Source organism: Lonchura striata, chromosome 2, assembly GCF_050655825.1.
Source record: "Lonchura striata isolate lonStrDom1 chromosome 2, ASM5065582v1, whole genome shotgun sequence".
NCBI lineage: Eukaryota > Metazoa > Chordata > Aves > Passeriformes > Estrildidae > Lonchura > Lonchura striata.
Window position 1 is genome coordinate 126,868,851 of NC_140704.1, and position 72,089 is coordinate 126,940,939.

General features: G+C 36.9%; 1 protein-coding gene across 4 annotated transcripts; it reads right to left on the minus strand.

Annotated features, from left to right (window-relative positions):
- Positions 1-9,377: 9,377 nt before the first annotated feature.
- On the minus strand, positions 9,378-46,157 carry PEX2 (peroxisomal biogenesis factor 2). Of its 4 annotated transcripts, none has more exons than XR_014952937.1 (3): positions 45,490-45,888; positions 19,306-27,716; positions 9,378-9,582 (listed from the first exon to the last, which is right to left on the minus strand). XR_014952937.1 is itself a non-coding variant. In XM_085572272.1 (3 exons), the coding sequence occupies exon 3, from the start codon at positions 27,695-27,697 to the stop codon at positions 26,783-26,785; it is 915 nt and encodes a 304-aa protein (XP_085428398.1). In that variant the 5' UTR covers positions 27,698-27,716; positions 28,190-28,256; positions 45,974-46,157; the 3' UTR covers positions 23,210-26,782. The 4 variants fall into 4 exon arrangements, 3 of the variants coding, with proteins under 3 accessions (XP_085428398.1, XP_021406259.2, XP_085428397.1); XM_085572272.1 differs by lacking the exons at positions 9,378-9,582; positions 45,490-45,888 and adding exons at positions 28,190-28,256; positions 45,974-46,157 and having other exon boundaries at positions 23,210-27,716; XM_021550584.3 differs by lacking the exons at positions 9,378-9,582; positions 45,490-45,888 and adding an exon at positions 45,974-46,157 and having other exon boundaries at positions 23,210-27,716.
- Positions 46,158-72,089: the final 25,932 nt, after the last annotated feature.

Consider the following 72,089-nt stretch of genomic DNA (forward strand, 5'->3'; position numbering starts at 1 on the left):
AAACTGAAATGCACAGTGACTTAGGGACTTGTAGCAATGCTTCAAGTTCACAAGTCTTGAAAGTCTAGTTTTGTACATTATGCTTTAAGAGAATAGCTTGAACAGGAGCAGTTTTGACCTTGAGTAACTTAATTTGGAAAGGAAACTTGGCCAAACTAGCTCAATGTGGGAGTTCTCATCAAGGATTAATGCAGAGGATCAATATGAACTTTTTATAGCAGACTGTTTTTGAAAGAGGACAACAAAAGGTTAGAGTACTTTAAAACTTGAAAAAGCAAATTAGTATGACTTAAAGTAGGCAGTATGGGAATGAGAATGGAAAAAGCAGAGATTTTGATTTCATGCCAGCATTTAGTAATACCATACCACGAAAATACAGAGAAAACTAACTTTAAAATTATATTTTTGCAACCATAGCTGAGTTTATAAACATTTGACTACCCTGTCTCCTCATGGTGGTACTGAATGATAAACAGTCATGGTTGCAATTGACTGATGTTATTGTCACAATTTTTCTATTTTCTACAAGGTCAAAATTTCATATAAACATAGGTCTTTATTTGAAAATTCAAAGACTTAATTACCTTCTAAGCAAAAGAGTTATAGAAAACACATAAACATAGCTCTTCCTTGAGTTCCTGTATGCACAAATCCCACTCCTCAATTGTAAGAGCTCCTGTAATGGGGAATCAAGTCCCTTAATTGCCCTGTCAGTAGCAACAGATATTTATGCATGACCTTATGCTACTTTACCTAAGGAGCTAAAGGACAGATTGATCCCACTAACTATCCCCATCACTGTCTCCTTTCCCCTTGCCTCTCCCTTAACTACAAATCAAACTCTAATATGGCTTCTTACCCCAACTCACATCTGACATTTTTCATGTGGCAGACTCACAAGAGCTGACCACCTGCCCTTGTGCCACTTCTGTTCAGCAAGCTCCATGAGCACTGAGGGTGTTTAGGAAGTCGAGAAGGTATGTTCAGCTACCTACAGCCATCCCAGCATACCCATCTGTGACAGATTCCAGTGCATTTTTATCCATTTTAGAATGCTGCTAAAAGCCAGGTTAACATCCTTATAGATGACAATAAATGTGTTTTAAAAAATATTATCCAAGCTTTATGTAAAATCAAAAACTTTCTAGCATGGTTATTTAATTCAGGATCTCAAAATCTTATGTTTCTGACCCTTGCTAAGGCAAGTAGTTTCCTTTTCTTAGGCCTCTTCAGTCTTGACCTGTGCTCTTTTGAAGCAGGGCAAGCTAAGTTCCTAAAAAATAGCAAATGGTTTTGCCAGATAAGCAATCTTCTTGGCCATAACAGCCATGTAACATAGGTTGATATTTTATAGGGCAAGTAAATTTACTCATCTTCCCCTTATGCTTTTTCCCTCAGGATGAGTCAATGGCACCAATTATCATTATTCAGGTGAGTAGGGGGGAAAAAGGGTATTTGTCAGACAATGGTCTCTCACCCCTGAAATTTCTGTTCTTTGTTTTCCTTTTCCTCACTCATTTCTGTCTTCTGTAATCCCTGCCTACCATTTGGGTTCCTATACCCAAAATTTTGGTATTTCTGTTCTTTGGACTCCAGTTCTTGTCTTCCCTCTCCTCGAAGCTGATTGTATGTTCAAAGAGAGGTAAAGATGCTTCAGGCGATGAAGAAAGACCACGATCCTTTTTCTCCAAACCTCTCCATTCTAGTTTGGAAGTTAACTGGGGTTTAGTGATATTTTCAGTAATGGCTGGTTGATACACTGTTTCCAAATGTGAACTCTGTTTTCAACAGCAGAACAATAAAGATGTAGTGCTTAATAATGAAAACCAGCATTTTTTATTTTACAAAACAAGCCTCTCAGCTTCAGTGGTGTTATTCATGAATAACACCTTGTGCATATGCATTATGAGACAGTGCTTAATTGAATGATTGCATAATATGTTGTTCCACAGAATAAAATATGAAATATTCATTAGGCCAGAGAGTGAGTTAGAATGCCTGGTGGTTAAATCACTCACTAGGGAAATCCATCTCCTACTCCTTCCTTCAAGTGAATATGAAAGTAGTTTATACAAAAAGGCTTTAAAAGCAACTAGGATTGTTTTCCCCAAAATCTACTATACGCTCATGGCTAGTGTACTATCCCAATATGCTCTGTCTGGGGCATGGAAGGACACAGTTAAACACAGATCACCTACATCCTTTCATGTAGTTAAAGGAGTCAGATCTGCCTTAACCAGGCAGCTGGGTTTAATGGAACCAAAAGCTCCCTATTGTGTTTATTTTTCAGGAAATTGTCATCTTGGTATAGGTGCCTCACTCAGGAAAGGGTTTCCAGATGTGACTCCAGAAAAGAAGAATTTATGCAGTCTAAATCCACACTCAGTTAAGTCACTCCGTCTAACATGGTGTAAGCAGTCTGTGTATATCCCTAGCAGAAAGTGGAGGGTTCTCCACTCACTTTTAGCTGCTTTGAGTCAACTGCAAAGAACCCAGATCACTTCATTTCCTTGAAGGGAAACAGGATGGTGGTAGGATACCAAAAATATTGTAATGATCTGCAGTTCAACACTTAAATCCTGTTGCAGATTTAACCTTTGCTAATCTGTGAGGAGGAAAGATCTTCAGGAGACATTTTTAGGTAAAGTAATACCCAAATAATGGCCTCAAAAAATTAAATTGATCTCATAATCCTCATGCCTGTTGGAATCATAAGCAAGCTTATTGAAGTGATGGGGAAAATAAGTTTGAAATTTATAAAATTAGGAGGAGAATAATGCTCTTTAAAAATTAATAAAAAATTATTTATATCTCGGACAACAGTCAGCACTGTCAAGTATGTGTTTTATGAGTTACTGGTAAATAGCAAGCAATAAAAAAAAAAGACTTTTGATTTTGTGTATGGTATCACAGAGAGGCATTCTCCTGTCATATTTATTTTTGCATTTATTCAGGAAATAAAAGAGAAAGTGAGATTGGGGAAATAGCTTACTCTGGGGAGACAGAATCAGTCAGAATAAATAAATATGCCCAAAACAATAACAGAAGCAAATGTGGCACCAAATATCACTGATAGACAAAGAATACATTAATTCAGCATTTCAAATTACTTTTGCTTAAGGCAGATGTACTTGGTATACCCTCTTAATTATTGCTCTTCTCATCAGTTTGCAACTCAAAGCACATTCTCTCAGTAGCAGTTAGGGAATGATATAATTATATGAAACTTTAGGAACAAGAGAAATTTTCTGAATCAAAATGCTTGAGAAATTTTTTTCAAAGTTTGCATTGAAACAGATGCCTTGTGCACTGTCCATCTGGAGAACACATTCCATATCTTTGGAGGCTCAGCAAGCAATCTGCATCAACAGACACTTGATTTTTTATATCAGCTTTTCAACCCACCTTCTCTTTGAATGCTCAGCCTCTTCCCAGGCATGGAGAAGACAGAATTAGGTGGCTGGTAAATTAAAGGGTTCAGCTTCTTGGCTCCTGTTCATCCACGGAGTGGTTTCCCTTGAGGATATTCTGCTTATATATAAATGTATGCATCTATAGCTCTAGGGAGATCTCTCCCAGTACCTGACCCAGTACTGGTCCTAGAAGAAGCAGCTGCTGTACGAAGACAGGGAGCATAAACTCTTGCATGTTTATCTGCTTTTGTGTGTCCAAAGGATTAGAGGTCTATTAAAGTCTGTTTCTCAGACCAGCAGGACAAAGTTTGAGAGTCTATTTGCCATCATCACCCAGGGGCCAGGAGTCTAATTCATTCTTTTTTTTTCTCCCCTGACCTTCATGCACTGATGAGCTAGAACACTATTAAGAACATTTCTGTCTAAATCCACCTTTTAGTAAAAAGTCCAGGTTGTTTCAGCAGACCAACCCAAAAGATATGCAGGTTCTTAGAAGTATATTAATGTGAATATCGATCAATATATGTGGACTGGCTAAAGTTCAAGGTTTTATGAAAGCAGTCACCATAGTGAATTTTTCCTCAGTTTAAGAGTTCATAAGAAGACAAAAGTTTGCTGCCTTTATATTCTTTTGGCCAGTGAGTTTAGGATACAGTCCAGGAATGAAAAATAGTGAATTGACTTCTCTATTCAGTGCTACAATTAGTTAATTCATCTGGAGACTAGAATAAATACTCATTAAAGCTGTTAGTACTGTTAAATTAATTAAGATGACTACAGTATTAAATAAAAATAACTACAGATATGGTACCTTTAATATTTTGGGTAGTCGCTTTGAAACTGATACTTTCTTATCTACTGTGTTTTATGGAATGACTAGACCAATGTTCTTCTTAAAGACAAAACAAGAAATAGGGTACTTAGTTTCGAGAGATCCTGATTTTTTCAGCTTTAAATTGAAGACTACATCTACAGTCAGCCATAACAGCCATTTGACATAGGTTGATATTTTATAAGGCAAGTAAATTTTCCCAGTTGCATAAGTGATAATTTTATTTTTAGAAATAATTAAAATTAAGATAAATATTTCTCAAATCAATCAAAGATGAAAAGAGCTAAAGATTGAGAGAATTTGCCAGCAAGGAGCCTATTTATTTAAAGTTGACCTCTGGAATCTTGATTTTTGGTAGAAATTTTGCCAACATGCAAAACATCTTGAAGTGTGTAAGTATGAGTAACTTTATTCACTTGTCCTAAGTGGAGAAATCTGTCCTAAAACATTAAAAATTTTCCATGTTTCATGGTTTTTTCTTTGGAATACAATGCAAGATGTAATTTTTTTCTTTTGCATTAGTATTGATCATCCTTATTTTAGAAGTATATCAGCCTAAGAGAAACTTTATATGAATTTAAGTAGGTCTAAGCTTGGGATAGTTGCAGAGTTTCTCAAGAACTGGCCAAACAGAATTCAAGTAGAGCCTTGGCCTAGGTATCTACAAATCACACATATGAAAAATGAAGAAAAGCTGCCTTTGCTGCTTATAATTCTTTTGTTTATGAGACTATTGCTTTAAAAGTACATTTCTGTATTATAGTAATGTAAGAGTGTCTCAAACTATTCACATGTGATGAGGATGCCATGTTACTGTTGCTTTCCATGGAAGGCAGTTAACTCATAAAGAATTATTTTATTTTAGGTCAATGTCAAAGAACAGGTATTACAGCCATTATCATCCCAAATTGTGTTCCCATCCATTCTAAATGGATTTTATAGGAATCTGAAGCTGGGATGTCAATAGTAACCAAGAAGACTGGGGTTGGGGCTGATAATGCCTATGAGATGACACATGAATACGGAGGGGACAGTTTCAGTAATATCCATGTTCAGCCTCTTTTTCACAATGGTACGTCAGACAATAAATATATTGGCTGGCTAATAGGGTGCATTTGGCTTTCCATCAGAAATCCAGTTCTTCTGGAAGCTCATCTCTTCCCTTTCAGGTAGGTGTTAGCCCAAATGAAGGGCATAGAGGGAAGTCAGGAGGTAGCTCTGATTCATTCAGGATAAGGGAGTGGCCATACAAATGGATGAAGAGAAATCATGATTAAACATATGGAGGGGAAAACAATGGCAGAATTGAAATTAGGACAAAGAGGTCCTAAGTACAGCCAGATCATGTTACAACAAAATGACTGATTTCATGACTCCACACCAGAAAGTTTAGGTGATCACAAGAGGAATTTGGCTGATTTATAAATTAACTGAAAAGAAAAATCAAGTAACTATTCATTTGAAGTGTGCTTTCAATAGAATTCCATGTTCTATTCCAGTTTCTGACTTGAGAAGGAATATAATGCTGGCTGCTCTAATGGAAGCAATTATTGATAGTGTGGGAATTTGGCTGGGGTAGAAAAGTTGTTGCCTCACTGCAGCAAATTTCCAGTGAAAGTAATTATTGACTAAGGATTCCAGTTCATGACAAACTGTAAACAGAAATTAGAAGGGAACAGAAGACTGCAAAGAATGCTGGGCTACATTTGAGTTAAGATACAGCCTCCTTTTTCATTTTTCAGTCCTCTTCAGGGGAAGGGGGCCCATGTATCTCAGGAGTGATGCTGAGGCCATGTTAGCAGGGTGGAGGACTGATGGCAGTTTGCCACCACGTGGTATGGATTACAAAGGAAGTATGACCTGCACTGGACGAGTCATTTCCAGATGGTTCCCAGATGTGTTATTTATGAAGTCACGGCCTACTTAAACCACATTCCTGGTGTCTTGTCTTCTTTTCCTGCAATGTCCAAGACATTAATGAAGGAACATATGAGAACCAAATAGCAGACCAGTTGTCAAAAACCAAATGGCAATAGAAATCCTTTCCTGTCTCTGGATATATGTAAATACATATTAGATTAACAAAACCAGCTTTAAACAGCTGATCCCTGAAGAGTCATAGAACTGGCAATAGTGCATTTTAAGGACAGTACTTATCTTGGCCTCATCATTCCTTCGTCAATCTCTACCATAAAACTTACCACATACCCTTGATGATTCTCTTCTTATAACTCTTTCCTTCCAAACAGCCCTCTCTCCCTTAGCTTCCTCAGTGCAGATAAAAAAATCTTACATATAAAATCTAGGTCATTCTTTAAAATACCAAGTAAATCTGGATGAGTGCTGTAGTGTTTCAGATGATCTGACAATGTCAAATATTGTTTGTGGGTTGATTGGTTGGTTGGTTTGTTTGCTTAGATTAGTCAGGTCTGGCAACATGCTGATGTGACTGACTGATCATGCAAGTTTCTTACCAGAAGGTAATTTATTCAGTTTGTGTAATGCATCTGAGGCAATGCAGTAACAGTGCATTAGAACAGAATTTTCTATTGCTTTTGTTGGTGTGGAGTTTTTTGTCTTTTGTTAAAAATGAATGGCATATGATTTGGGTTGCTTTTTCTTTTTCCCAGTTGCTATAGTTATGAGAAACAATTCCTGAGTCAGTGCCAAGAAGGTAGAAAAGAACACTGCAAACAAGCTACCGCTTTGTAACATCCTAGAGACAGAACTGTAGCAATATGACTTGACATACAGAATAACATCAGTTGGCATAAGTTTTATTGATTACTACCTACCATGTGATGGGCCCTCAGGTTTTAATAAATAAGCTGGGATTCTACTGGTACAAGAAGTAATATAACTATGTTTAAAACAATTCAGAAATATTTATTCTGAATACAGAAAGCTCATGACAGATTACTTTGAATACAACATTTTTATGCAGCTATTCAAAACAGACAGCAACCTGTTTGCTTTCTATTCCCAGAAAGTATGGGATATATATTAACATTGATTTTTCATTACAGTGAGCTGTGTTTCTTTCTCAATTTATTCCCTTGGTGAGCAGCTTTCCTAGGGGGAGGCCGGTGTAAATGAAATCTGAATATGTCCATAATATGAAAGAGTGCTGCAAATATATTTAGGGTCAATGGGTTTTTTCTATTTATGTAATATTCTACTTTAATGTAGATACCAAGAAAAATGAATCTCCTATAATCCATTTCAGACAAATACAGAACAGCAAAAAAGGATGTGTGCATCACATTTTGTATAAGTACAAGTACTCAACGATAAAGTGATTGGTCACCTTTATTATGACAAAATATTTTATAGCATTCATCTCACTGTTAGAAGGAGAGAAAAAATATGGTTGTCATTATAGAAAAACTCTGGAATTGGTTAGTTTCTTGTCAGAAGGATTACCCTTTGTTAATGCTATATGAAGTTAATACTAGGGAAGGGAACAGTGATGTACAGGTATCTGTGTTTAGGCTGAAGGCATGTGGTATTTTATGCATACCTTAGAGGACATACAGCTCACAGATTAGTTTGACAAAGAAGTGAGGGAGTAATTTATTGAAACCAAACCAAATTAATTACCCGGCTTTTACCATTATTTAAAATTCAACCTTATTGCACTGATATGTAAGCCAGGTTAAAATAATTTTTAAATAATAATGACTGGCAGAAAAGAGCACATCAGTTGCATCAAAACTCCCACAAGTGGAAGTTAATTGAACAATGCATTTATATTGTCTAGTTATTCCAGATATTTTTAGACATTAAATTCATACAAATTTACATTTCATATTAGCGGACCAAATTAGTTTATACTGTCATAATCTTATCTTTCTTGATTTCAGTTAAAACTTGATTCCAGTACAAATTCATCATCATTGTTAACTGTACAGTAAGTGCAATAGATTTGATCAGTGTTTGATTCATCCCAATACATTTTTATGAGGAGAGTACAACAATTTTTTTCCATATTTAATATATATTCTACTAGGACTGGTTCCAGAGGGAGTGATTTATAAATTATATTCCATTTGAGTTGTGTAAAAAAATTATTAATATCAGAAAGCACAGTTCTAGTCCAAACTCTTTGTTCTTAAGTCCTCAATACCTGATGGTGAAATATCTCTACTCTTTCTGCACCTTATGTAAAGATACCAGCAAGGATAGTGAAGCTTGGCATATTATGTGTGAATACATATGAGCTGGCAACAGGTAATGAACTAACAGCTAACTCAGTCTTTCCTTTACATCTTTCTTTGCCATTGCAATATGACCTAGACTGAATTTGCCACTTACTTAAGATTTTCTGTTCCTCCTTACACAGTCTAAGGTTCACTTTGATTTCTGAATAATCACACCAGCCAATATGCCTGAATTGCTGGGAACTCAGAGCAACAGCTCCTGTTGATGGGACCACAAAAGAGATAGTCAAAGATGGACAGAAAGAGGGAAAGAGACTGGACAATGAAAGAAGATCACTCAGAACATTAACATGAAATTATCTGGATGATGGGACAAGTTTGCTCAAGACACAAAAAGTAAGGAGTGGTTGATTTGTCAAAAGATTGTGCAGGGCTGTCAGGAATCTCATGAAGTTCAAAAAGGGGAAAGAAAAAGCCCTGCCAAGCAATAACCCCATGACCTGGTATCTCCTGGGTGCCAGCCACCTTGACAGCAGCTTTGCAGAAAAGGACCTCAGACTCCTGTAATATACCCTGGCAGCAAAGAATGCTAGTGGTATCCTGGGTTGCATTAGGAGGAATGTTGTCAGTAGGTCAAGAGATCTGATTCTTCCCTTTCCCTCAACATTGGTGAGGCCTTACTCAGAGTACTCTGCCCAGTTTTAGGTGCCCTAGTACAGGCGAGACATGGGGATATTGGTGACAGTCCAATAAAAGGCCAGAAAGATGACAAGAGGCTGCACCTCTCCTCTGAGGAAGGGCTGAGAGAGCTGGGACTATCAGCCTAGTAGAAGTCTCAGGTGGCTTTATGAATATCTGTAAATACCTGAAGGGGAGATACAAAAAGGACAGCTGAGGTCTCTTCACTGCTGCCCCGTGACACGACCAGAGGCAAAGGGCACAGACGTAAATGCAGAAAGCTCTGCCTAAACATCAGAAAACACTTTTTTATTGATAGTGTGACCGAGCAGGGGCACAGGTTGCCCAGAGAGGCTGTGGCATCTTTCTCCTCACAGATTTTCAAAAGCCATCTTGCAAAACAGTCTTTAGGAAGCCCTGCTTGAACAGGGGGCTTGGACCAGATGGCTTCCAGAGGTCTCTTCCATCCTCAGCTGGAGGCTGCTTCATGATTCTGTAACTGTGAGAGAAAGAAATTCACTATACTGAAAGTACATTAATTAGACTAAAAACAATGCTATTATATATTACTCTAGATCAAAATTATCAAAATTTGACTATTTTTTTCAAGGTTCTTTAAAACCTGTCTCTATAAATAAAATTTCTTACTTTATATGACAAAGTCCTTCACCATTATATATTCTATGGAAGATTTTTTTCTCTATATAGGATCCAAAAACGTGACCATGAATAACCAGCTTCCCACTAGTTTCATTAACATTTGAAACTTTGGTTTGTTAAGTTTTCATCTGTATTTTCTGCAACCTAGAAAAAAAAATTAAAATTACAAAATGGCAACATTTACCATGCCAAATGATTTTTAAAAATACCCAACTCACACAGATTTCTAATTTAGATGCTTTTATCATCCTTGGGTTTTAAATGTTGGGCTGTAATATTGACAAGATAATTTGAAGAGCATTACTCATGCCATTTAGCTTAAGTCTTCACTGTTTCTTATTTCCTTTTGGAAGTTTTTAAAACAGAGATGATTACCCAAAGAACAAGTCAGATCCTTTATCACAGTGAAAATTACCAGTAATAGATTAAATTTATAGATATTAGGAAAACATTATTTTAAAGTTACACTTACAAGAGTGTTTGTTGCTTTACATAGTGGTTTTTAAGGATTTTATATCATTTCTATTATTAATGCATGTTGTTTGACTGGGGAATCGAAAGAAAGGTTGAAATCTGAGACAATATTAAAATACTTTAGAAACTTTAAAGCATTATAATAGCTATTTCAATAAAACTACTTCAAATATTTCTTCAAGAAGGAAACAATTTGGAGTTCAAGTTCAGCAGCATAATAACTGAAAATGTATAACAGTACACTTATTCCCATCACTAAACTATAGATTACGGTCTTTTTCAGTTGTTGCCATTATAAATCCCTGTTCCCAGGGGTGCTAAGCTATCATAAAAATTTGCTTTGGGCAATGCTTTGAGATAAGTTCTTCAAAAAATGCATAGGGGATTGGCTTGCAACTCCCACTTGTGTTAATAGGAACTATCAAGGCAAATCTCTCATGTATTCATGGGAGAAAAAGCTCCAGAGTATAAAAAACTTTCGGCCTGAGGATTATTTGTTTTTGATATATATCCCGATAAAAATATGCTTTAAAACAAAACACTTCCAGCTAGCGATCTCAGTTATTTGCTGGATCTGTTAACACTCAGTAGACTTTGTTAAATTAAAATTCCACTAATGAAGCTTGCAGCATAAATTATTTCCTAAAGTTTGTGGAAGAAAGAATGGCAGTTTGGCTGAAGAAATAAGTTTTCAAGACAATAATATATAATTGACTGCACAGAAACATTATATACTAAGCTTTATGCTATTTTCTATCTAATCCAAAATGCTGTTAGAACTTCACTTGGATTCACATCCTGTTTTTTAGGAGGTGGGGATATAGATTGGTGTGGTTGATCTGAGTGTAACTATCCCTTAACTTCTACATGCAGCTTCACATTTTCCACTTTGATGTAGGTTACAGTGGTATATCAGCTCATCTTCTCTCTTCTGGGAGAAATTCCATTCCCTCAATTCCAACAGCTCACATTTCATACAATCCATCCATGAATCAGGTCATGGATTTACTATAAATGAGTGTGCTGATAAAAAAACTTGACACACTTCATCTTCTAAAAAAATCTGGCTATGGCTATGTCTCTCATGTCTGCATTCCCCAACTAGCTAGGCAGTAAAATATACCAGAAACTTCCACTGAGAGCCATAACTTTCAGTTCTCCGAGGTTTTTCTAATCATTTACATTAAACATGCAAGTGCCTGAATATTGCAAAAGAAGAAACACTACACAGAAATATCAAGGTCATCAATTTCAGCCATTTTGGAAAGTGGCTTAATTTAATGCATTCTGAATCATTCCTTGAAGGAACTATTTTTTTACAAACTGTTATGAGATTGCAGGGAAAAGAAAAATTAACCTTACAATGTAAGGACCACCTTTGTAAGCACCACTTTTCTGCCTACACATTCTGCATTCTTTTTCTGAGGCAAGGATTTCTATAAGAATATGCTTATGTTAGAGGTTGACTACATCAGCTCAAAATACTTCTTCAACACAATTACAAGACTATAAAGTCATCTCATGAGCAATTCTGCAAATGAGCAATTCTGCATATAATAGGTAAGGCTAAACATACTCTTCCTTTTCTGTAGGCAGATATTACAGGTCCACTTCTTTATGCTTCTTTTCATTTATATGCATCTTTCTGGTAAACAGATGGCAGAAACTTTAAATAGTACTTGAGGTGAGATCTCACCAATGTCTTCTACAACAGAAATCCTACTTTCCTCTCTGTACTGCAGATATTTCATTTGCCACAATCTCAGATCATATTTTTCATTTCAATAGCTCCTTCATATTGCTTGTTTATGTATTTTATGTGACTGATTAATAGTACCAAACGTTATCTTCTTCCTCTATTATTTCCACTCTGTAAAGAGCAAAGTCTTGCAATTTATCCCAAACCCCACACCATACTGTTGTATGTCATTCCATCTCTTTTAGTTAAATGTTCAGTTGTCAATTTTGCTCTGATAGTCTGGACCTCTCCTGTATTAATTTAGTATCACTGAAACTATTTTACTTTCCCTGAGCAGTATCACCTGCACTCCTTTCTTACCCATATTACAATTATTTCACTAGTCTACCTTCATTAACTTAACAAGCAACTTCCTACAGGAATTACTTTACAGTAAATCTGATGTCCAGCTATATTTTAGCTAGTACATTTTTTTTGCCTAGAAAACTCTTTAATTTAGCCAAGAGGTACAATTACCCTGAATTATTGGATTTTGCTTAACTTAGAATTTTTTCATTTCTGATTTATATAATGAATTATAGTATGATACATATTTGTTTTAAAATCTCCATGAGATAGGATTACTATGTCAGTAATTACCCAGATCACATATCTCCCTTCCTTAAATATGTGCAACATATTTGTTCTCCTGCAACAAATACAATATGATCTGCAGTCTGATGGATGTCTTAAAAATACTTGCTACTAAGTCAATTTTCTGTGAGGAAATCATGAGTTAAAATATGAAAACAGAACTTAAAAAACATTTTTTGTCATAATGTGGAAAATATGTTTAAATAATCAGTGGAAGCTTATCAAATTGCATTTTGCTGATCTCTTTGGTTTGCAATGGGTAACATCTAAAAAATAAATAAGTCATGAATATTTATAATCTGCCTATTTTTAATATATAGTCCATCAAATTTAAATGAGACAAAGGATTAAAGCTACAATTTAAGAGATTAAAACTAGAAGGGCTTATTTTTAACCTTAGGACAACCCAGCATTTAAAAGACCAATTGGAACTGGGAATGAAAATGAACTCTTAATTTTATTAATCTCCTTACACTGTTATGCATTGTTCTGAGTTACCAAAATATGCATAGCTTCTGAACAGCCTGACACTTTGCTTTGCATTTCATGCTATATTTTAAGAAATATGTATCATATATCACTTGTTAATGGTTTCTGTGGGAGGAGATGAGTAATTAAACACTTGTGAAATTGGGGCAGGGTACATTTTTATAACTGATAACATCAGCTCACAGGATGGCTGCAGTTTGACAAAGGGCTTAGCTTGCTCTGTTCTATAAATAAGCACAGGAAATTAGATTAAAATTTTAAAATTAGATTGCCAAGATTTTCAGAAGTGACCATAGGATCTGTGTGTCTTGCTTTGGGACCCCCTGCCACCACAAAGTACTTTTCAAAATCCTCATGTCTGACACCTTTTGAAAATTTTCCAGTTTTAGAAAGATTTTGTTTCTTCAGCCTTAAAAAAATATGAAATAATATATTTTTGAGAAGTAAGTAGCTAGACTTGGAAAAAAACCAAAAAACCAACAAGAGCAAGCAGGACTACTCTTACAATTGAGTTGTTCTGTTAGACACAGAGTTATATATAGCACATTATGGAATGTAAATTTTCTTTATAAGGATGAATTGTAGTCACACAAATCCTTTTGTATGGGTTTTTTTGTACAAAGTATTTGTTTGTAATATTAATAGGCAGAAGATAATCCTTACAGTCCCTCCCTCTTCACTATTGCTTTGAAATTTCATTTAGAAATTTAGTAAATGTGTAAGTTTCATTGGTTTTCTTTCCTAAATATTGATAGAATATGAGACAATGCAATTTACAGTCTTGGAGAATATATCTGGGTTTTGTAAATAAACCAGTCACGTTGTTTACAGCTTAGATACTTGAATTTCAGGCAGACGAGGGAGGAATGGAGACATTTTTCCTCCTCTGGTGTTTTAAAAAGGTGTCTGATATCTGACAGCACATATCTACTCAAAACTGCTAGCACACTAAAGCAGGCTTGTAATTATAGTTTACGACTGTGTTGTGAAATTCAAGGGTACTCTCCAAGGCCCTTGGAAAGCTCCAACTGTACTTGGATTTGGTGTTGTTATAGAACCTGAGCATTCCACTCCATCTGGCCACTGTTTGGGTTCCAAAAGGAGAAAAGTGGAGGCCAGGAAAAACCCTGGTGTGGATGATGCAGCTAACGTGAGCATTTTCAAAGAACACCTTACATTGATGTGTGGACTGTATTTACTACAACAGACCAAATTTTTAGAAAAGCCTGGAAAATGGTCTATACAGTTTTCTCTTTTGCAGAATGAGAGTTGGGAAGATCCTGGGTATGTATTTGTGTACAATATGAGAAAGACATTAAGCTGTTAAAGAGTGCCCAAAGGAGGGCAAAAATATGAAGAGCTTTGAGGAACAGCTGAGATCACTTGGTCTGTTCAATCTGGAGAAGATGACACTGAAGGGAAAGTTAAGGGACGGGCACCAATCTCTTCTCCCTGGTGACAAGTGACAGCTGGCTGAACATGAGCCAATAGTGTGTCTGGCTGACCAAGAAGGCCAATGCCATCCTGGCTTATAGCAGCAAGAGCATGGCCAGGAGGACAAAGGCAGTGATTGTTCCCCTATATTTGGAATTGGTGAAGCCACACCGCAAGTCCTGTGCTCAGTTTTGGGCCCTTCACTACAAAAAAAGACATTGAGGTGCTGGAGTGTGTCCAACAGGACTGGTGTGGGGTCTGGAGCCCATGTCTTATGAGGAGCAGCTGAGGAAGCTGCAGTTGTATAGCCTGAGATCCCTTAGGAGGATCCCTCAGAACACTCAGGAGGGACCTGTTTGATCTCTACAACTCCCTGAGTGGAAGTTGTGGTGAGGTGGGATTGTGGGTTAGTTTCTTTGTCTGAACAAGTGATAGGATATGAGGAACTGGCCCCACATTGCACCAGGAGAGGCTTAGAATGCATTTAGGAAAAACTTCTTTATGGAAAGGTTGTCAAGCATTGGAATAGGAATTGGAATATTGTACTACCCAAAACTACACACAGGACTCAATATGAGGCTGCATCAGCAGGTAGGACAAGGTCAAACAGGACCTGCCTTTTACAAATGCAGGCTGGCTCAGCCTGATGCTCTGATTGTCCTGCACGTGCCGTATGATGGCAATCAGGATGATCAGCTCCATGTTCTTCTCTGGCATTGAGGTCAGGCTGACAATCCTGTAGTTCCCAGGTCTTTTTTCTATCCCTTCTTGGAGATGAGTGTCACATTTACCAACCTCCACGGAGCAGGGGCCTCCCTGGTTATCCAGAACTGCTAGTAAATTATTGAAAGTGTTTCAATGTGCACTTCCTCAGTGCCTCATCTTGTATCTGTATCAAAAAATAGTATATAATTTGATGTTGAAAATTAATGGTGAAAGTCCTAAAGGAGAAACATTTGTTCAGAGTTTGAGGAAACAGGAAAATATATATCCAAGTGACTTTTGTTGACCAGATCAGACACAGGAGTTCAACATTTAACAGCTAAGCTATACTACACCAGAAAACTAAGCCTGTCTGGGTTTTTTGGTACTCTGGCCAGTATACATGGCACAGTTCCCCATCTATGTTAGTAAATTCACTACATACCATAAGAAGGTGACTTTGAATGCTTGAGCCTGAGTGTATTTATAAACAACCACAGAGAATATAAACAGACACAGAGAGTTAATTTCTAAGCCATTTCAAATGCATTTCACATGGTAAGTATTCCCCATGTATTGCAAGTATTCTCAGATTGTTCAGTGTCACTGAGCTCAATAGTAGATAAAAAAAGACAGGATGCATGCTGCTTTCTTCCACTAACCCCCATTAAAAAAAAAAAAAAAGACATCATAGAATTAGGGAGTCATAAAAGAAGCATCAGTTTCAACTTTGACATCACTGGTTCTGCAGAAGATCTGAGGGTGCCCCAACAAACTCTACTTCTTTATTGCATCTCCAGTTCATTTCTTTCCCAGGCAAAATCCTTGTGTGGTTTCCCTCCTGTGACTCTTAGAATAAACAAAGGAGTTCAAACTGCTGGTGCCCATGTTTCCAGGCTAGAATCCACGTTTTCTTAAAAACAGTGCCGCAGAAATAGTCTCTTCCTTCTCATTCAAGTTCTTTCTCTGCAAAGACAATGGGGCAAAGCCTGGACTGGGTTTAAGCATGACTTAAGAGCCTGTCTCCTGGGCTCTTTCTTTATAAACTTATATCTGGCTCCAAACCACACAGGACCAGGATGTTAGCTCAGGATGTTTTCTCAACAAAATAAAAATGAATTTGTCAATAAAAATGTATTTGCCCTATGCAGATTATAGAAACAAAAGCTTGAGCCCATACTAAAACTGTGAGCATATGCAGGTTTTCACTCCTTTGAAAATCTACAGAATTTTTCCCGCATGTCTCTATTAAATAGTGTTGTAAACAATATGGATGACTAGCAAATTTAAATTCAAGTACAGGATAAAATATTTAATTTCACAGCTTTGGTTTACATAGAAAGGATGAACACTGATGTTGTCATTAGTCATGCTTTCTCCTTGTGTATCCATAAAGATGGAGCTATGGAGTAAGTGCAAACCAGCACAAACAGATCTGTTCAGCCCTAAATTCAAGTATGGTGAAAAATGAGAAATTGCACCCTGATAACAGGGAAGAATGGGTTTCTTCATATGTAAGTTTATACATATATAAAGATATATGATGGTTTATAAACTATTATTTTTAAGACCTACTCTTACTTAATTACAGACTTCCCTCTCCTGAAAGCAGTGCAGCTGTCTCACAGGGTGCCAGAGATTGTAAGATCAAGAACCTAAGGAGAAGAGTTTACACAATTCTGTAAGAATGAGCTGTGACAGAACACAAAAATATGTTCCAGGAGAAAAAAAATACTATAGATATATGGACATAAATAAAAAAAAGGAAGTAATTTCAGAGAAAAGCTTAAGGAGGACTTCAAAAAGGAGAAGGCACTTGGCAACTGGGGACAAGAAAATTTACCTCATGCAGCCACTTGGATTGAGGAGAGCAGCATGTAAAATGAAGAAAAGTTGATTCTTACTGAGGTATTGAAAAAACCTATTGAATTAAGTTTTTCCTTTAAGATGCCTTGCTGGAGTTTTCTGTGTGTGAAACAATCAGCCTGCTAACTGCAGGCTGCAAGAGAATATATGGGAAAAGATTTTTCTTTCTATGATATAGGTTACACTGACACATAGAATGGAAGTTTAATACTGTACTTTATCATTAGTCCAATGAAATTACAGATATCAGCTCCTTTAACAAATTAAAGTTATACCACATGGAGAAAAGGATTAAACCACATGCAGAATTAGGGTTATCTTCACTCCTTTCTGGCCTTAGACCATAGAAATGAAAAGGACAGGTTGGAGAAAGTTGCTAGGAGACTGTAATCACAAGTGTCAGAATAATACATTTTTATTTAAAATAGGAAATGTTGATTAATGAACATACTTAACAGGTAATGAGTAAAGGTATTAAAAGCATCTATGTTCAATCAAATTTCAGGTGAAACATTTAATTTATATGTTGAAAAGCCATTGAAAATTGAAAGTCTTCAAGGTAAAGCTAACCAAGTCAAGCAGTTAAAACTGAAGGACACAAAATTTTCAGGAGTACTTCAGTAGAAGCCTCTAGATACTAAGAAGCAAAAGAGTTTCCAATGTATACACTTACCCAGTAAATGTAAAATTAAAGAACAAAAGAGGAAAATATTTAGCTATTAGAGTCTCATGTAGATATGTTGTAGAAACTAAAGTGAGACAACTGCTTTGCAAGCAACAAATTGATTTAAAGGTAAGATACTGGAGAAGATGTTGTATATATAGCACATTAAAATGGGAAAAAATGAAGCAATAAATTAAATCGATGGTAAAGAAACTTCAGGTGAAATGAAAAGGTAACTTTATAAAGCATGAAAAAAAGAGTCCTAGGATTTATTATATCAAAGCCTCCCACAGTGTCCACATGTTGATTTGTGTCAATTTTAACAGGTATTACACCCCGAAAACACTAGCATATTTTGCACACAACATTTATGATCCTTAGGTTCTTGGAACCAGGAGTCCTAGTTTTTCACACAGCCTGGAATCTGAGACTACAAGACATTGGCTCTCCTCTCTGGAAGTATATAAAATGCCTGTAGATGTGGTACCCGGGGACATGATTTGGTGGTGGACTTGAAGTGGCTGGATTTGATGATCTTAGAGGTCTTTTACAAATTAAATGATTCTTTGATTCTATGAATCTAGACTGGATCTTGCTGATTTCAGTTCATTGATTCATAGGTTTGGAGGAATGTTCTCTCTATGCTATGTTATGAATAGTAGCAATAGAGAAAACAAAATGGGAAATAGAAGACTTACAGAAAGACTTAAAGCTGTATAGAACCTGCTGACTTTATCTGTGCATTTTGCTACTATCATTTACTTCCCTATGGGCTAAATTCAACCCCATCTTGGAGGTATCAATAAAATTAATTCATCCTCCTCAAAAAAAAAAAAAAATCCAAAAAAAACAAACCCAAAAAACAACCTCTTTCTGGTTCCTGCTGCTTGCCAGCTACTTTGCTGCTTCTCTACACCTTTTCACTTTCATCTTAATATATTCCTTTGTCTCCTTTCCCTCCTTCAGCTATCAGAATTGAATTTTGTATCTACATAGGTTAATACAGTGGAAATATAGTAGGGTGGATTATATATGTTATACAGAATAGAATTAAACAAAATTGCACACACTAGCAAGAAGTACTTTTTAGGTCTATCCTTTATTTCTGGTTCATTGTGAAAAAACGGAATTCAATTAACCAGTTAATTACTGGTTCTTAGAAAAATAAACTATTAAAAAAAAAAGGAAGAAAAAAGGCAAGTATGTTGGACAATGAAAATTAGTGGCTGATTACTATGGGAAATTTCAATATTTTGAAGTATTAAACAGGAAGAAAAGAATGGAAGAAAGGAATGAAAAAAGCAAGAAAGATGGAGGAGAAGAGAAAAAATGAAGAAAAGAAGGAGAGAAAACTATGTAACCCAGTTACATTTTGTTTAACCTCAAAGGAAGATTTTGCTCTCCTGCAAGTTATTCACTTATGCACTTGCTATGAAATCAGCATTGTGAGTAAGTTGATAGCCTGTACAGGGAAGGAAAGAATGGCAAGCTGATTACTTTATGGTTATTTCACAAAACTGATGAGACAGCAAATGATATTCAATCCTATTAAAAAGACTAAGCACAGCCTTTTTTCCACCCTTTAAAAAAAAAATTCCTACCTTCCTCGTGCTGGGATTGGATGATATGATTCTACAATTCAGGGAGTCTGCAGAACATCTGCAATGAAATTGGTTTTCTGTGGAAAACTGATGAATCACTTACTGCCAATGACTGCAAGGAAAAGTACTTGTTTATGCCCTTATGTAATGAATTTTTATGAGGTGAAGTTTTCTGTTTATAAAAAATACCCTTTCAGTTGCTGCAGATGTAAAATAATAGAATTCAGAATTTAGACCACCACATTACTGAAAAGGCAGTCAGTAACAGAATATCATCATCTACTTACAATATAGCAAAAAGGGGCTTTTACTTCTGTAATAGAATTAAAATTTCCATCCATTCCATAACGTCTTACAAGAGAAAAAAAAAAGAAAAAAAATCAAGGACAATATTAACGGTTACCTTTGTTAATATATTTTAAAATAAAATTAGTGTTTTTACCAAAAAATTCATGTTCTAGTTCAAAAAGTAGATTTAAAACATAATGCTTATGAGCAGTTTCTGAGAAAGCAACCACTGTATCTCTGTAATAATGGAAAATCAGTTACATGCTTTTCCTTGAATGTCCCGCAACAACCTCTTTAAAGCAGGAGTTAAAGTAATAGCTTAGGTATAAGAACTAACCATTTGACTGTGAAATGCAACTTCTCACAATCATAGGTATCTTAAGAGCGTTTTATGACTGCAAATTAATTAGTGGAGCTAATTTTAAGAATTACCGAATTGTCTTATTCTTACATTCAGCAAGAGTTGAGTTTGATTGTAACAATCTTTTAATTTCCTTTGGAATCTTGAGACATTTCCATTAAGTATTTCACAGCTTGAATGTTACTTCTTTTTTGATCCTGTTGTGTATTTCCAGGAATAGCTGTAGGTGACTGGAAATGTGCAGGTATCTATTCTCAATGACTAATGCATTTTGCATTTCTGCAGCAAAAGCTCTTTTGCTGTGTATGTGAAAAACTTTCAAGTGCCATTTTCTTCATACTTCTAATCTCATGTCCTGATATCTATATTGGTTCTGCAAGTATGGATAATGCACCAGTTTTTCTTGAATCAATGTATATTTTTATTAAATTGAGTTTTTGTGGCACTAAGCAATGATGCAATGAGCAACCCGTACTTCTTTGTGCCTTGCCACTCTACTACCTTTGAAATTGTTGCAGGGTGACTGCTGTTGCTGCTATCAGTCAAAGGGATTGTGAAAGGATGCAAGAGACAGAATGCTTCAGGTCCATCTGTATCTTCTGCAATGGCCAGTTTGCTTAAACCTGGAGACAACCAGCCAAACACAATTGAACTTTTACCTTATTTTCCACAACACATATAACAGAAGCTGTGCCACTTGGCTAAGTGCCCATCTCATGCTTGCATCTGCAGCATGCTCTGGCCATTCAAGCACTGCTTTTGGAGAAGAAATACCCCAAACCCCATGGGACCATTTTGTCCTCAGTATATGGAATGAACAGCAGTGAGTGAAATCCTCATCTTGTCTACCCTGCAGCCACATTCCTCCTGAGCTCTGATTCTCGTGTCCAGCACCAGCCTCCACATTCTCACCCTTTTAAATACAGAGTAAATCAGTGATAGGCTGTCATTATTGGTAGTGCAGCAGTCATGGAGATGTTAGAGCCTTTATGAAAAGTATCCTGAAGCAATGGTCAATATTTGCTTTCTGTCTTTGAACCATGTGTCTATTAAGTGGAGCAATCCATGTGATCCACAATCTTTAGTAGCAGCCTGCATCAAAAGAGGCTGGAGTTAGAAGTAAACAACAAATACTGCACACCCATCACAGAAGCTTTTATTAATTACAGAGAGACTGTAGTGGCTGTGGTAGTCACTCATGAGAAACTTACCTATTTAAGTGCAAACAGACACAACAGCATTTTAAAAAAGGCTTAATTAGCCCTGGGTCTGCATTATGCACACTGCTTCTTATGCCTTGTCATAAGCCATGCATCTCTATCCATATAATTGGCTCTCGCATAGTATGTTCATAGTTTCTGTTGTGGTTTAATGCATCTGAAATTAAGATGAAGATCAGCAGTGACAAACTGGATATCAACATCCAGAATACCAAGCCTGTTGTCCCTTACTGCACCATGCACAACCGCAACTAAAGACTATATCAAAACTGGGTATAATAGGAGAGCTCATGTAAAAGGCAATAGACCTCAATAAAAACAGGACAAGTTTCAGAAATCTCTGGAAGTCTTTAGAGGTAATACATATTCCCATGTAGAAGTCAGTACTACCACAGATGCAATTTACTGTCTTTGCCTGCTGCAATAGGCACTCTCCTAGGAGCCTATGCCCAGGGAGTGCCCTGGCTCTAGGCAAAAAACCCCTCATCCTTTCTGCACCGTCTTCAGGCCACAAAAGGAAAACTAACTACAGAGGGTAGGCAAGCAATCTTGTTAGGGAATCAGGTACCTGAAGACTTCTAGTGAACCTGTAAGATGTGACTTTTTTTCCATTAAGACAATTTATCTCCAAGGATTATCCTTGACACAGTTATTGCATCAGCGGTATTCTGCCAATTGCACAATCTGGAGATGCTATCTAGGGTTATTTCCTTGGCACAGTGTCCTGAAGGACTATTTCAGTAAGGGCCTTAAACAAGATGGCACACCAGCTATTGGCAAGTGACTAACAGCTAGGGAACGTGATAGGATGCTTTGGTCACGTTAATGGACGTTGCCAGTTCTGCAGTCAAGAAGTTAGAAAGATTGCAACAGATATAGAAAATGGCAGAGGAGAGAAGACTCAGCTTTTTGCCCTCACCAAAGCTACTCCAAAGTGCTATGATTAGTTCTCCATTACAGCCCTTCCAATATAGCCTAATGCAGAGCTTTACAAGACTGACAATCCTTTTTTCCCCTGAAATATCCTTGAACTATGTCCCTCAAAGTAGACAGATATGAGATGGCCACTGGCCAACCTTACCATACTTTGCACCAGTTTGTTCTCTCAGGAGACCCAAGATCAGAGAGGTATGCAGCTGAGGATTTTTGACTTATTAAAAACTACCTGCAAGACATAGAACTACCTGCACCTGCTGCTGTACAAGTGTGCCCACATCTCTTATCTGAAATAGAGCTACATTTTTGCATGCAGATCAGCAGAGTTTGAGAATTCTAAACCCCAGGTATGTTGTAGAGAACAGAAAAGATGACCAACTGGCTTTAGCAGATGCTGTATGAACATGCCTGTGCATGTTCGTGATTCATCTGGTGCCAGCCTGAGAGGGATTCTGCCCACAAATGTCTTTTCCTTGAATGGTATTTGGCCACCTTGCCAGCTCCTCACTTTGGGTGGACCCCCTGGAATGGCAGAAACTTAAGACTGTGATAACAATTTAGGTGGATGTTTTAATGCTGCCAGCATGTAAAACACTCTTGGGAGGCTGAAGGCAGGCAGCTATAATCTATTCAACAAATTCTACTAAGATTTCCTCTGGGGAATAGGTAAAGGGTTGAAGCACCACTTTCAAGCTGCTTCTGCTGTTTTGGCTATATACACTGTGTCTTGCAGCAGCTCAGACTACCATACAGTATTAAAAGCAAATGCCCATCAGTTTATTATCTGTTGTGGCGATCAGAATGAACCTATTCTTTGCCCAGTCATGACACAATATTCTCTTCTCAGTAAAAGCCAACACAGCTTCCTAGCAAACACACAGCAAAGTGTAACAGCTATGACTAATCTGCTCAAAAGAAGAAATGTGAAAAGATAATTTGCTTAAACCTAAAACTGAAGAAAATTTTAAAGAGAAGTCTAAACTAGTTTCTCACTTTGCATTTTAGTCTCATAAATGACAAAGTATGAAGTCACCCACTGAGTAAGAAATAACCACCATTCCAGAAAAACTCTCTTAAGAAAAAGGCAAACCTCAAAACCTCCTGTTAAAAAATATCATTTATTTGTCAACTTGGTTTTCATAAGAATGACACATCCCAGGTAACAATTGCATTAGTATTCTCAAACAAGGACATTATAATAGATTGTATTTAGCAAATACGTATCTTTCATCTTTCTTCACATCGTCTCTTTACTAATGCTGAGTTCATCCTTGTTCATCATACCACAAACTTACAAAAAAATAAGTATTTCCAAGTAAGGTGGGAAGCAAATACTATCCCTCTCATTTCTTTCAGAGGAACTCCCACTTCTAAGTCTTCTATAAAGTTACTTATAAGACCTCCCTTAAAACAAACATAGTAGATGGAATGGTTTGTGGAAGTAAAAAACAACATTCTCTGACTCCTTTCATCTGAATGCCTCCCCAATCACACTTTGTGGCAACTGGTAATTCTCATTCAAATGAAGAAATGAAAAGTTTTCTAGTATGTTTATTAATGTAATTAGTCTGTTTCATTTATGCCTTCACTTTGATTTTTGATAATGAAAATGTTCATGTAGCACACCAAGTCAACAGAGCACAATGAAAACTGGTAACACAAGGCTATAACTCCTATCCAAGACTGAATAGAAGTTCTGGTCCTTTAGCGTCCTTAAATTCTAAGCATTTATCCTTTTCACTGATGCACGTATGACTACTCACAAGTACATTCTAATGGTAGCTGAATACTAATCCACTTTTGTTTAAAGATTAACATTCCAAAACAAAATTTATTCTCTTTACTGCAGGAAGTAGGACCAGATGTAGCAGTCCTTTGTTAAAGTAGTTTAAACCTGAAAAATATGTTTATGAGGACAAATTATCAAGGTAATTAATATGTAAAACTAATTATCCTTTGATTAGTCTACAAAGGATCTGATTTTTTTTCCTGTAATATCTTCAACGAAGACTCTCTTGCAACTTATAGATCACAAGACACAATAAAACAGAATCAGAATATTTGAAAAAGTGTATTTTTAATTTTAAAGTGCTTCAGGAAAATGCTGAATATTGAAGTACTATAAAGGTAAGCTGGTAGTTTTTCAATATTCAAGTTGGAACCCTGGTCTCATTAGTGACTACGACTGAGCAAAGGTTTCACCATATGGGAGATAAAAAAAAAATCTTTATCTGACATAAAAAACCATTATTTTCCCAAACCACCTACTTCTGTGAGATGCTTGGTACCTGCTTATTTGCATATAAAATAAAAGAACTAAACCCCACCTAAAGATCTAGGTTCTTAGGGTAACAAAAACCATTTATGCCACAATACACAGACTTCACAAACTTTGTAAATACTATCAGCTACAAACCAAACACAGTGATGAGGACGTGGTACAGAAGTAGGCCAATGCTTTGCTATAATAAGTCAACATAAGTTAAGCATTAGAAGTTTAATTCCAGGAAAAAAAATACCAAAACAAACCAACAGTAAAGTGTGATAGTAACAGTAAAGCAGAGCCAGCAGAAACCAGCTGTACAACAGAGGTACTAAACTGCTTGAAACAGGTTTTTTATTGATAGTGTAACAGGGATGAAAAACAGAGCACAAACTTTACCTGCATGAAGCTGCAAGAGACAAAACAAACCCCAGGAAATTCATACAGCTTATGCACATCAAACAGCAGGACAGAGGGAGATGGAATGAAAAAGGAAGATAACATTCTTTAATATTCAGGAAAATGAAACATTTCTATATTGGAAAGAAGCGAACTCCAACCTAAGAAGGGCATGACACCTAGCAGAGGCCAATACAGAGAATCTATGCTCTTCTGATAAAAAATTGCTCTGAGACTTCAGAATAAATGAAGAGTCCACAGCAAACAAAGGTGTGCTATGATTTTAAGTTACAAACACTAGATTTTGGATGCATACAAGTCTTTATTAATAAACACAGATAAAGACTGAAGTACCAAAATGTTGGTGGTGTTTCTGGAGACATTTGATCACCTTGAAGTCAGCATTCATAAAACATGTCTTTGGGAAAAGCCATTAAGTGATTTGGAGGACAATTCATAAAAAATTCCTTCAGGAATAAAAAGTATCTTCAGGATGCTCTCCAAATGACTTGCCAGTTTTCATACTCTAATTAAAATACGTTTGCACCTGCTGGTTCTAATTGCAACAGCAAATAACAGAAATACGGTAGGCTACTAATACACATATCTGACAGCAAATAATATTGCAGCACAGTATCTGGAAGCACCTGCTCTGAAATCTCTGTTGACTCACAGAACAGCAGCAGAATTAATGAAGTTTTTGGCTGCCCACCCGCTAACTATATCTAATTACATCAGATGAAAGCACTGTGTGTCACTCTAAAGATCAAACCTAGAATTTAAGATCTTCAAACAAATAGACTAGTGGGTTGTTCTAATCAGAATGTAGAATGAAGAATGTAATAAACCATTTCATAAAAGTAGATCAAAGTTACTCAATCAGCTGTTACCCTGCTATTTTTGGGACTGACTATTGATGATTGCCAATCAAGAACAGAGCCACAATAAAGCTATTTATTTAATTTAACTGTGTATGTTTTTGACAATTTAAGATTCAAAAGAGGATGCAATATATTTTTGTGTTAATAAGACTCTGCTGAATAACACTTCCTGTTAAAAAATGATTGCAATTATAAGGAAAGTAATCCTATAAAACCAGGTTGAAGAGTAAATGGATGAAGTGTTAGAACAATTAAAATGTTGCAAAGGCAACTAAGAAAGCAAATAGTGAAAGCAAAAAGCAGGAAATTACCTATTTCATATGTTAATATGCACATAAATGTGTTTGATATTTTTCTGTGTGGAAGTGAACTCTGAGTTTTGTCACCCACCTAGACCACACCAAAAAAAGATAAGTGGCAACTCCTACAGACAGCATCTTGTGAGTAAACAGTTTTCTTCAGAGTCGCTAGCTCAGAAGAATGTGGGTTACCATAAATATCTGCCACATTCCAATGGATGATGGGTTTTGTCCCTCAGCTTCTGAGGGAAGACAATATATATGTAATTGAAGCTCAGAGACATGGCTGCCTGAGGAAAATAATTGTCATCCCATAAAGGTCTAGAAAGTGCACTGTTTACCTTAAATATTCTTTATACCTTTGTTTTTTTTTAGTGTAACATCATATTGGGAATTAAAATTTAAAATTATTCTTTAGGCTTGAAAAGAACAACTTTCCCACTTAATTCATCTACTAGGTAAGTTGGTAATGGCACTGTGTCTGGGTAAGTTAAAGATTGTTAAGTCTAAGTTTGCCAAGTGCCTTAATCAATTGGAATGTTCTTAAGTTTGCAAATAAAAGTTCTTCTTGAACTTCCTGAGAATGTTGTTGTTGTTTCTCCCACACACGCCCCAGATTAAATTCAACTACCTTCCCCTGACCTGCCAAGTGGGGTAGGGCATTATGGCACTGTTACTCAGTAAAAACCTAAGACCAGTAAAAATACATATTACATAAATTAGAGTCCCCAAAAGCATCTTTCAGCAGTCTGCTTTCAATAATTTCTGAATTCTTCCATTAATCTCTTTGATATATAGCATGTACAGTATAAAATGAAATCAACTTCATATCAGACAGGCAATTCTGTCATTTCAATTTTATACTTCAATGGCTGAAGACTCTGTACCTCTGAGCCACATTTAGGACATGTAAAATACATATCAAATAAAAAGTTACTTTTAATACAGTAGTAACAAAAAACATGTGAACAGCCTATGGTATGTGGCATGGTAGGCCATTCTCCACATAGTGAACATTCCCTGCACTGAGCTGCTAATGTGTTTTTATTATTGGAAAGACCTGCAATAGGCAAACACCAAGAGGAAATTTTAAGTTTCAGCTTCTGTACATTAATGAGTGGTAGCAGATATATCAAAAATTCAGCAAAGCCATGCCATAAGAGTTCCCTGTTCATGTATTCAAATCCTATCTGACGAATATTTTGCGGCTTGCAGAAAACTGACCTAATTCCTAGAATGCGTTCTGTAAGTGTTGCAAATGTTCCTTTCCGAAGAAAAATCAGAAAATTTACAAGTCCACAAAGCTTAAGAAGTCCAGATCCAAAACCTATACAGCTCTTAAGTTTGTAGAAAGATTGCTGTTGACGATTGCTAAATAAATCATAACATCTTTCTTCCAACCATCTTCCCCCAACAGTGAAAATAAGATACCATAACTTCTGGTGTTTGCTCAAAGGTTGGTATTTCTCTGTCTGAGATAAGTTATTCTTGTATTGAATATTGAGTATAGCCTGCCCCACAGTTGCATTCTTGGAATAGATAGTGAATTTCCATAATATAAGACATAAAAATGCTTTTACTTCTGGTTCAAAATGACCCAACACCCCTGGTTTAAATCCATGAAAACAGCTGGTAAACTGGGACCATACTAGTTGTTCCAGGGCTTTGTTTAGTTCAAGAGCATCAAGCTGACTTATTCTGAGCACAGGATTCACACTCTTTTCATTTCCAATGCTGGAGGCCATTTCTTCACAAATAAACTTTCTAGAAATAAAACACAAATAGATTTTAGTATAGTGGAGTATTTCCTATTTCTATTTTTATTAAAAATAACAAACTTGTAATATACCACCAATAGACAAGAAACAACAAAGTTCTCAGAATGCTCTATAAATGTGTTATTAATATGTCACAATTCCTTTAGGGAAGCTTTACATTGATATAATATTAGTACACATTTAAATTAGTTTAAAATCTTATTTTTAGAAGAAATTATGCTTGATCATTTCTCACAAAGAGTTAACATTTGATTATAAACAAGTGTTCAACGTCATCTAGATATTAAGAAAATTCCACAAATTTTCATATATATTTACATATTAATGAATTTATATATACATTTAAAAATATTGCAGGGGATAATTTTAATATTCAATTGAACCTTAAACTGCATCAGAAATAAGAACAGCAACACTATATGGTGTCTTATGGAGAAATAGGGAAAATGAAATACTAACCAAAAAATCTGGGAAAGAAGAGTGAGGCAGACCAAGTGTTGCCTAACGAACACTTAAATTGCTACAGCTGAAAGCAAAACCATAGAAATACAGACAAATTTAGGAAATACAGAAAGATATGTATGGAAATTAAGATGGGAATAAAATAAAAAAATAAAATTTTCTCAATAAACACAGTGGGTTGTTTAGAGAAAAGTCATATGAGATTAAAGAAATATTCAGCATCCAGGCATAAATTATTATACAGTACTTCACTGAAGACTGCATATATTTTCTAGAGTGTTTTTGATGGATGTGGGACTGTGCTACTTGCATAATATTTCCAGCAAGATGTTTAATGTGTAATAGCAACATCAACAAATGTATACGCCTCTTGCTCAAGCATTATAGAAAAAGAAAAAATTAAAAATAGCTTCTTTTAAATGTTGTTGCATCTGGAAGTCTGGCTGAGAAATAAATGCAATAAATTGCCAAAACAAAATACAAGTAACATCTCAATGCAAAATTGTGGGGTAACCAATTTTTGCTTCCTTTTGTCAAGAGTTGAAATCCCAAAGTGATTCAGAAGTATTTTCAAAAATATTTTCAGTATGCAACATATTTCACTTTCTAAACCAGATTCTTTGCATAACAGATCTGTAAGGAGTCCACAGCCTTCTGGAGAAAGTATAGGAGGTAGTGCCTCAAATTCTTGTTTGTAAGAGAAAAATAACCATACAAGATTACTGTGAGTAAAGGTACTGTAAAGGCTCTTGGTAGCAATGGTTGCTAATGATGCCAAGAATACTAAAAAAAAAAAATCCTTCAAACAAACAACCATGTTTGCTGAAAAAGAATACCCTAGAAGATTTAAAACACAGTATATAACATCATCTGTAGCTTTCCTTTCTGTTTTCCATATTTATCATTATTTATCACTGCAAGGAAATGTGACTTTGTCCTTAGTGTAGGGTGTATAACAGTAGTTTCCAATCACCTAAGATTGCTACATGGGTAGAGCATACAATAGCTTTTCATTTCAGAACCTTTGATAACCACCTGCTCTAGAACCTGTCACTGGTTATTCATTCATAATCTGAGAAAGTCTAATGTTTTCTTCACTTTCTGTTCTACTAATTTCACTTTGTTCTACTTGTTTCAGTGTTCTATATAGCTCCCAACAAACAAAACCTCCTTTAGAAATGCTAGTTACTCAAAAGGGACATCGTATCAACTTCCTTGATCCATTTACTAAGACTATTTTCCAATATCAGTTCAACCATTTTTTCCTCCAACATCAGTTCAGTATTTTTTCTAACTGTTTTTCATTACTGTAGGTGCTATGAGCAATTTCTATTGTAGGTTTCTCATAAATAAGGTAGACTAAATATTTACAGATTTTTTTATCCCATTATAGCTATATTATTTAAAGAAACCTGAGCAAGTAAAGAATGGCTTATCAGAAATTTTCTGAAGACAAAGTAAAATGTGTCAAATCCACATGATTATGATGGATCATGAAATACACATAGTCTGTGAGCCTGCATGACTGCACACCTGCTTTGAAAAAGAGGATGTGGGGACAGGCAGCATGCTAAAGACAAGCCACCAGTGCATTCCTGCAGCACATTAGAATATGTATAGCCAGCAGACTGAAAAATGTGCTTATTACCCTCCACTTGTCATTGGTGAATCTACACCTGGGATACTAAGTCCAGTTTAGCCTCTTTTCTATGAATAGTACAAAAGAAATGACAACAAACTGAAAAGAGTCCTGTACCTAATACCATCAGGGAACCCCTGGTCCTGATACATGAGAAGAACTTCAAGGAACTCAGACGGTTCAACCTAAAGGATAAGTCAGCTAAGAAGTGGTCTATGAATAATCTACTATTTTCTTCTATTTCCTAAGGGTTGCAGAGCATATTAAGCCTAAGTTTTCTGTGAGATGCAATGAAATAGGCAACTGTGTGTCATTACATGAGAAATTCTAATTGGAAACAAGGAAGCTGGAGCATTCTGTCTACCAAGACTGAAATCTCCACCCCCAGAAATTCCTGAAATGACCAAATGATGCCTGATGTATCCATTTTAGCAATTGATTTATTCCCAATTTTCACAAGAGAGTAGACTAAAATCTTCTCTCAGACTCGGAGCTTGACCTTCCCATTGCCTCATTGCAGAATCTAATTGATTTTTTTTTTTTTTCATGTCCATCATCCTACACAGAACTATATTTGAAGGAAATAATTTTATTGACTCTGTCAGAGTGTACTGGAACTTTGTATACAGAAAATGGGGACCACTTTTGAGACAACATGCCTGAGCAGCAACTACTGTTCGTTAACCATGAAATTTTGCCAAATCCAACAAGTCTTCTTTTTAAAAAAATCAGAATCAACACCATATATATTGTTTAATGGTGTCATTTTTAATGTCTCTTCCTGAACTACCAGCTATCAAATTGATTGAATTTGTAGTCATGTTTAGGCATGGAACAGGAAGACTATCAAACAACACTAAGGATGCTTGTAACATAGCTATGTTTTAAAAAAAGGAAAAAAAAAAAGGCATTCTTTTTAATGAAAAATTAAGTGTTCTCAATTCAAGCAATAGATCTGGGCATTGTTCTGAAGTTCTTTCCTGCTAAGAACATTTAAAGCTTGTCATAGCCCATGGAAGTTAACTGGACTCTGTAAGTTACCTAAAGATTATATCCATATACTTCTGATTTTAATATGTAAGCACACTTCTGTGTGCTTAATGTTCTGCTATCCACTCTGCTTTCTTCTGAATTGATCTAAGGTTTTATTGCACTTAAAGGGAAGATATTTATTTCTCTTAGGCAAATATTGAAAGGGACAGTTTGAAATCCGCATTGTCCTATGAAATTATCTTCAAGTGTCCTAATGAGCTGAATAAGAGCAACTGTTTCTTTGAGAGAAGTGCCCTAAATTTTAATCTCAATTTTGTTATGGTAGGAAATTTCCCTTTAAAAAATACTTCTATGCAAAGTCCTTTTAGAAATTTGTTGGTTTTCAGTTTATATTGTTTTTGCACGCAGTAGTAAAAATTAGAACTATAGTAACTTAAAACTAAATTAAAAACACACCCTATAAGTGCTAAGACATTTATCTTATACTTTTTATGTTATTTTTGCATTCCATATTTTGCTGAGCTACACAGAATATAGAATGTTTGTTTTTCTTCATGTTTTTTCATTAAATTCTATTTCTCATCCTTACTGTTTCAATTCTTTTTTCAAGTCACTTTTAAAACATAAGAACCCCAAATCATAGACCCAATAATGAAAGAGGCAGGTATCAACATTCAGATATATAATGAATTCAACGTGTGATGAACCTTTTAGATAAATACTTTTAAAGTAGTAAAGACTGGTACTTGTAAGGTTGTTCCTTTATACTGTCAGAGAGACTGCATAGAAAAAGTAAAAGAATTGCCTGCCAGAAGAAAAAAAAAAACAAAAAACAATTGAAAAACCCTAAAATGTTCCTTTCTTAAATAGCCTGTATTTTGTTTGTTTTATCTTTTTTAACCAAACAAATAAACAATCCCACTTGCACAGTACAAAAAAAAAAAAACCAACAAAAACAACAAACTACTGTGCATCACTAGGGAAAAAAGGAATTTCTTCTGGTGTATATTAGTGCTGATACTGAGCTTTGTAGAAATTATGAATGAATATATTTTATTTGGAAACATGTTATTGACAGAAATCTATCAATAGTAATGTGAGTATTGTCAACAGCCTGTCAATATTAATGTAATTATAATTAAGGGGATAACATGGATTTTAGCTATAATACCAAGTAACATCTCCTGCATTGCTACTATCAATATAAGCAGTATTATTGACCTGTTCTGGGACTATCAGTAGGAGATGTATTACCATCAGGCACATTTGTCAATGCATTCTGCCCACAAAAATTCTACATTTAAATTTACAGGTCTGTAAACTTTGCCTGAAGAAATATACAAATCCAAGTAACCTCTTGGGTGCCATTTTTTCCACAGGGCTTTTCTCCGTGGATGAGTAATCAAGGGGTTTCTATCTCAGAGCTACTGCAATTGCATTCCCTGCTTTTCTAGCATAATCATTATAAATGACAAATACATGCAGAAGCCTTAAGTATGATCTGTCAAATCACTTTTTGAGAAGGAAAATAAAGACATAATAAATTAAAAACCAAAATTTGTTCCTAATGGCTGGCAGCCAGTGACTAGTAGTGTCCCTCAGGGACCAGTGGTGGGAGCAGTCCTGTTTAATATCATCACTGATGATCTGGATGAGGGGTTGAGTCCACCATCAGTAAATTTGCAGATTACACCAAGCTGGGACCATGTGTCGATCTGCTGGAGGGTAGAAGAGCTCTGCAAATGGACCTGGACAGGCTGGATAGATGGACCAAGTCTGACAACATGAGGTTTAACAAGTCCAAGTGCTGAATCCTGCTCTTTGGCCACAACAATTTCCTGCAGCACTACAGACTGGGGACAGAGTGACTGGACAGTGCCCAGGCTGGAGGTGCTGGTCGACAGCCAACTGAACACAAGCCAGCAGCATGCCCAGGTGGCCAAGAAGGCCAAGAGCATCCTAGCCTGTAGCATGGCCAGCAGGAGCAGGGAGGTCATTCTTCCCCTGTACTTGGCACTGGTGAGGCTGCACCTTGAATGCTGTGTCCAGCTCTGGGTCCCTCAGTTTAGGAAGGACTTTGAGATGCTTCAGCGCGTTCAGAAGAGGGCAATGAGGCTGGTGGGGGGCTTGGAACATAAACCCTATGAGGAACTATTGAGGGAGCTAAATAAAATCAGCCTGGAGAAAAGGAGGCTCAGGGAGACCTTATCACTCTCTACAACTGCCTGAAAGATGGCTGTAGCCACGCTGGCATCGGTCTCCTCCCCTAGGCAAACAGTGACAGAATGAGATGACATAGTCTTAAGTTGTGCAAGGGAAAGTTTAGGTGAAACATCAGGAAAAAATTCTTCACTGAAAGAGAGACTGGGTATCATCTGTCCAGGGAGGTGGTGGAGTCACCATCTCTAGAGGTGTTTAAAAAAAACTGGACATGGTACTCAGTGCCATGGTTTAGTTGATGAGGAATTGTTAGGTCATAGGTTCAATTCGACGCTCAAAGATTTTTTCCAACCTAGTTCATTCTGTGAACTTAAAATTATATTTAGGATGCATAAGCAGCACATACACAGTAGCACAAACTAACATAGCTGAATTTGTGAATTAATTCTTTTACACAATCTCTTCTGTGTAGACAAGCCATATAGTCTAAAACTGTATTTATAGAGAGATGGAATGGACTAACAGAGACCATCAAATCCTAACACAGCACAAACACAGGTTCAAGAATATACTGAAATATATGTGCCTATTAAGAAAGCTAACTGCAGTTTTCTAAGTAGTTTGTTCCAGTGGTTTATGGCTCTAATGATTACAAAGACTCTTCTTCTCATATTCAGTATAAAGCATGTTTAGTAAAAATCAGGACAGTTTTCATTCCATATCAGAAATCAAGAAAAACAAAAAATTTCCATTATGCTGCACCTTCTCAAGAGCAAAAGGCAGGTGAAAGAACCAATTAGATTTGCCAAATGAGACAATATCTGCTTTCCTACAACATGCCTGGTATGATCCTTTAGAAAAACCAATCCAAACTGAAAACCCAAGTAAAATCCACAACAAAACAACAATTTTAATTTTTTCCCAGCAGCAATTCACCTAGAGATCTACTACATCTTCATGTATAATTATTTCCTGTTTTGAATTAATGTATTTTGAGTTTTTCATGTTAAATGCTTGCATTGTTTTTCATCTTGTTGACTTTACACTTTCCAAACTCATCAACAGTATTTTGGATTTAGATCTTATGTTTAAAACAAAGGCAAAAAGAAAACCCTAAACTCTCATCCTCTCTCCAGCTTGTACCATCAATAACTTTTCTAAGTATTTTCTCTGCCATCATCCAACTCACTAATGCCTTTTCATCTTGACAGGGTACTATAGACAATTACTCTGAAAAGGCAATTTTTAACTTGATACTGATAACATCAACATCTAATGGAGACAGTATTGATATTACATTTCCCTAGTTTGCTCATGTAGGGAAAAAGATTTTATTAAAATAAAGCTGCATTGTAACTAAAGCTTTCCTCTTACTAAACTTGATATTCTTATTCAGAAGAGAAAAATATTGGGGTTTCTTACAAACAGGTCTCACCAAACCATGCTGGCTGTTTTACCATTTCTCTTCTACACATCATTAGATACAAATTAATTGCTAAACTATTTACTCCTGAACCTTTATTTGGAATCAAAACTGACAGTTTCAATAATTCTCTTAGCAGAAGAATAAAGCAGCACAAAACCAGATACACACAAACACATTTTGCTGGCTATTTCCACCCTCTGGGATATTAAATAAATAAATAAAATCAGCAGTGCCTAATTCCTCAATCATTCTAGGATGAATTTTATTAGGATTTGCCACTTGAGCACATCTGTATTAAGATTCCTTAGGCTATTCTTTCTGTGCTTTGATTCCACTCTTATTTCCTGTCTAAGATTAATTTTATGAAAGTAGCAGGTCACAATATATCTCTTTTACAAAGTATGAAGGGAAGAATCAGTCTTTGAAAGTCTGTTCCTTGTTCTCCTTTCTTATTTAATAACAGATCTAGGTAATGGACTTATCCCTTCATGCCTCCTCTTACTCAGTTTTGGACCCTTTCATTGATTCTTTTCTTGTGCTTTGTAAATTGAAACTTATTTTGTTCTTCAGAGTAATCAATTTTATTCTTACATTCCTATGCTATTCCTTTATTTTCATTGTTAATCATGTTGTATTACTTCTGCCTGGACAACTCTTTTAATTTCCAGACCATGGAAGAATTCCTGATATAAAGACTCTTAACATTCACTATTACTATTTTATTAGCTATCTCAACACAAAGAAACAACAGGGAATATATTAAAGGTAGCAATTTTTCAGCCTTTTCAACTGACTACACTCTGCCAAGTCCCAGCATTGAGATCAATGGTCCAAGCATGAGGGAGCAGGATGTAGAGTGGGCATGCTAGAAATCATCTCCTCTCTGGATGTAACACTAACAAACAGCCCCTTTTTCCTTCAGGAGCTACAATACATTTGGTATTGTGCATTGCCATTATTGGGTGTGTGTGAGAGCAAGGAAGCAAGCCATAGCCTTGGTTTGCTATCCCTCCTTTGATGTTCATAAAATTAGGGTATCAACAGATAGCAACCAAAACTACCTTTTCACCCATCACAAGAATGCTGAGAATTTTTTTAATGTGGAGTGTTCTACTTTTTTCTTTGTGAAAATTTATCATTTAACTGTTCTTTCTGGGTACTCCAAATAGCAGAGGATATTTTAGATGTCAATTTAAAATCACTAAATTTTAAAGATGAGAAATCAAACTATACATATTCAGTTAACTTTAAAATCTTCCTTTACACCAACTCTCATAACACAGAACATGGACCCCAGCTGCTCAAAGCTTCATGTCTCACCATTAATTCTCATCTCTTTCTTGCTTATCAAGTGCAGAGAGAAATATCCTCAGATCAAAGTCTAATTGGGAGCCCCAACTGCGTTGTCTCTTAATAACTGTAAAATTAACTTATCACTATATCATTACCTCAAATAACCTTAAAAAAGATTGATTTTGTATTACTATCTGGATTCCTATATACTTCAGACAAATACATATCATTTTCTAAAGAACCTAAATTGATTCTTTAACTGTTTAGAATAACTACTAATACTAATTGAAAAGTCAGTAACACACTGCAATCACATAAACTATTCTTTATTTCTTATATTCCTGGGAGAAAGAACTACTTTTCAAAATAGACAAATTCAAGGAAAACACTGAATGACTGTAACAAACAAATCCCATAGATAAAATTAAGAATTTTATTATGGAGGTTAGGTGAGCAACTAGTAAATAATCCCACAATGCTAAAAGCTAAAGTTACATTTAACATCCAAAGACCAAGCACAAAACAAAGACACAGTCAAATCACAGGCTGCTTCTCCAATTTTAACTCAGTAAACTTAGATTTCATAAAATGAGATACAAGAGATTAGCCACTACTGAATGCCTGGAGACAGCAAGGAAACATTAATGATAGCTCACTGATTTATCTTCCATAAACTACCTGCCAGAATCAAAATATTGGGACTTCAAGTTACAAAATCAAAACCAGCTCAGAAGAGCCAGAATTGATACAACAGTAATGAAGAGCAGCAGGTAAGTGCTGCACTGTTAGAAGCTGTAAATCAGTCATTTCTGGCAGCATTTGATGGAAACCGAAAATCCCACATCAGTGTAACACATCCCCTCGATGAATGCTAGCAACCAAGACTATTACTGGCCATCCTTAAGATATTTTGAATGCTAAAAGCTTCTACTGACTTTAGATAAAATTTGTCATCAGTCAGCACTCTTAAGAGACAGATTATTCGATCCAAACAACCAGATCTGATAATTACCTCCTAACTAATATTTAAAATACTACCTTTTAAAATTTGTGATGCTCAATTCAAAGTTATAAAACCTCAAAGTATATTTGTATTCCTCATATCATAGAAGTCAGAGACAGCATCATCCTACCAACTTTTTTGATAAGCCCTAATTTTCATTTACTGGAATAAACAGGAAGATAAAACACATAACAAGCTAATGTTCCATAACTATTATTCTTAATCCCATATCCTTTTTCTCTTCCTCCCTCATTTTATTTCCTCTTCTGTCATCCTGCTCCTTAGGTACATCAAATTACAAATTCATCTCTAACGGGACATGTCAGTTTCACTTATAAATTCTCATCCTCTGTTACACTAAATGAAACCTAGCTGTTGTTCCTTTTAAAGCAATCGGTGATAAAAAACTGAAAGTGTAAAAAACAAAGCTGCATTGTAACTTGAAGACTTCCAAAAAACATGATTAAAAATCCCTTGATCTAGATGCTGAGAGAAATATGTGTCTCGTACACAAAAGACTTTTTTCTTTGGAACCAGGTAATAGCAATTATTTGGAGAAGTGCCTTACCTTTACTGTTGATGAACTAAAATGCTGAAGAAAGATTTGGATAAAGTATTGAACAGAATGGCAACTGTGATGGTTAGCTGGGAGAAACAGCCCTTTGTAAGGAAGGGGCAACATCTCTGACTAAACCAGTATCAGGAGATACAAAAGGTAAGCAAAGTTAAGAATGAAGTTAATAATGTAGGTCTCACCTGCTGATGTGATCAACATATGACTGAGACACTCTTGTATTTGAAGACATTTTGGGTGTGATAAGGATATGAGGTTCTGGTAAAAGGATGGCTAAGTAATACTGCAATGCTGTGCAGCAGTGAAAAGAATGCATGGCTTAGTAAATGTGTGAACTTTTATGTAAAGCAGGTGAAATGTCACCTGGTGACAGAGATATGCAGCTCCATTTCAGAACAGTCCAATCAACAACAGAACATGAATGCACAGTTGTAAGTACATTGACATTGAGGGCAGTTATAGCCGTAACTCTTCAAGAGAGGGCAGTTATAGCCATAACTCTTCCTTTTCTGGTTACTTTTGCTTTTCTGAAAAGTTGGTCTTATACCTCATGATATATATAACATCTGCATTTCATTGTTGTAAGGGCACTGTATCTCACATCCCCTTATTTGTCAAGCACAGTGTCAACCCAATTTTATGCATTTTTTCCATGCCCCTCCTTACATTTCTTCCATTTAAACTACCTAAAAACCAAACAAAAAGTAATCTAACCTAAATCCTCATTTCATAGCTCTGTGTCTCTGTTCTGCTCCAACCTGTCTGATTCATAAAAATGGATCACTAGGTAAATATGGAGATGCCAGGATGAAGATTGAGAAGATACATGCAAGAGATTCAGAAGCAATACCTGCTCTACATACTCTGATACAATTTACCACAGATGACAGAGCCCTTGCATAAAACACTTGTGCTTATCATTTACGGAACACAGTCACTGCCCAGATTTTATTCCAACTTTCTTCTTTTTCACATACATATGCATACCAACTGCACAGTCATGAATATTCAGCAATATGCAAGTGCAACAATGCTGATCCAAATACTGCACTGCAGGAACATAAGGTTCTTTACTTTTTATTAGAAATACTTATTAGATAACAATGGTAAAAGTGGTCCTAAATGCCTAAGTCATAATTAACTCCTGTCAACATCTGTACCAAATGGAGGACTCTATGTAAAAATGTGTTGTTACAGACTGTATATATTTATGATTTGCTAGAACCAATAATGTCCTGCATCAATAAAAAGACAAGCCTATTCACTCTATGTTTTAAATTTTGGCTTTATATGGCATAACTTATGAATAATTTGATCTAATTATAATCAAAAACTCTCAAGCAAGCATAAAGAGCAGTACTCGACATAAATGTCTCATTTTTCAGGTTCGTGTTCTTTAAAAACCTAAGGTAATGTAATTTTTGACAGCTACAGTCACTGTCTCCCATTTTACTTCTACCGTCTATTCTGCCCTTATCTTACAGATTAGCACTAGTACTCATTTGAACTTCAATTTAATCATTTTTGCATGTTGAACTGGCAAAAGCCCAACCTATTTAAATTTATTTTTCTGCAGATTTAGTATGCAAACAGGTCACCACAGAATCAGACAAGATACATGCAGTTACACTAAAAAGAACAACAGGGTCAGGAAAACCAGGTAATCGTGAAACCAGATGCCTTTGCATCTCAGCATCACACTCCTACATCCACCACCAGTCAACACAAGACAGAATCACAAGCCTTTTGTTTGACTTGAAGAACTCTTCTTTTTGTCTTCAATCTCAACGTGCTATATGTGCAGCAAAACACCACAACACTGCAAACACAAATAATGAAACTTTTAGCTGTCTTTGAAAAATGAAAGTAATTATTCATACAAAACCACTGTAGGATTCATGCTGACTTGCAAGTGAGAGGCTACTCTGTTTAAATAAGTAACACTATGCAATTCCTCCCCACTTTCAGCTTTTCTGGTTTGATTGTACCTTGAAACATCGGGCATACACAATGACTACTAGGGGCGCTGGGAAAATTTGATGTGCTTAGTGTCCCCAGTCCTTGACAATTTTATTACTTGGTAATTAGGGGAACTTCAAGCACACAAGGGAAGACCGATACACTTCCATCACACTTCTCCTCAATCCTGTATTAGCATTGTAGAATCAACAGAATGGTTGCATACATGTATTACATGTAACAGTTTAGAAGAGGAATAATTTCCTTGCTAGGCAGCCTGGGTTGTATGCTGTTACAGCTTCTAAAATACCTCTGCAATTCCAATGTGTATTTCCCTTCATGATTTAGATATGCCCCACAGTGTCATGGCATTATATTAATTTCCCTTTCAGGAAAAGTTTTTCCTCCTTAGCAAACCCATCCTGTGACATTTTTTTTTTCTGTTTCTCTGACTACAGAATTAATATTACTTTTGAATACTATTATTTTAATGTATTTTTTCAAGTTTTCTTAGAATTTAAATTTTTATTAACTCCTTTCTTTTCTAACTCCACTCAAAATATTAGCAAAAATCAAGACAGGGGATAAGGAGTGTCAAAGACAAGATTTTTAGGGACATTGCTCCCAGGCAGCTACGAATACAAACACAATGAATATTGGCAGCATTTAATTCAGCTTCCTCCTGAAGGCAAAAAAACCTTAAGTCCTCCCTTGAAGGAGAAGGAAAAAGTGCCCAGACCTAGTCAGAATCAACCTTGTATCAAGAGCTGCACAATTGTTGTAATTCCTCTTTCTTCCTATATTGTGTATGTCCATTTTTTCCTCTACCTCGAAGTTTTTTATTTCTCTTATATTTTCCACTTACTCTGAAAAATCTGAATTTAGTTTCCTTTTCAAGAGAGTCTTAAATAAACTCAAACTTCTGAAGTTCTTGTATTCCACCTACAAACCAAAAAACCCCTACCCCCATCTCTGAGAGAGGCATGTTACAAAAGACAATACCCTTTCCTGAAGATTTTTGTATAGTTTAGATGTTAACTGATTATGCTTGCAGTTGTAAGTCAGGTGCATGGCTACAGGAACAGTGACTCTTGAAGAGCTTGCTACTTCCTCTGTGCATATACAGCATAATCAGACTATGAGCCTGCATCTTTTTAGCACAATACATTGGCCATTTTAATTTTTTTTTTATTTGCTGCTTTTAACTTTACAGAGAGTGCTGTACAGCAGGCGATATTGAAAGCACACTTGTTAGTTAAAATGAGAGGAACAGAAAGGGTGTGACACTCTTCAGTGGTCTAAGTGAAAAAATATGTATGCTAATAGCTGTCAAAAGGAAAAAAGCCCAACCCTATCTCTAAAAAAACAGACCAAGAAAACCCAATAAAAACCTCAAAACAGCATAAGCAGCCTGCTTGAAAATACCACACTGAAATAAACTTCAGCAGTCCAAAAGAGGTAACAAGTTGTAGCAGCTGTCCTCATTAACTACAGCAGCAATACAGTGAGTGAATCCATTTCCATTTCAAGTCATAAAACAACATACTATCATTTATGTTGAAAATCTTAATTCACTTTCTGGATATTCTGAAAAATTGGCGTGAATTCAGATAATTTTCCTAAATAGCTAACATTTGGAAACCAGACCTTGCTAGCAAGAAATTTACATTAGGGTATTTCACTGAAAGACTGATTTTAATTGACAAAATTATCATCTTCTAACTGCACATTGCATCATCCAGATCATTAATGGGGATGTTAAACAGGGCTGAACACAGTATTGACCCCTGGGGTACAACAGTAGTTACCAGCTTCCAACTAGACTTCACACCACTGATTGCTCTTCCCTGTGGTCCATCTGTTCAGCACATTTTATGCTGACCTGACTATTTGCTCACCCAGTTCATACTGCAGCAGCTTCTCCAAGAGCACGTCACAGGAGACAATGCTGAAAGACTTACTGATGCAAGAATCTACTCTCCTCCCCTTGTTTACCATGACGGTCATTTCATTGTAGAGAATTATCAGTTGGTCAAGAATGGCTTCCCCTTGGTGAATCTATGCTGACTACTCTTGATCATTTTCTTTAATGTGTTTTAGAAGCATTTGCAGGATTAGATACTCCATCACCTTCCATCCTTCTGGGGGATGAAGGTAAAGTTGATCAGACTAGTTCCCCGACTTCTTCCTGACCTTTTGAAAACAGAAGAAACATTGACTTTTCTCCAGTCTACAGGCACTTTTCCCATCCTCAGTCTCCCAGTCTGACAATTATTGAGACTATCCTCACAATGGTATCAGCCAGCTCATGGTTCATTCAGCACTCATGGGTTCATTCCCAGAGCGTTATTTATGTCCTCTTTACTTAAGTATTTTATGACCTAAAGCTCTTCCAAGTGTACCTCTTCCCCCAAGTGTACCTCTTCCTTGCTCCAGACTTTTCCGTGTTCTACAGCTCCTGAACGTCTTTCCTAGTAGAGATGGAAGCAAAAGTAGCCTGCATAACCTCAGCCTTTTCCACATTCCCTGTTCATTCAGCCATGAGACAACATCTTCCCTAGTACTCCTCCTGCTACTGGTGTATTTACAGAAGCAATTATTGCTGTCTTTGACATCCGCCACCAGAATCGATTGCAGGTAGTCATGACTTTCTCAATCATGCATCCATGCATGCTCACACACTGTCTCTACACTACTCCCAGGTTATCCCTTCCTGCTTCTGCACATTTACTTTTAATGTCTGACTTTTGTGATGAGCTCCGTGTTCATCAATGCATGCTGCTGGCATTTTAGCCTGACTTCATAACTGTTGGGATGGACTGCTGCTCCTCAGCTCTGAGGAGGTGATCCTTGAGTATCAACCAGCTGTGCTGCATCCCTCCAGGGCCTGACCCTGAGGGATTCTTCCAAGTAGATCCTTGAAGAGGCCAGAGCATGTTTTCCTACATTCCAGGGCACTGATCTTACTTCCTTATACTTAAACTAGGCTCTCAGAGAAAGCAGACACTAATATCACTAACTGACCGAGTAAGAAATAAATTATACTAGTTTCTGTCAGAGACCATATAGCTTAAAGAAAATAATGCTAAACTGGCATAAACACAGTGAACTTCTTTATTGAAAAAGTTATTACCTAGAGAGTCTTAGAAAAAGCCCTCTCTGCCTAAAAATCATTAAATACCTAAAAGGTTTAAGAAGTAAGGTATCAAAAAAGTAATATATCTTGTTCTTCAGTTAGACTGACATTAATATAGAATGAATTTATTGGTAGTATACGAAGAACATTTCTTATTAAATACAGTGCTATCTTAATTCAAACATTTATGCACATTTCTTATTATTATATTAGTTATTTTTATTGGAGCATACCATGCTTACAAGCTAATTCAATGAAATTGTATTTATGTCTGAAGCTTATCAGTTAGTGTTAGCTGGACCAAATTTATTTGTTTCTTTACATCTTCTTGATTGCTGTTTTCACTGATTAAGTGCAGAAATTCCAAGTGCAACAACAGTACTGTGGAATTTTTGGAAGTTTTGCAAGAGCAGGCCATTATAACCAACAGAGAAATAAAACACATGAGTAACAAGGTACTTAAATTATAGTCTCAAATTGTTGACTGATTTTGTCTACTGCTTAATTTACTACTAATTCTCCTTCAAGAAGCTGTCCATGTCTTCCCTTCTTTGTCCCCCTTTCCCTTCTCTCTGAACCTCATGGCTTTGAAACTACTTTCATATGTTTAAAAAAGTAAGAAAAGACATTCCCACTATCTCACATTTTGAACATGTAATTATTAAATGTTTAGGTATTTTTTTTTCCCTGAAAGACCACGTGCTTCATTACTACATTCAGCTATATGTTAATACTGGATTCACATATCACTCCTTACACTTGGACGATTTATATATTGAAGAGCCATTTATTTTACACCATATTCTTGGTATTTATACTATGTTTCCTTCCCAAATATTCTCTAGGTAGCAGTTTTTAGACATTTTCAAGACTGTGACCTCAAAAGACTAGAAACAGAGAAGGTAAAACGTCTTTTTTGACTTACACTATAGCATTTGATGTCAAAGAACAAATTAAGGTCCTTGAATTAGTAACAGTGTTAAAAAACATCACAGAATAAAAACTACCTTTCCTACCCTATTCTATGAAGGATTCAATCCAATCAAGTCTTTATATTTTAATAATACCTGTTTAAAAGTTTTAGTTTAATTTAATTTAGTCTGTTACAGGAATATTTACTTCCTGCATGTCCTGGATCATCTTAAGTATCAAAATCTTTCTATGAGTCACTACAGTGTTTAATGAAATTAAACCTTAAGTCTTCACCTACAGACATGGGTGGATAATAAAAGAATCTAACAGGAGACAAACAGAGCTGTCAAACAAACAAAAAATTCTCTCCCAAATCTAAACACCCTCCTTGCACAGAACAGACATCTATCTAGCATAGTTCCCAATACTCTATGAACATGAACTGAGCCATGCCATTCTATCTACTTGGGAGCCCTTTAATAAGAGGGTAGGTCCATATTGCATCTGAAGGCCCCTTACCTAAGAAATAAGTTTTGGAAAAAATAAATTCAGAACATGGTATTTTATATATCTGTACTACTATACTAAGAGTTCTATGATTAGCTATGAGATACGTAAGCATGAGCTGATTCAAATAAATGTAAGTTTGGCACTATTACTTTACAGTTTTCAACATTTCTAAGAAAAGTAAAAGAAAATTTGACATTCATGCAGAGAGATATCGATTTTAATTATTTACTTAATTAAAACAACATTAATGGGAACTGATTTTTTTCATTTGCTGAAAAGGATGTTCTTGACAAATAAAACCCCACAAGTTTGAAAAAAAGATAAGCCTAGGAGTTAAAAGGATGTAAAAATAGAGGCAAAATGCTAAGTAGAGTTATTTCAATTGCCTGGGCCCCAGACTAATGCAATTTCACAATACTCTGTACTCAATAATAAACATCCTCAATTCCTACTTTAAAAACTGGAAATATATATACATAACACTGAGGTTTTTGAAATACTGATATACACACAAACTCTCATTACATAAAAAGGCCCAAACACTCCACCTTTTTTAGACTCTCCCCAAAAATTCCAGACAAGTAGGCAAGAAAGTGGGTGCAATACAAGATCCTTGCAAAACCTTCACAGGCAACAGCTTTAAACATATTCCACTTTCTAATTCACAGACTCAATCAAAAACTTTACAATACAGAGAACACTACAATCATCATGATAATTAAGAGTAAATCACAGAATCCTAGAATCATTAAGATTGGAAGAGACCTTTAAGATCATCAAGCCCAACCATCAATGCAGCACTAACTCAAAAAAATTATTATTATTACTAACATGTAATGCTAGAGGCACTAGCAACCAAAGTAGGTGTTTCAATACTGACATTATATCTATTTCTGTACCAATTTCCAGAGGAATTAAAATATAAGTGTCAAATCCCTTTAGTACTCCTGATTATGTGCCCTACTGGTTTATTCAATTTCCACTAAAAATTAAAAAAGAAAAATCGTTCTTTAAATGAGCTAATTTATACATTTTTTTAGATGTGAATTTAACCGCACAGGAAGTAACAGAAATTGATCACTTCGTGTAGTATAAACAAACACTGAAAAAAAACCCCAAAACATTTTTTTCTCCCTTAAATAGCTTATTTGCTACTCTAATTAAAGTACAAGCAATGACACTTTCAGCTGTTTTACTACTTATTACTTCATTAGATAAACTAGTCATGTTGCACAGCCAAGAACTGAAGAACAAGCTGCTGCTGAGGAGGAACTGCAGCAGAAAGATGAAAAAAAAAATCTGAAGAAAATGCTGATAAAACACATCTTCAAAAAGAATAAAACCAGCATTAGTCTTAAAAAGAAAACTTTATCAACTATTGCTAAACTGTATGTCAAAAAAAACTCCAAAAAAGTCTGATAAGAACTAACTTCCAATGAAATCAAACAGCAAAGTAGTTTGGACTCAAATTTTAGTACAAACTTCCTTTAGTACAAATTTTAGTCATACTTCATCTTTGCCCTGAGGGAACACCTCCTTCACACTGACAGGTGTGATCATACAAGAAATACAGTGCTGTGGTTTCCAGTAAGGACTATGTCATAAGCAGAGTTTGTCTGTTCGTCAAAACACATCGACCATTCAGAATAAATCCACATTTGTTTTGGAGTGAACCAATGATTTGTTACTTACAGGCTGAACAAAACTTGATTAACAGAAAGTAGAAAGCTGCAACCTTGGTTTTTCGATTTCTTTCCTACCTATAGTAGGCAGTCAGAGGAATGACCTTCGAAGATTATAAATGTTTCAGTCTCTCAGCTGATATGACAATTCAGATGATAATACCCCTCTGACAGGATATGATGCCCTTTTTTCTTCGCAGAGGTCGTTAGCGGGCTCTGTCCTCTCTTAGCCTGGGCCTAGCTGGAAATCTCCCCGTCTCTGCACGCTGAGGCACCACGAGGCTGAACGCCAGCGGCACTCACGGAACGGGAACGACCGGGGAGTGCAGGAGGCCAAACACAAGTTTTTACAAGCAGGCCCTGCGTGAGCGCCGGGGCCTGAGCCGAAGGGACTGCCGGGCCGCGGGAGGTGCCCGGACGGGCTCTGCCGCAGGCCCGGTCCCTGCCGCCCGCCGCAGCCGCTCCGCCTCGTCCTGCCCCGCGTCCCGACTGACCTGCGCGACTCCGCGGCTGCGCCGGGCTCAGCCTCGAGCCTCCCAGCGAAGGACGGAGCCGCCTCGGGCGCTATCCCCTCGGCCCCCCGGTCCGCGGGCACCGTCCCGCAGCCGGGTCACAGCGGCAGCGGCCCAGAGCGGCGGCCGCACGCACCGCAGTGCGCCGCCAGCGCCCGGCGCGCCTGCGCAGGAAGCGCTCCGGGGACCGGGACGGCGCGCGGGAAGGGCTCCCGGCACGGCGGCCGCGCCGGGGCGGGCCGCGCGCTGTCTGACTGACAGCCCGAGCAGCAAATCAGCCGCCCGGGTGAGGCGCAGCAGCCAATGGCAGCGGGGGGGCGGGGCAGCCCCGGGGCCGGTGAGGCCGCCCTTTGCGGGCCGGCCGGGCCTGCGGGGGCTCCCGCCTGGGGAGCGCTGGTGTGGCAGGGAAGCGACCCCTGGCCTGGGCTGGCGCGATCACCGAGCAGCCTGGAGTCGAGGGCAGGCTGGGGTGGGGTCCATGGGGAGGCAGGAGGCCTGCGGAGCGTTCACGGGCCGGATTCACAGGCGTGTGAGAGGAGAAACAAGCAGAGTGGGGAAGGAGCGCGGCAGCAGCCGAAGAACACTGTAGCTTCTCCAGCAGTTGCACTGTTCGTACGTGGTTGCTCGGTTAGCGCCTGGCATCGGTGTCAGTTCTTCCTTACGGGCTCAAAATGTTTCAGACGATTCAAAAGCTATAATTTAATTGTGTTGTACACTTTAGGTGAGGCAAACTGCGCTGGGAAGTTAGCTATTACTGTTCTGGAAAGCAAACTACAGAGAGCTCTGTGAACAGGTTAGGGGGAATTGTCAGTGTTTATTAAATAAAAGTTAAAATAAACTCAAATAGTGATTTATTAATTTCCAAACCATCTAGTTTTGACATATTAATGAACACAGATTCACAGATGATATTAAGGCTTATAGTTCCTCAGGTAACTTCCTGAGGTTATCTCTGCTGAGGGGGCATTCCATAGGCACATATTGTTTGATTCTGTACTATTTTTTTCTAACTCATGAGAAATTAGATAGCACTCTGGACTACCTGAGGTATCACAAAACAAAATGCAGACATTTATGAATATGAGGATCCTGAAAGAACTGTACTGTTCAATATTTACATGTAGTTTTTCACAATTATATAAGTGGACAAAACAGATGCATAGCTTTGTTAATAATGAGTAATTCCTCTTTTAGAATACCTGCTTGAAGTGAATAGGGCTAATTCACATGATTTCACAAAAAGGGGATTATATCTTTTTATATGAGAAGTGCATTTTAAGCAAAATGAGGCAACTGTCTTTTGAGGTAGAAAGACTTCTGTTTAACGGAAAGACATTGAGGTGGAAAGCTTATTGCCACTAATAAAAAACAATCACCCCCAAATATTTTATTGTATACTATGTACACCAAGGTATTTGGGGTATTTTTTGCTTTGTTTTTAAAACAAAACCATGTAATGATTTACTTCTGCTCAAAAGTAGTTAATTGAACAATGAAATTAATTTATTATCATAATTTTATCATTATATATTTGAATTAGGAACAAAGAAAAACACTTCCTGGTATGGGGCACTGTGGAGTGTTTATTTAAAATCTTGTGAAGTGAGGCTTTGTGTCAGGTGGGCACTGCAGAGGAAGGCAATAGAGGACCTGCAGTGTAAGAGTGAAGCAAGGTGCTGTTTCTTGGTGGGGCTGATACTGTGGCTGTCTCTGGGAGCCATGCTTTCTAGGTGAACCCTTGCCTCTGTTTTGACCTGATGCTGCAGAGGCAGCTGAATATCTGTGTCTGTCACAGGTCTGAACAAAAGCTTGCAGGGCTAAGTTGTCAATGCTTGGGATACTTACAGACCCTGTAACAGGAAGTATAGGGAAGTGCTGTCCAAGTTTTCCATGTGGAGTAAGTTTTGACTTGAGTTCTAGAAGCTGAGTTCAGAATAGTCCATTAATAACTCTTGATGAAGACACCTTTTCTGACTTACTCCAGTTGCTGAAACAAACAATAAATGAATAGGGATACTTAGTATCCAAAGTATTTCCTCATTTCTGTACTGAACTGACACTCACATTTACTCCTGCTGGTACATCTGCTCTGTTCATATGAGATCATCTGGCCTTGATGCTGCTGAGAATTCTCTCTCTCCCCTCAGGCCTGAATGTGGATAAAGACAGCAAATTCATTGCTGAACAAGTTGGTTTTACAGACTGGATGACCTTACTGTTTTGGAAACTGGAAAAGAACATGCTTGCTTAAAATATACCACAGTGATGAAAAAGGGAGTTTTCAGGTATGCTCTCTAAAGAAATAGAGAGCAAGCTAAGATTACCTTTTTCTTTGAAACACTTTAAACACCCCTTCCTCCATGCAAACAGGACTTAAATTATTGTGGTTTGCTGGTGGTTCAGTAATCAAAATGTTATTTGTAGTGTCTTTGTAGTAGGCTGCACAGATTGGGAATTTTAGTCACTGCTGTTAATATTTTTCCTGAAGCAGAAAACCACAACTAAGGGACTGAAATATGAAGAAAGAGAGGGGGATGGAATAAAAATGAAAAGCTAAAGCATACCTTTGTCCAAGGTTTTCATTTGTGTCTAACCTTCCCTGTCATTTCTACCCTTCTAATTCTTTCAGGATATGATAGAAAAATGTCTCCTCTGACTATAGAAAAGCACTCTCAAATTTCTGTGCGACTACTTGAAACACGGTGATGCTTTTAATGCAGACATTTTCCATGGCCTTAACTGCTCACAGGTCTGTACCAAACCAAAGTAGCCACTGTGAATACCTAGCAAGTACTGTTCATAAACAATTTTATAATGTTTGACCTTAAGAGTGACCTGAAGATTAATGGATATGTTGTATCAGTTTTAATGGGTCTCTTCTCCCTTGGATACACACATGTGACTCCCATTAGTCTTAATGGGAGTTGTATGTGTGCCTAGAGGTTAGACAAGATCTCTAAAGGTGCTGTTATGCTCTCTTGTATTAACGATCTCATAATTGCTGAGGTGCTGCACCTTTGCATTGAAAGCAAACTAATTAAATTGGTCTAGTACAAGTTGGTATACTAGCATACCTGGCACGTATGTGTGTTTTCCTGTGGGCCCCTCAGTACACAGAGGTAGAAGCCAAATCGAATGTGGAATTTAAATTTTACATGTGACTTGACTTTCTTTGTAATTGTTTTTTTTGTAATCCAAAGTGAATTCATGAGTTTGATTGCTAAGAAAAATGATTGTGTGAATACAGAGGAAGAAGCTGGGTGTTTTATTTTATCATGAAAGCATGTAAATGAAAAAGGACTGAATTGATTCTTATTTTGATGTTCCAAATCATGCACTTTGAAAAAAGACAGTTAGGTCTAGAGGATTAACATGAAGCTTGATGTTGAATTTTAATTATGGCTTTGTTACTCATTTCTTCCAAGAGCCTTTAGACAAAGCACTTCACCTTTCTTTGATTTTCAGGTATGTAAAATAACTGCTTGCTTCTTAGTGTTGCAGACATAAATTAATATCTGTTCTGTGCTTTGAAATTTTAAGATTGGTATGTTTTAACTGTATTCTGCTGGCATAATCACTGAAGTACAGAAGGAAAAAAAAAATTACAGTAACCACCTGATACAGGCAGGCAGAATCTCAGGTGATGATGCAGATCTCTTGAGAGGAGTGTTTCTGTTCCATAGTTTATTATGCATAAAACAGTGTATTGGTGATTAAAAATTTTTGGTATTTTATGTGTATAATCTATCTTTAGGCCAGGTTTTTCAGTGAAAGCAATTGTACATAGGCAAATTGACATTTTATAGACATTTGACATTTTTATCAATCAAAATAACTATTCAAATTTGATAGTCAGTGTGGAAATTTGTGCACCCTATTCTTTGACTGTCTCTGTACATTTGAAAATCAACCATGATACAGTTTGCTTTGAAAATACAAATTTAGGGAAAGAATCAATCTTCATATTTGCATGCTGGAAGAGAAATGTTTATGTGCTAAACTTCACTTTTAAAATTGGCTTATTGTTTTCTTTTTTCAGATTAAGGTATTATATAAACTCAATCACAATTCAGTTTTACAACAGACCCTGGGGTCTGTTTTGGGGTTTTTTGTTTTGATTCGTTGTGAGGATTTTTTTGATAATATAATTATTTTATTTTTGACCTTATGTGTTTCTTAGTTTTTAGTAGAAAGTAGCAAATATCTATTGAGACTGTGGTGGTAATGTCTTTAGCTCTGTAATTTAAAATACCTGGAAAAATCTTGTGAATGGTTTTGTAAATATATTTCCTTACATTTGACTCCAGTGTATAAAATATATGGATCAAAATTTTCTTCCTCAAGTAAATTTCAAATACTAATTTCCTTGGAGTTTTTTAGTAATTTATGATTAGTTCTCCAGTACTCTTTTAAGAAGAAATAGTTGATCTTATTATTGTTATATTTTAGGCTATGTAAAATATTTTTAAAGAAAGTTGAATGTTAAAACAAATTGTAGCTAATTTCAGTTTTACATGCATGCTTATCCATAGAAAGGAATTAATAGATCTATTTTGTAACCATGGGAAACTGAATTTCGAAGGTTTTATGTTTATATTTGTATTTCTATTTACTTAGGATTCTTTGACCTAAATTCTGTTTTTATGACATACTGTAAACTTCCAGAAATAGGAGGTGTGTCCTGTGTATTTTTACAGTATCAAAAACTTGCACTCTTATGAAAGAAGCTTCTTTTGGAGAAAAATAAACTCCAAGCTTTGCTAGTATCTAAGATCAATTTTCTAAGCAGAGTAAGCAACAGCACCAAAAAAATTAGGTTTTGGTTTGTTGGGTTTTTGTTGTTTGGGGTATTTTTTTTCAGAATTGCTATGCATAAATTATTTTTGTCACTATAATGGTTATCTGAAAGTGAGTATTTTCCTCTGTCCCTCATATTTTAAGGGTGATCAAATACTGGAGGAGGTTTCTCAGGTAGGTTATGGAGTCTCCATCCAGTTAAAGCTCAACTGGACACAGCTGTTTACAACCTTGTTGCAGTGTGGTTCTGTTTAGTCAGTTGGTTTTATCAATGTTAATTAGCCTTTATGATCTCCCATTTGTCCCCTCACAGTTGGCTTGATCCAAGATGTTTACCCCAAAAGTTCCTGCCACTTGGCTCCCCAGTTATCTGTCAATCTTCTCACCTCTCCCTGTTTTCTTCTTATTTGGTTCCATCAGCCAGAGTTTGTTCATACCCTTTTGGCTGTCAATGCTGTAACCACCCCCAGTTTCTTCGAGAAAGTTCAATCACCCCAGTTTAGCTTTTCTATTTGTCCCCTTGACCTTGTGCCCACCCCTGTTATGTTATCATAGGCTGTTGTAATTGGTGTCATCCCTCTTTGGTTTACCCTCATTGGGCAAGACAGGTTTGCACCCCTGTCTGCCCACTCCCTTTGTAAATTGCTGTAATGTTTTATTTATTTGGCATTTGTTCCTGCACCCACTCGGAGATCACCTTGTTCTTGCCCCATCTGGGGAAGATAAAGACTCTTTGGGCTCGCAGACAAGTGTCCTTCTCTCATCCCTTCACCTCCTCTCAGCGTGTGGAGCTACCAAATCTGCACAACCCACGCAGCAGCACTTGGCACACCAGGCTGGCAGACGCCGTTCCCCTGGGGTGCCTCTCTCGTGGTGGCCACCCGGCCTCACAGGGCAGTGCCGGCCGGCTCGTCCCATCTGCCCGAGGTCGTGGCAGGGAGCCACTGCACAACCTGCTTTGAGTCAGGAGCTGGACAAGACCTTGTGTAGTTGACTTGTTGACACTTTTTAATTGTAGACCAGCTTTCAAATACCCGTTCAGATATTTCAAATGATAATTGAGATAGGGATAAAAACTACTCAGTCTTGAATTAGACAGCACATAAACTCAAGCAGTTAACATAACATTACTGACCTCATGAAATGTGACACTAACACTTGAATATATACAATGTGCTGTGCACAGTTTTTTCGGAATGGAAAGACAGTATGCAGTACCAGAATACAACCTGCCTATTTTTTTATACTCCTTTGAGATGCTACCTAAGTAAATACTGCTGTAAATATTAATTGGGTTAATTATACATGATTACTTTTTATATGTGAACTCTTGATTACCTTAGAAACTGCTTTTGTATTAAGCATTCGCAGTTCTGACATGAATGAAATAGTAAGATCTTATAAGAGTTTTTATGTTAAATTTTAAATGAATCATGGAAATATTAATTTTTTTACTGGAAAAGTAACATGTTGAAGCTAAGAACAAAAGTAAGGTATTAGGAGTTTTTGAATTATGGACTGATTTTGAAAATTACTATTACTGATTATGGCTATAGAAAAGGGAAAAGGTCTGATATGTTGCATATGCCCAAATAATTTTTAGGATGCTAATAAATCACTCTAGATTAATGATTCCTGTATGAAATTAAAAAAAAACCAAAAAATATAAGTCAAAAACCTATTGTTGCTTTTGGTAACTTGTACTTTTACTACATTTACTTTCAGACTTCAGAGATGGGAGAAATGGGCTGGTTAAATTTGTTAGCAATCTATGGAAAGATTGATTTGATATGCTTTCTCAGGCTTATGTTGAACCAAGGTAGGAAATTTAGTAACTTAGAAGAAAAATGGTAGATGTCAGGGTGTGCATGGAAATAAGTTAAAAAGCACCAGAGCTTGTCTTATTTTGTATTTTTATACAATAAAATTTAAATTTCACTGTGCTTTTTATTTTTGTTCATTTTTCCTATGGGACAAGGAAGAGAGTCCAGCTTTGCATTCTTTTGTGAGTGAATAGTGTGTCACATTCAGTTGATTTTGTAGCTAATGTTACGGAAAAATGCTGAAGAACTTCAGAGCTTTTTAACTCCATTTTCATAAAACACATAGCTGAGGTAAAGGGACTAATCTTATTCTAAGTGAAGGTAAGTGATGGATAAACAGGAGTATTTCTTGGGTTTTGTGGGGTCCATAGTAAAAATAATTTCATCACTCTTATACAAACTTTTCAAATTATTATTTAAAATTAGAGAATATCACCAAACACTTCTTTGGAACATATTGGAAGAAAAATTTAAATTGACTATATTGACTGACTGCTTATATTGAATTGACTACTTATATATGCAAAATAATCTGTGTTCTGCAGATGTCTAAAAGCAGAAGCAGAACTAGATTTTAGAGGAAACCTGCATTATATTCTGGTATCAACAGCAACTTAGATCACTTTGGTATCACATAAGTATAATATTTTAGAGCCTCGACCAATTTAAAAATCAAATTGATGCTAGATTTGTATAGAACAACACATTTGACTGACAGAAAAGGCTGTTATAGATGGATGTGATGTTCTATCCTTGTATAACAAGGGTTTTGACTGACAGTTTAACAATAGTACACTTTCCACCCCATATATTCTAAATGATTACTATTACAATACAAAACATTTTTGCTCTTGCTGTATATAGATAACATGTACACTTTTTGTGTAATAACATTCAAGAAGAGAGGGTTTCTTTTATGTCTTAAAGATGATGACAATTAATGAAGGCTTCATCTGACACTTATAACCAATGTCAAGGCTTGCTATTGTGGTGCATGGTAATGTAAAAACTATCAGGGTACTTAGCTCCTGGTGAAGGATCAGCATAACTCTTGACACATGCTATATGGTGGATGAAATAAATCTCCTAGGAGAGCAATAGAAATATTGGTTGAACTGAAGACTACCCTTTCTCTTTTATAATCCTTCTTTTCAGCTTTGCAGTTCTTTGCATCACTGTAAAATGCAGTTTTAATCTAGAAAGTAACTGTGTAAAATGGTACCTATTAATGCAACGAATATGCTTTCTGTGCTTTGCAGTCAACATTTCTCTGAAATTATATTTAAGATCCTTCTTCAGAACAATAGCTAGAGATAAGAAAGGCATATTTTCTTATTTTTTCTTATTTGGATCTTGTTCATTTTGGGGAGACTAATATTTATCCTTTTCATTTTGAAATACTCGTTTTGAATTCTTGGCATCCTTTTGCAGCACTTTACACAGGTGTCTCCTATTTTGTGTCAGTTTTCACAAGAGCAGGGGCAGTATCATGTTTCTGCATTATATTTGATGATAATAAAAATATTATTGAAGTCTAAACTTCTCTGTAAACTTCAGTTTAGTGTTGCATGCAACTAAGGAAGATGGTATACTCTTTTATGAACCTCCCAACAATGAAAAATAGAAAAAGAATTGAATGGGAAAAAAATGGGGTCACATTGATCAAAACACATCTACTTATCTTTTTGATTATCTAGATAAGGAAAACATGATAAATACAAAGATTGCTTTTACAATATCGATTTCTTGTTTAAATTGGCTTACTGTTAAAGATATTTTTCTTAAAGGACTTTGTATTTGGTAAGGAATTAGATTATTTGTTTCACCTCATTATGTATGATCAGTGGGATCTTGGTATCTCACATTTATTCAACAAGATTTTATTTTTCTGTAGAAGGACAAATTCAGTGTATGTTTTATCGAGCAATAGAATTATTTATTGGCTTGGGACAGTGATGATGATATTTCCTGCAAAGCACTAAAAAGATCTTTAGAGAATATTTGCCCCATTACTGGTGGTGCCATTTCAACTCTTTGTCAGTTTTAGATGTAATATCAGTACTTCTCTAGCAGTGACTTATGACTTGAAGGAAAGGATAAAAGTAATTTGGGATATAATATTATCCAGTTAGAAAACAATCCCTCAGAAAAATTGTAGTTTTATCAATATAGACTGCTAAGTTTTAAAGTGAAGCCAACTAAAAAAAAATCCATGATGTGGAATTATATTGATCTTCACATGGTTCATTATGATAACACAGACATCTGGTATTTAATTTGAGAGAGAACTAATGATATTCATCTATACGGGGGCCATCTTGTAGAGGTTGTTAAACGCCATGCTTTGCTGACCACTGGAAATGTTTGAGTTTGCAAACTCAATCTGAGTTCCAATTTCTGAGCAGGATGTGTTATATTGGTACAGAATTGTCCTCTACCTCCTCTCAGCTGGCAACATCTGTTTAACACAGCTTTTCTTTCCCTGACATCATACCAACCTTTGTGTCCTGATTTTGCTTATTGTCCTTCATGAGTAAATACAGGTCTAAAAGTGTCTTAGTTTCTTCCTCTTCTGATGATTTTTTTCTCTCTGACCTTTTGTATCATTGTTCCAATAGCAGTTGTCTGTCTAATCTACCTAATTGTCTTTGGTCTTCCTTGCCTCTTTTATGCTTCTCTCATCTATGAACTCTCAGTACTCAATTACTGAAGGAACAAAAGGCACAGAAGGAAATGTTCCCTTGCTGTCTCTTCTTTGGCATTGTAACAGCCTGGAACAGAGGCAACTACAAAAGGCCTCTGTTAGCTCCTTCATCTCCAGCTTGAGTACTCAGAAGGGATTTTTTTTTTTTAATATACTTTTGCTTTTGGAAGGAACTTTTTGCTGAGCATATGCAAAACATAATTTATAAAGATTCACAGCTTGTCCAAAGGTGGGAGAATTTTTGCAGGGTTCGTGAATGCACTGTATTGAGATAGTTAATCCCATAACAGCCTATTTTAAACTTCTGTGTTAAATTATGATGAGGTTTGCTGTTTTAAGCAAAACACTTCCTCACTTTTGATAAGGACAAAGCATTTTCTTTCTGCTTTCTTTTTAAGTAAATGAAATATTTTTCTTGTTGTTCATATGTGTAATTCTTTGCTTTCTTTAACAAAAATGAGAAGTGTAGTCTCACATGAGCATAGGAACATGCCAAAAAGCAAGGATTTATTATTTGAGGAGCTGAAGTATTAGGTTTTAGAATAAGTTAAAGTCTGATGTCTTTAACCATTTACTGTGCAATGAACACTACTTACAAATATGTCTTAGAGAAATGTACATATTCGTCATGTTACCTTATTTTTCTAATTAAAAGGAAAAAAATTAATCTCCTTAGCAGAGACATTTCCTCTCAGAATAAAGGCCTGATTCTGGAGTCTCATAGATATTTAATTTGCAAGATAGTGTAATGAAAATATGTTAATAGGTTTTCCAACAAGTTAATAGCTTTCAAGTTCATACTAATTAGTTTGTTAAAATGTTCTATTCATAAGATACTTTCTTTTTTCCCCCCAGTAAAAGGTAAGAATGTAACACAGTCTTATAAGGAGTATCTTGCCAGTAGTAAGGGTAAAATCAGGAGTATCAAAATTGCTAGGAAAAAAATAATCGGAAATGAGTCTTGAAGGAAGATGCCATAATTGTCATCAAAGATAACTTTCTGACATTAATTTTAGAGTGAAATCTTAGAGAGTGTAGGAGTGGATCTTGTGGAGTTCAATAGGCTTTCTTGGGAACAAAGATGTGAATGTAGACTTCTCATGGTGTCATGCCTCGTCCCAGTGTCCTGCATTCCTGACTAACACTGGCAGTTGCAGGAAGGGTGAGTGGTACCCTATTGTCTACCCATCCTTGGTGGCCAGAGCACCATGAAATTAAAGCATACATCTTTACATTGACAAGATAACCCATAGCTCTCCTTTTCTATATTATTTCTCTGTTGTTAGAGTAGTGTAGCACTTTGCTCAAAAATAATGAATTAATTTTCTTTTACATTTCTTTTTTTGATTTGGGGGTGGGGGCAGGAAGTGATATTGTATATCTCCTCTATCCTGACACTATAAAATCCAGCTTTTTGCTACCTTCCTCTTTCTTTGGTATCTTTTAGTAGTACGCTTAGATTTCCTTAGAGCTTTCTAAACCAGCACTACTTATATCCTTATATATTCACTCTGAAATACTTTGAATCCTTCTGCATTTGTTTATATCTTTCTCATGTTTTTTGAAACTTATGCTTGTAGTACCCTTGCTTCTTTTTCTTCTTTTGGCTGGGCAAAAGGCTCATACTTATTCCAAAGAATGCATGTGCTGAATGAGCTGCTGGTTGTTGTCAAAGTGAACAACATGTAGTCTGCCTGTTCTACCATTAGGGAATTAATAGAGATTATTCTTACTTTTCCATCCCCTGGTCCTTCCCATTTGCTTAATACCACAACAGCTGTAATATCTTTGTGAACTCACATTCTCAAATTTAGTAGAACTAAGTCACTGTATTGAAATTTAAGGTATTACAGTCATATGACAATCTGGAATTGGGGAATTTTACTTGAGGTAATTTACTGTGAACAAACATAAATTTCTGATAGCTCTGTTGAGAATTAATAATAAGAAAATGACAAGCAAGTAGACACACACTTATATGAACAACTGATCCTCCCTCTGGCCTGGCCTAATCAGGTACGTAAGATTCCTAAAACACCTGGATGACAACTTCATGGTGCGGGTACGAAGATAGCCAGATTGAAGAGATGCCTCTTTGCTTTGTTACTTGTTAACAGAGAGGGTCTCATGAGCCACTTAGAGATTGGTGTTATGGTTTGATGCTGGCACAATGCCAGCATCCCTGTGAAAATACACTTTCCCAAATAAGTGCTTGAGATGCAATCAGGAACAGAGCAGTCCAGGCCCAGCTTAGAAATAAAGGAAAAAGAACTTTATTAAACTACTACTTGTTGTGGTGTGGTTTGATTTAGTCAGTTGATTTTATTAATGTTAATTAGCCTTTATGATCTCCCATTTGTCCCCTCACAGTTGGCTTGATCCAAGATGTTTACCCCAAAAGTTCCCGCCACTTGGCTCCCCAGTTATCTGTCAATCTTCTCACCTCTCCCTGTTTTCTTCTTATTTGGTTCCATCAGCCAGAGTTTGTTCATACCCTTTTGGCTGTCAATGCTGTAACCACCCCCAGTTTCTTCGAGAAAGTTCTGTATCAATAACCCCAGTTTAGCTTTTCTATTTGTCCCCTTGACCTTGTGCCCACCCCTGTTATGTTATCATAGGTTGTTGTAACTGGTGTCATCCCTCTTTGGTTTACCCTCATTGGGCAAGACAGGTTTGCACCCCTGTCTGCCCACTCCCTTTGTAAATTGCTGTAATGTTTTATTTATTTGGCATTTGTTCCTGCACCCACTCAGAGAGCACCTTGTTCTTGCCCCATCTGGGGAAGATAAAGACTCTTTGGGCTTGCAGACAAGTGTCCTTCTCTCATCCCTTCACCTCCTCTCAGCGTGTGGAGCTACCAAAGCTGCACAACCCACGCAGCAGCACTTGGCACACCAGGCTGGCAGACGCCATTCCCCTGGGGTGCCTCTCTCGTGGTGGCCACCCGGCCTCACAGGGCAGTGCCGGCCGCTCATCCCATCTGCCCGAGGTCATGGCAGGTAGGCACTGCAACTACTATGATAAAAGACACACACTAAATCCAGAATGGAAACTTTCCAAAACATTCCTTTTTCCCCCACCCCAACTCCAACAAACCACAATGAGACACAACTTGGACCCTCAATCAAGTCATCCCCCTTCAGATAATCAATACTCAGTCCATCAAGGGAGAGAGGAGTCTCTCTTGCACCACAGACCTCCCCAGGAAACAAAATTGCCATCTCTTGTGTTTCCGTGTCACACACAGTTCTGCCTGGGGAAAATCTGCCAGTGTGACACTCTCCATGTCACAGTACTCTCACCACCATGCATGGACAGACTGCTCTTTGGGCTCCTTTAAAGATGCTTTGCCAAGGACCAAAAGAAACAACTGTTCAGCTTCTCATTTTGGGACAACAGTCCCCCCCATTTTCCTCCTCCCCTGGAGCCAAGGGTGGAAACAGAGATCTTCTTCTTCCTTAAGACACAGGGCATCACCACACCCTCCTCAGCTTTCCTCTGTTCATTCCTGTGCTGGTAGTTGCTGAAGCAGGTCTCTTGGCTCACCATTGCATCCCCCTAAAATGCAGTCTATTGCAGGAGAAATTGGTTCAGTCTATGGCTAACAAGAAAAGTCCAGCCAAAAGCCACTCCATCATCTCCCCCCAGACTTCTTTTCCTAACATCTCAGGTCCCAGACTGTCTCTTTTCTCTTTCAAATTGAGAAGGAATAATATCTTATAAAACTTTCATTTCCCAGGAAAAGGTTAAAAGTCTTGGACTCCCTGGACGGCTGAAATCGAGGCCCAGGACTCCAAGTCCCATGGCTGGGCACCTTCCCCCTACTTCTCCTTTTCCTTTGCTGGCAAATTTCCAGGTGCCTTCAGGCTCTCCATCTCTTTCCCTCTGGGTGGGGCAGGGAACAAAAACATCTCAGCCTTCTTCCACCCTTCCGTCCGCAGGAGCTGGCCCAGCTCGGTTCCTGATCCTTCACTCCCTGGCCTGCCTCAGCCAGGCCACATGGCTCCCCTCACCCACCCAGCTCATGGCTGGGCAGGGGAGGTCTGCACTCTCCAATGACCAGAACCAAAGAGACAGCTCTTCTGGGAGTTCTTGCTTTTAACCCCCTGTGTTCTCAGAGGCGTGTCCAGCCTTCGGTGGTCACTCCTGGTGCCAGTATCCAAACGTGACCACTGATTGGTTTGACCCTCTTCTTCCTGAGAAAATTCACTTCCGTGTCAAACCATGAGAGGTGGCCATCTTGGCCAGAGTGACTATGCAGTCACGTTTAAAATCTCTGTTGATGGTAGGAAAAGTGCCAACAAAACTTCGGCTTTGGACATGAGGAGAGCAGAGTTCAGGCTGCTCAGGAAAATAGTAAGGTCCCTTTGGAAGATGTTTTTGCAGGTGCTGAAGTCCATCTTAAGGGCACAGGAACAGGCAATTCCAAAATGTCAGAAGTCAAGCAGACAAAGCAGAAGGCCAGATTGGCTAAGAAGGAATCTTTTGGAGATAAGGTAGAAAAGGAAGGCATATACCCTGTGGAAGCAAGGTCAGGTGACATGGGAAGAATACAGAGATACTGATTGCCACTCTGGGGAGAAAATTTGTATGACCAAAGCTCAATTGGAGTTGAAGCTGGTCAGAAATGTGAGGAACAGTCAAAACAGTTTTTAAAATACATTAATGGCACAAATCGGTGCAGAAATTACATGGGCACATTAGAGGATGAGGATGGTCACCCCAAGAACAGGGATATAGACAAGGTGCTTTATTATCCTCTAGTCTTCAACACTAGTGATGGACTAAAAGGGTTCCAGCACCCTGAGCTGGAGGACCATGAATAACCCTGAAATTGTAAAGGATCTGCTGTTCTAGCTGGATCCCTATAAATCTATAATGCATTATGGGATTTATCTGACATTAGCTACAGACCTGGCTGATGTCATCATGAGGCCTCTCTTGATGATTTTTGAATGGTCTTAGGATTCTGGAGAGGTCCCAGTTGACTGGAATCTGGTCAACATTGCCCCAGTTTTTGAAAAGGGCAAGAAGAATGATACTGGAAACTACAGGCCTCTTAGTCTGAAGACTCATTTCAATGTCTGCTAAGGTTATGCAGAAGATTTTTCCAGCAGGTATTGCACAACACCTGAAAGGCAATGCAGTCATTGGTCACAGCCAACATGGGTCCATGGGGGAAAGGTCCTTCTTTTCAAACCTGATTTCATTTTATGACAAGGTAACCCACACAGCTGATCAATGGAAGCCAATTGATGTAATCTTTTTGTGTTTATGTGAACCTTTTGATGCCATCTGTCACAGGATCCTTCTGGATGAAATGTCCAGCCCACAGCTGGATAAACACATCATGGGATGGGTGAGCAGCTAGCTCATGAAGTCAGGCACACAAAGGGTTACAGTGAATGGGAAGACATCAGACTGACCTGTCACTGGTGGGGTTCTGCAGGGCTCCATCCTCAGCGCTATGCTCTTCCAAGTCTTTGTAAATAACTTGGACACAGGACTGGAAGAGATGCTGAACAAGTTCACAGATAATACAAAACTGGGAGGAGCTGTTGACTCCCCCAAAGCCAGGGAGGCCCTGCAGAGAGACCTTGACAAATCAGAGGTCTGGGCAATCACCAGCTGTATGAAGTTCAACAAGGGAAAATGCTGGATTCTTCACCTGGGATGGGGCAACCCTGGATAGATGTGCAGACTGGGAATTGAGATGCTGGAGAGCAGTGCTGTGGAAAGAGAATCTGGTGGTTCTGGATGTTGACAAGCTGAATCTGAGTCAGCAGTGCCCTGGCAGCCAGGAGGGCCAAGTGTGTCCTGGGGGGCATCACAGACAGCATGGCCAGCCAGGCAAGGGAGGGATTGTCCCACTCTGCTCTTCACTGGGGTGGCCTCATCTCGAGTGCTGGGGGCAGTTTTGGGCAACACAATATAAAAAAAGACATTAAGCTATTATAGAGAGTGTCCAAAGGGGGGCGAAAAAGATGAAGTGCCTTGGGGGGAAGCCAGATGAGAAGCAGCATTTGAGGTCCTGTCTTTCTTATGTTTTTAATTAGTGATTCTTCTTTCTTATGGAACAGCTGTTATAATTCCTAAATACATCATTATTTGTACTCATTTGGGAAAAAAAAGTTTAAGACTTACATTGGTTCAGAGTTTCTAGGAATATGAAGTTCTGGTCAACATGTGAATTTTCTTGTTAAAATTCCAGCTTTTTGTTAATTCAGACTTCTCTCAAATTTCCTACTTTATTGTGACTAATGTAACTCTTCAGAAAAACTCCTCTGTCTGAACTGAGTGTCTCATTTTTACATTGGTTATAATTGGCTATGTCACTTCGCTGTTATATTTTTATCCTGATAGTATTTTTAGTTTGATCCAGAAAATTATTTTATGGTTCCATATCTTTTGGAGTATATTTTTTTTTTTCTGTTGGTCATTATAATGTTTCAGCATTTTTTCAGGCATTTAGTCTTTAAGCTTAACACTGTGTAGTTATTAGTTTCATGTGAAATCTGGTTTGGTCAAACACAATACTGTTTTAGCTCACTTGTAGGAAATTTATAAAATCCAGTGTGGGATCAGACCTCGAGTTTTAAAATATTGATATAAAAATTATTCATTATATACTTGAAACTATGTTGATGTTTTGCAAAGGAGACAAAATCCTGTTCACATGGGGAAAAGAATGGAGCTGTAGAAAATGATAAATATTGTATTTTCACTGTGAGTTAGAAAAATAATTTGACTTCTCCCAGTCTTGGTGGCAGTCATGAGTTTATGGAAGGAGTTGAATAAGGCAAAGAAGTTTGTATAGCAAACAGGGTTAGAATTGTACAAGGAGCTAAAATTTGTCTTGGTAACCATCCAAAAACTATACTGTAACGGAAACCACGTTGTTAGTGTGTTACAGAACCTTTAACCTGTAGTTCAGTCTAAACTTTTAATAAAAGTATGAAACCTTGCCCTTTTCCTCAGCTGTTCCTTGGAGCTACATTTTAAATATTTTCATTCTGTTTAGCTGAGTTTTTTTCAGCACATATTAACTTACATAGTTATGCTTATTATGACAATTAGGAAGGAGGGAGTGATGAAATAATGTTGAAAGATTAGGAATGAATGAGAATATTAAATCATGGTAAATGCCAAAATTTTGAATGACTTTTAAAATTATTTTTTTCTTTTATTTTCAGTTTGTTTGTGAGTAAGAATATTTCAGGTCTGTATAAACGACCTAAATTATCAAAATACAATTTTGCTTCAAACAGCTGAATATTTTGCAAGAATATGATGATGAAATTTCTCAGTCCAATGATTTATTTTGAAACTAGACTAGATAGCTAATGTAAGATCATTTTTCCAGCTTTATGGTCATTTTTATTCAGTCTTTCTGCTTCTGTGTTCAATACGTATGTTTGCCCATGTATTCTTCCATAAGCTTAAGTTTATTGTTTCTCAAAAATATTTGCTAAATTGAATAAATATTACCATGACTGAGATAAATTATCATGCTAATTTGTCTAAAAAAGTTTATGAAGAGAGTTAAGTAAAACTTACAGCAACATAGAGGAGGTTTTTGGGGGTAGCATCTTTCATCTGGTAGAAAGCTGAGCAGTTTGATGCATGTTAGGTGAAGTTAGGTAGATTTAGATAAGAATTTTATACTCAGGGTACTTAACCAGTGGAACAAATGGTTTAGGAATATGATAAGCTCTTTAGAGTCTGAAGTCCTTTAAATAGGAGTTGGAAGTCATTCAGTACAATAAACTTTCTTTAGCAGGATTTTATAGATTTAATTTGGAATCATATAATTATGTTGTCTGCATTATTCAGGAGGTCAGCATAGATGGTCATGATGATTTTCATAGCCTTAGGTTCTCTAAATCTACAATTTGACCTCTTACCTATGTGAGAAAGAACAAAATAATTATCAAGGCAAGTAAAGAAAGAGTACAGTAGACCTGAACATGAATGATACGGTGTCAGAAGACTTGTCATTCATTTCTTAGATAGCTGCTCAGAATGATATTCCATAGGTATGGCACTCAGCTAATGGGAGGAAGATACTGAAAATAGGACCTGTGAGGGGATTTTAAAAGCATATCTGCAACTTGCAGTGCAAGCCTATTCACAGTGTGCTACTAATGAAGTTATTAGGAGTGAAACTACTGCTTCTATATATTATTTTAATATGGCATGTAAATATATTAGCTGTTGATGTAGTGTTAATTTGGTTGTCTCTAATGTGAACATCATATTGCATGGCCTTACTGTGCCCTTGGAGTTGCAGTTGACTTTGTTGGAAGGATTTTATGTTTTAGGATTTTCTCCTTTTCCTGCAAGAAAGAAACTTCAATTAAATGTATAATGCATTTTGTTTTATTTTGGAGCAACTATAGCACTTTTCTAGGGAATTCTAGCTTTTAACTAGAGTTTGTTAGTTTAGTTTGATAATGAATTTTTTGCATCTCTATTGTCTCTGACAGACAAATTCATTTTTACTGACAGTCAAGTCAATAAAAAAGAGTAACCAGCTAATATGCTAACATGCTAATATGACTCTGCCTCTCATATTTTGAGTTGTGTGCAGTTGGTAGATGTATATACTACCAGTATAGTTCATTATATTTAGTTTATCTTTATAGAGGTAAATGGTTTGTAAGAATGGAAGGTGAGAATGTTAGGTGACCACTCCAGCATCTCTTTAGCTCCTTTAGTATGTCTTTCTTCAATAAGAAAGCAAAGTACCTGAGATGCAGGTGGAAAGATGTTTGATTCATCCTTCGTCTACAATCTGAGCATGTCTGCTTTTATCAGGGCATTTGCATGGTGTAGGGAATCCTTTCATTTGTTTCCTGTGAATAAGTATACAAAAATAACCACCTTACTGAAAGATGGGAAACCTGGTCTGTAAGTTCACAGTGCATCAACAAGAATGTAGGATGGGAGTGTGGAGTAAGAGAAAATAAGTTGGTGCTAAGTTCTGGTGTCATTGAAAAGTATTTCATTGTCATCCTCCCTCATTCTTCTATGCTGGGAATGAGAGAAATGCTCCTGTCCTCCTTGAGAGTTTCTTCATTCTCCTGCAATGGAAGTCAGTCTCAGTAGAGATGAGAAACAGCCATCTGAACCCTGGAAGAAGAAGCAGCTGTAAGTTGCAAGAAGCAACATTTTTTCAAACAACCACTTCCTCCTCATGGGGAGGCAGCAAGAGTCAATAGTCAGCCAGGTCTTGCAGCTTCTCAATGATGTTTACACATGCAAAAAGCAAAATGTGAATATGTTTTCAGAAAAGCCTTCTTAAAAAAAAAAAGAAAAAAAGTCTTGACTTGCATTTGCATAACGGTACCAATACTTACCACTACCTCATTTAATTGTCATGTAGCTTCCTCAAATAAAATATTCAAAATGAAGAGCTAAAAACATAAAAATCTATAAAACTAACTGAAATACCATAAACAGGCAAATTGTTCTCCATCTGAAGCAATTTTCATTGTGCTTATAAATTACTAGATAGAGTATGCTATCCAAGTGCCATATCATTTGTTAGAGTTTTCTTTAGCTCTAGCTGTGTGTTCTGTAAATTTTAGCTGAACTGACAAGTAGTGTATCACTCCTGGGCATGTCTGGTGTTTCTACCCTGAGACCATTTTCTAGAATTATAGGAGGTAGCTTTGCCAGCTATCCTGGTGGAGTGATGGATTTACAAAGGCAATACTCCGCATAGGCAAACAGCTTGTCCATTTCAGCCCTGAAGGCTAAATAACTTAAAATGTAAAAAATGTTAAAAAAAATTAAAAATTGAAACATTCTTTTAGGTCCCTTCATTTAAAGGACAAGTATCTTAAAAACTTGTATGTAAAAAATTAATTCAAACTTAAATGAATTATAAATTTGCTACTTATATAAATAACATATGTATATTCATAATATATGTATCTTTTTATTTCTGTGATTTATACTTGGAATTCAGTATATATAAATGAGATACCATAAGAGATTGTGTTCCTTTCTATGAAGCAAAATCAAGAGTTGAAAATAAGGTACTATACAAAATGATATTTTTATTCTTTAGTGTTGAAACAAGACATGACTAGTTTCTTTTATTTTAATGTTTGTTTTTAACATGGCAACATTTGTTATTCTTCCTACTATGTTAAAAAATAAGATAATTTTCATCCTGTGCATACAAAGCTGCAGACTTTCTGTTGCATTTTGCTGTATGTTATGAGTAGTAATTTTTTGGGTTTATTTTCTGCATCTTTTGTAAGCCATGATTGCCATATTGCATGGTGATTCTTGCAGAGTGTATCCTGGAGCACATAATTAACATCATGCAGTAATATGGAATAAGTGCTGTTAAAGATCAAGATAACATCCCAGTTATTTTGCTTTCTTTTAACCTTCACAGGTGGTAAATAGAATAGATAAATTAAATAGTTAATTTTGTGTTTTCATTTTTATTCCATTTTAGTCTATTCTGTATTTTTACAGCAATTTGGTTTAGTAAACTATTTTTTTTGGTGTAGATTATAACAGCTTTTCTTCCTGTATTGCTTTTCTTTTAAGACAATCACAAGATTTATTTTAGAAGTTCTAGTGTTTCTCTGTTTCAAACAAGGTGCTACACATAACCTGATTGTGTACCTCTTTTGTAAATTTTTTAATATGAACTTGAGATTTTCTTCAGTATTTTTTCACTTGTCACACATCTCATGTTTTTGATACATTTTTTAAGCTTCCAAAGGGAAGTAGAAAGTATTTTTTATCCATTTTGCTTAGATATAAATAATAAATATGTAATTAAATTTAATATTTTAGCTTTGTAGTTAAATATGCAACACTGTTTAGAAAACATAGGTTTTTGATTTTGCTTTACACTGTATGAGAAGAGTATGCAACATTAATTTATAATAGCAATGAAAAAAATGTGTCTTGAGATGAGAGAGTAAGTTTAGAGATTAGACATTAGGAAGAAATTCTCTGCTGTGTGGGTGGTGAGGTCAAGACCAGGCTGGATGGGGCTTGCAGCAACCTGGTCTAGGGAAGGTGTCATTGCCCATGGCAGGGGATTTGGAGCTACATTATCTTGAAGGTCCCTTCCAACTGTCAGAGAGTGAAATGTTTTGATTTATGGCTTAAATATTTTTATGAGGCTTTTGCCTATTATAACAAAACTGTGTAACAAAGCTGCTCCATGGAAGTGCAACCCGAATGGGCCTCCTGGCTGAAACCCTGCACTGTGAGTCAAACTGCCCAAGGCTATTTGAGATAGGAAAAAGGGGACATTATTGTTCAAAGCATTTCTGTTATGGAAAGTAATGGATAAGGCTTGGAGAGCATCGGAAGAGCCAAGCCCAGCAGCTTCAGGGTGGAAGCCATAGTTCCAGACTCATCCATTGCCAGGTTTGCAGAGAATCCCCCCCAGCCCAGGGTGGAAGAGAGGTTTTGGCGTGTAGCCTCTGATGAGAGGCAGTGAATGCCCATCCTCCCTCACACAAACCGGCTCAGCTGCAGGGCCTCCCACTGTGGGAAAGGCACATGTACAGGACATTGACATCAGTGGCAGGTGAGGGGATGTCATGGTCTATTCAAGGCCCCCAAAAAGGTACCTCAGACCCTGCATCAGAGCACTGCACATGATGCAAAATGTTACAACTGACTTGAAGTCTTGTAAAACAAAAATGTCAAATTTGCACCTCCTCAGGGGGAGATACCTAGGCATTACCACCTGGCCCAAATGAATATTAATCCATTGGATTCTGTATTTTTTGGTGGGGAACCACTACCACCAATAAGACCAGATGGTGGGGATCAACAGGACATTATTGGGACCTATGGAGTGCTGGTATGTTTCTAGTTAATCTGTTCTCCTGTCCTGTCTCCCTTCCTCCCTTACATATCATTATGGGCCTATGTATGGATATTTTTATTCTGGAATAAACATGGTCATGGATAAACTTCTAGTGATATAAATTCATAATTTCATTATATAAACAATTTGAGGTACCTGCGCCATGTGCAAATTCCCATATGCTGTGCCAGGAGGGAATTCAAGTTGGCTATGCTAATGAATTAATTCTCCCTGTGTGACTATAAAAAGAAGCAAAGTTAAAAACAATGTAAAAAACATGTTAATGTTGCTATAAAAATTAAAAATCATCAAATATTTTTAAATTTTATGCTTTACAGAGAAACAATGAAGTTATTACTAAATTGTACAGTACTTAACTGAATATTTTGAAAACACTTCAAAGTAAAGATTTCATGTTTAGAAAACTGAAACCATTCAAATATATATATTTAATCTGTTATTAAATAAAATGTAGTTCAAAACAAGTAACATGCTAACTTTAAGATGTTCTACATATGGCATGTTCCTTATAAACAACAAAATAGCTATTATGGGAATAACAGGGCCCTTAAACATTTAAAGCCCCTCCTCTGGTTAAAAGCAAGGTGTGACTGCTGGATGTCTCAGTTCTGTAAACCTTCCTCTCTGTGGTAGGGGACTTGGGAAAAGCCCCCCCGAATATGCCTTGGGAGGAGGCTGTTGTATAAATTCCCGCCTCCAAGCTGCCCATCGAATCTACCACTCCCCTTATGTTATGTAACTGTCAGTTATGTCCATCTTTATGTCAATCATTTTTGTACTTGCCTTTAGTTCCAGAATGTTCCTAAGTTCTCTGTCTGTAATTGGCTCTTCCCCGGTTATCGCCCCCTTCCCTCATCCCCATTTGCTGTACCCCAATTATTCCATCCCAACTCCTCCTCCGAACCCCATTCCTACTGGACCCTTTGTACCCTGTCCCTCCTATTTGCCACCTGTTATAAGCCCCACCCCGCCCCTTATTCGGGGCTCTCGGAGCCTGCTCCCTTGCCGAGCGGACGGGTCGCGGATCCTCCCTGACACCCAGCCCTCAGCGAATAAAGCAGCGTCCGAGAGACGACCTGCCGTGGTGTACGCATTCTTATTACCACCGTATCGGCGGAGCCTCCGTACCGGAGAGCCGCGCCCAGATACACTCTCTGTGCTGAGAGGTAGAAATATAAGTCTTTCTCACACTTTGCAAACTCATGCTCAGAAGCACATTGATTTGTAAATATGAAACCTGATGTATTTCTCCATTATGAAAACAGAGTAGCCATCCCTGATCAAAGATTCTGATTTTTCCCAATTTAAGTAATACTGCAGATTACAGAGTTATAGAAAATAATTTTGGGGGTAAAGTCTGTAATAATGAATGTCCTCCCTCTTCCTGCTACTGCTTGCAGTACGTAAATAAGATTTGTAAACACAGTCAAGATTGAGTGATGAGAATAAGCCAGAGGTAGATAGTGCTTAAATTATTACTGTAGCTGACAGAAACTGTCATCAGTGTAAAGCTTGAGACAATGGGGTTAAGATTTTACAGAACTATTTTTCATCAGTTTCTGAGATGCGCAGTAGTTTGCAATAGGATTTAACAATGCTGATTTCACAAATCCAAGTCATACTAAAAATGCAGAACACTGAGGTGAGCTGCAAACCATTTACCAGCTGTGCATATTCTCCTAATGGTACCCTGTTACATTGTATGCGCTAACACAGCTTGAGAACTGCTGGTGTGAGAGAAATTACATGGTTGGGCCTCAGAATTATATTTTATTCCTTGTTGTTGATCTTGCTATGGACATTTTCATTCCTAAGTAGAATCTGCTCTGCTAGTCTTAAATGATGAGTAAAAAAAAAGTGGAAGTTTTGGAACCAAACCATTTGGCACTATAGTTATATGGGGATTGCTTAATGTGTAGATTGAGGACATGAGACAATTGCAAAATAATAGACATTACAGATGGAAAGAGACCTGTTAGGTCATCCAGTCTGTCTCCTTACAAATTCAGAACTATTCCCTACAGAACATTTTCCAACATTTTGTTCAGTTTGGTTTTAAATATCCTAAATGATGGAGATTCCACTGCTTCCCCTGGGATACTTTTTTCTGCTTTGCTGGTCTTGTTGCTAGTGTTTCATGATACTCAGACACAGTCTTTTCTCTACTTTTTAAAAATTATAATTATTATTGATACTCCTTTTAAAATTAATTTCAAATTCTTTAATAATTACAAAAATCAGTCATATAAATATTATGTGTAATTGTTCGCATCCCAGTGGCTGTGATGTTACTTAATCCTCTGTATTGAAATTGTATTTTTAATTTTCAAGTATTTTTCTTTACATGTCAATATTGCTGACTTTCTAATCACTTCCATTGGCCTTGTCAGTACACTTATTTACTTACACTTACTTAATCAGTGTGTGTGTGTGTGTGTGAACACATCTTCCAAGTGAACTTTTGTGATTTCCTGGTGACCAAATGAAATGTTAGGAAATATTTTGGGTGTATTGATATGGATGTAAGTTTAGGGTTTCTTTATTATTTCAAGGATTTGCAGTGACAGTGCAACAGAGGGAAGAAGGAGTAGGTCATGTGTGTACATTAGTGGTATTCCTCTGTACAGCAATGTGGAATTAACTCCTGAATGCAGAAATTACTTGTTGCTGAATAGCTTCAGATATAATCTTTACAGTTATTACATTAGATGTAGATTGTCACTGTTGCAGATACTTACAAACTGATTTTTCTGGCATAAATTTCCTGACAGCTTTTTTCCCCACACTTGTTTTTTGTAATGCCAGTGTAAAGTATGATAAGTCTTGAAGGAGAGTAGCTGTGTTTTGTTTTCAAGCTTTGTACAGACATTAATTCCCACAAGTGTTCGTTATCTGGGAAGGTGATTAATTCACTAGGCTCCATTAGCAGTTTGATCAGTTGCTTTTAGATACTGCTGACTTGTCGCTGATGTTAAGAACTGTAGATGTTTTGGTGTGAGGCATCACTAGGGAGTAGTGGTCAGGTAAAACTGAGACTTACCAAGCCTTTTCCTGCAAGTCACAAGAAAGAATGTATTTTCTTTCATTGCCAATCTGTTCAAACTAGAAAATCCTGGCATTTAACATCTAAAAATAAAAAAGACTGGAGGAATGAAGAATCCATCTCTGTCATCATGTTTTAGATTCTGTTCTCACAAAACTGTTTTTCCAGAGTCTGCTCTGAAAGGAAGGTTTTCCTTTGTAAACTACTTGTTTATTCCACAGTTTGGCATTATTTTCTCATGTTTCTTTCTGTTTGCAAATATGTTTGTGTTTTGCCTTAGTCAAGTTTGAGTTCCACATGATGAATTCATATTTGAATACACTACAGCTGTTCCAGCGATGCTTTCTTATCTACTTTGTCTTCCAAAAACCAGCTTCCTGATTTTCTTGTTGATCACATATATTCAGTTATTCCTAGATATATAAAGTTCTGGACCAAGCCTTCATGTTGTACCTTTAGATTTGTGTTGTGGCCATGAGTGACTTGATTTTACTTAGCTGTCTGATCTCAAACCCATGCAAAAACTGCAAGTTATAATGTGTTATTTGAAGCAGACCCACTTTCTGGTGTATTATATGTGCCAGAAATGCACAATAGAATATGTAAAAAATAAATTAAAAGTCTAGGTCATGTTACTCTTGTTTGAAAGATAATAAAATAAAATCAAAGCAAATCCAAGAAACCCCCCACAAAAAAAAAAAAAAAAAAAGAAAGAAAACAAAAAACTCCAAACCAAAACAAACCAAAAAACCAAATTAAACCCAAACACAACCAAACAAGCCCAAAAACCAACCAAACAAAAAAACACCCCACCACCAATAAAGCACTCTTAAAATTCGAAGGTAAAATTTACAGAGGTGTGAATTGACTTGCCACCAAGAGTTTCTCTTAACAACTGGGAGATGAGTAAAAGGTCCAGAGTGACACATTTTATGAGAGCTGCCCTCAGATATATGTTCTGTTGGGAAAAAATTTTCAAAAAAATGAGAAAACTGTAACCAGTGACAGGACTCAAGGAAAGAGCATGAAGTTGAGTGAGAGGAGGCTTAGGTTAGGTATCAGGAAAAAGTTTTTCATCCAGAGGGTGACTGAACACTGGAAGAGGCTCCTTAGAGAAGTGGTCACAGTATCAAACCTAACAGAGTCCAAGAAGTGTTTGCACAATGCTCTCAGGCACATGGTGTGACCCTTGTATAGGGCCAGAGATTTGAGTTGATAATTGATCCTTGTAGGTCCCTTCCAACCCTGCATACTCTATAATTCTAAGCATGATGCATTACTTTCTTATACTACAAGCTTTAAAAAGTCTTTCAAGATGCATCAGTCATGGCTGTCAATAATGCTTTGATCTATGGTTGCAGTTTTTCTTTGCAATTTTGCCTTTTCCTGTTTGGACTCTCTAACTTCTCACATCCACTCTGTGTTCCTTCCAAGTGAACTGCAAGCTGCCAAATTCAAATGTCAGGCATTTGCCGCAAGACCTCTCTGTCTGTCAGTTCTTGTTTAATGGGGCAGAATTACTAGCTGTAATCATCCTTTTAGTCCTTAATTATGCTCAAGTGCAATTCTGTCTCAATGTTCCATGTCATGAAGAACCTGATTTGTGGTCCTGCATGAACTGTGATCCTTCTTTATGGTGGTCTTGTGCTTTATCTAAGGATTGTGCTGGTTCCATCTCTTTCCAATTTAACACAGTCATATTAGTGTAGAATAGTAATGTCCGGTGCAAAATATTTGTGTCACACATGTGGATTCTTTTTCTTCATCTGCAGACACAGATCTGCTGTAAACAGCAGGACTGTTTTCTGTAAAAATAAGGAAAGTGATTTCTGGGTGTAATTTCATAGTTAGCTTAA

What these genes read in the sequence shown, in the direction of transcription:
- PEX2 (XM_021550584.3), bottom strand. Translation starts at nt 27,697, where the DNA reads ATGGCCTCCAGCATTGGAAATGAAAAGAGTGTGAATCCTGTGCTCAGA.